The sequence below is a fragment of the Oncorhynchus clarkii genome, chromosome 4, assembly GCF_045791955.1.
Source record: "Oncorhynchus clarkii lewisi isolate Uvic-CL-2024 chromosome 4, UVic_Ocla_1.0, whole genome shotgun sequence".
In the NCBI taxonomy this organism is placed as follows: Eukaryota; Metazoa; Chordata; class Actinopteri; order Salmoniformes; family Salmonidae; genus Oncorhynchus; species Oncorhynchus clarkii.
In genome coordinates, this window is record NC_092150.1 from 70,259,430 (window position 1) to 70,331,518 (window position 72,089).

Consider the following 72,089-nt stretch of genomic DNA (forward strand, 5'->3'; position numbering starts at 1 on the left):
TTCTGGCGGCTTGTTGGTGTTTCTATTATTCTGGCAGTTGCATATACACTACCATTCAAAAGTTTTTGAATGTTTTTGAAAAAAAAGTATCCATTAAAATAACATCAAATTCACCACAAATACAATGTAGACATTGTTCATGTTGTAAATGACTATTGTTGCTGGAAACGGCTGACTTTTTGAGGAATATCTAGCCTTCATTTCTCAGAACAAGAATAGACTGACGAGTTTCAGAAGAACGTTATTTGTTTCTGGCCATTTTGAGCCTGTAATCGAACCCACAAAAGCTGATGTCCAGACACACAACTAGTCTCATGAAGGCCAGTTTTATTGCTTCTTTAATCAGAACAACAGTTTTCAGCTGTGCTAACATAATTGCAAAATGGTTTTCTAATTATCAATTAGCATTTTAAAATGATAAACTTGGATTAGCTAACACAACGTGCCATTGGAACACAGTGATGGTTGCTGATAATGGGCCTCTGTACGCCTATATAGGTATTCCAGCAGTTTCCAGCTACAATAGTAATTTACAACATTAACAATGTCTACTCTATATTTCTGATACATTTTATGTTATTTTAATGGACCAAAAATGTGCTTTTCTTTAAAAAACAAGGACATTTCAAATGGACTTTTGAAAGGTAGTGTACATACAGTACATTCGGAAAGTATTCAGACCCCTTGACTTTTTCCACATTTTGTTACGTTACAGCCTTATTCTAAAATAGATTAAATTGTTTTTGTCCCCCACGTCAATCTACACACAATACCCCATAATGACAAGGCAAAAACAGTTTTCTATAAAACTGAAATATCACATTTACATAAGTGTTCAGACCCTTTACTCAGTACTTTGTTGAACCACCTTTGACAGTGATTACAGCCTTGAGTCTTCTTGGTTATGATGCTACAAGCTTGGCACACCTGTATTTGGGGAGTTTCTCCCATTCTTCTCTACAGATCCTCTTAAGCTCTGTCAGGTTGGATGGGGAGCGTTGCTGCACAGCTATTTTTAGGTCTCTCCAGAGATGTTCGATCGGGTTCAAGCCCAGGCTCTGGCTGAGCCACTCAAGGACATTCAGAAACTTGTCCCGTAGCCACTCCTGCTTTGTCTTGGCTGCTGTGTGCTTAGGGTCGTTGTCCTGTTGGAAAGTGAACCTTCGCCTCCGTTCTGAGATCCTGAGCGCTCTGAAGCAGGTTTTTATCAAGGATCTCTCTGTACTTTGCTCTGTTCATGTTTCCTTCAATCCTGACTAGTTAGTGACAGTCCCTGCCACTGAAAAACATCCCCACAGCATGATGCTGCCACCACCATGTTTCCTCTTGGCATTCAGGCCAAAGAGTTCAATCTTGGTTTCGTCAGACCAGAGAATATTGTTTCTCGTGGTCTGAGAGTCTTTAGGCAAACTCCAAGCGGGCTTCCGTCTGGCCACTTTACCATAAAGGCCTGATTGGTGGAGTGCTGCAGAGATGGTTGTCCTTCTGGAAGGTTCTCCCATCTACACAGAGGAACTCTGGAGCTCTGTCAGAGACCATTGGGTTCTTGGTCACCCTGACCAAGGCCAGGCAGCCAGCTCTAGGAAGTCTTGTTGTTTCTAAACTTCTTGCATTTAAGAATGATAGAGGCCTTCAAATGTTTTGGTACCTTTCCTGAGGTATGTGCCTTGACACAACCCTATCTCGGAGCTCTGACATGCGCTGTCAACTGTGGGACCTTATATAGATTGGGTATGATTTGGAAAGTCACACGCCTATCAATTGAACTTACCACAGGTGAACTCCAATCAAGTTGTAGAAACATCTCAAGGATAATCAAAGGAAACAAGATGCACCTTAGATCGATTTCGAGTCTCATAGCAAATGGTCTGAATAGTTACATTATGTACAGTATATAAGGTATTTCTGTTTTTTATTTTTAATACATTTGTATACTGTACAGTAAGGCAGCTGAGGTTGAGCATCTGTGTCTGATTAGACCTGTCTCTGTGGACAAGGCCAGGGCGAACATCTCAAGTTTTCTGCTAATGTAATGTTCTTTTTTTTCACTGTTCTGATGCAATGATTGGATGATTAAGCTCTGTACACTGTACCTGTGAGGTCACATAGAACATGTTCTCCCACTTCACACACTTGTGATTCAGAAACCCAAACCTTTCATTAGATAATAATTACATCATCTTACTGAGGATTGCCTTCCCCACTCACAATGATATCTGAGGGAGACTTAAGGCATCTAGCAGTTTGGTCAAAGCTACAGTAGGGTCTATGTTCTTCTGCATTTTGAGGCACAGACATTTTCAGAAAGGATTTATACAGAACAAAGGACAACCAGCTGGGGTTAGAATCACAAGCATGAGTTATTGCATTTGCAACTGACATTACTTAATGCCATCTAGCAATCTGCAATAACAACCTTTTATGTATTGTATGGTATCTGGTCAAGGTCTAGAGACTGAAAGCTTGGTACAGTATACTGTCAGTCTGTACATTTTATTTGGTCATATTGAGTTTCCTTTTCCTGTTAATTGCAATCTTCTGGCTCGGAGTGTTGCTTTCTGTGCAGGAACAAAGCATTGACCTTGAGAGTACTTCATATACAAATACTTTAAGGTTGCTGTGGTCTGACGAATTCACACACAGACGTTGACACATTTCATGATAAATGGAAAAATTGTCGTCCAAACCTCTTATTGGAAGCAAAGCACAGCTGGAAATATATATGCATTTACAAACACTGGAAGTTGTAAATAAATTAACATGCAACATGGTGTTATATACCCATCCGTTTATTAGAAATAAATGAAAGAACTAACTGTTCTTTTCTCTTGATATACGTTGTAATCATCGAGACAACTTGAATGCTTCTGGGCACACACATCACAATGTTAGATCATGAGCATGTTTACATTCATAATGACTCTCAATATCCATTTCTATATAAAAGGCTGAGAAAAATTCAAAATGCTTGAGTCTGGACATTGATGCAAACCACAGACGTGATTATGACGTGTCTTTACCCTTGAAAAATGATGTGACACTACCAAGATCCTTCAGGGGGGGATGGAAAATGATTAGTGATGATCACATATACTACACGTATGCGCGCATGCATGCACGTGCGCACACACACACACACACACACACACACACACACACACACACACACACACACACACACACACACTCTCTCTCTCTCTGAGTCCCCCTGTGGGCTGTAGATATGCTTATATAACGTGATGCGCTAGTTTTGGTGGTGACAGGACTCCTTACAGTGCCTGTCCATCATACAACAGCCCGGGCAGAAGTCGTACGAGTGAACTCCCATGGGCCTCTGCTCTGAGCTGTGTGAGCATTCTCCCTCATTACCACACTGATAATGGACTGTCCCAATACTGATAAATAGCTTTCTACTGTATCCTCGTCTCCTTGTTCGTCATGATCACTTGATTTGATAGGATATGGCAGATTATAGCTATGGGGGAAACCTATGCAGTCATTTGACATCAGGGGTCATAAAGGAAAGCTAAGGAGACAAGGAAAAGACACCATTTAAGAGTATTAGGACACTTCTTGACACTTCTTGGAAATAGGACAAACCTGTCATTGGATGTCTTTCCCCCCCAGTAACACATGATTCACTTTTATACTGTACTGTACACATAAAATAGTGCCGTGATGGCAATGATGCCTGCTCAGATTTGTACTGCAAATAAACATTTGTTTCTCTAACATGCTCTCACAGTTTCACGTCAGAATTAGATGTTCATCCATGTTACTCAAACGTCAAAATTCAAAAGTGTTTAAAGGTTACGTTTAGGCATTAACTCCGGAATCTTAAAGTTCGGCATTAACTCTGAATGGTTAAGGTAAGGGTTAAGGTTTCGGATAGGTTTAAAATAAAAATCTACAAAACGACTTTCTATCTCTGGATTCTAATATGCAACCTTGGCACTGGAAGCAGATGGATGAAAGAGATGTTTGTTTTTTAAGCCTATACCAAATCTCAAAAACAACTTTCTATTGCTGGATTCAAACATGCAACCGTTAGCACTAGAGATAGCTGCTTACACCCATCCGCCATCCCTGTCCCCAATACCCTAGCAAAACCAAAAACTATTTGAAGGTTACAGCCCTCACTCTTGCCCCTAATGCTCGGTTTCCATGTCATCTCCCGAAATCTGCAGACATGGGCTCCCGAGTGGTGCAGCACTCTAAGGCGCTGCATCTCAGTGTTAGTAGGCGTCACAATACACACCCTGGTTTGAATCCAGGCTGTATTACAACTGGCTGTGATTGGTAGTCCCATAGGGCGGTGCACAATTGGCCCAGCGTCATCTGGGTTTGGCTGGTGTAGGCTGTCATTGTAAATAAGAATTTGTTCTTAACTGACTTGCCTAGTTCAATAAAGGTTAAATAAAATAAATGGATGGATTTCAAATACTGATTTGTATTACAGGTGACCTGGCTGCTTTCTCACCATTCAAACATTCATACGTTCAGTTAACAACCATTACCCTGTTCAAAATGGAAAGTTAAATGTAAACCTGTTTCTTGATGAATCGGGCATTTGTAAGACACTTTGTTCTGTATTGTATGATGCACATGAGAAGTACATGTGTGATGTTTTGGCAAGATATTAAATTAAAAACGTGATTGGAAATAAGAAAGCACAGAATAAATAATACATTCAAGTAACAATCCAAGTCATGTTTTCATTGCGTCTCCCCTCATTGAAGTAACAATCCAAGTCATGTTTTCATTGCGTCTCCCCTCAGCCTTATAACACATTGCATAACCAAGCCCATAACCATGCCAATAACCATGCCCATTACCCACACACCCAATCAAAATATACAGTGAATAAAATGCATAAAATGGGCCTGATTTGTATAAGAAAATACAATATATGTATGTCCCAAATATATTTCTATCCAACATGATGAATCAGAGGAGAGGAGAGAAGCCGGATTAAACCTTGAGGCTACCAAGCTATTTCCCTAATCTGCCTTCTACATCCACCACCCATTGAGAAGTATTCATCACCTAATCTGCCTTCTACATCCACCACCCATTGAGAAGTATTCATCACCTAATCTTAGAGTCTTTGTACTATGTGTGCAGATCACTTCTGCCTTTGATGGACTTAACATTGAGATAAATACATATCTTACCTTACTATTTCCACATGAATGGATGAGTTGTTGGGATACAGAGTTACTGAAGGCAACCATAGAGGTGAATGGTTGATGTGCTTCTGTAGGACCATTTCTCTCTATGATAAATAGTGTCTACGTTTGTCTATGAGTGGGAGGAGAGGAGGAGGGATGAAGAGGAGAGGAACAGGAGGAGTAGGAGGAAGAGAGTGACATTCTATCAGTAATGCGCCTGAATGACAAAGTCACCATTGCAGGCAGGGGACAATGGGACAGTAACAGGGACAAAATGGTTGACACACACAGACAGACAGAGGTCAGAAATATCCCAGTCAGTCCAGCTCCAATCGGAAATATGCTTGTACTGTAAGTGTCTTCTGTTAAATCTCCACTTCAAAAGGTCAAAGTTCATATCCTTCCATGCACCTTCTCTTTGTTACTTGATGTGTTGCTGTGTTCTCTAAAAGACGCATAAATAATGTACAAATATTCTCAAGGATTGCTTAAGTAAGAATTAAGACTTGATAACGACCCAAATAGATAAGACTCAGTCCAACATGCACCGGCAATCCAAAACACAAAGTTCAAAGTGTTCTTCCATTATTTAAGGCACTAGGAATATTCCTTAGGTAAAAAGCTGCATGTCCATCTTGAAGGTAAAAAAAATGATCCAAACATTCTGCTTTAAAACTGTAAGCGGTGTCATTACTGAAAGCAAGGCATCAAATAAATGCTGCCCTAGTAGTTTGAATACATGAACCATACAAAAGTGTCAACTGAAACGAAAAAAGACACAATCTTGGAAATACATCAACTGCATGCTCCGTAAGTTTGGTGATGATTGTTGCCTCCTGGTGAGAACCTAACACTTGTTGGGTAAAAGGCCTTAGAGAAAGTTTCATCTTGGATGATACAGTGTTGGACAGTGAAGAACCTCTTCATCTGATGCAGACTTCAGAGCCTCTCTGTGTTTTCAGGTGGAGTGGGAGCATTAACGCGTGTCTCTCCACAAGCTCCATCAATTAGTGTGTGTGTGTGTGTGTATTTGTGTGTGATGATCGATCTACTGTAAGTGATGATCGACCAGTGTCTCTCTCCCTCACAGCACTCAATCGATTACTGCACAGCCTAGTGTGTGTATGCATCTCATCACCTTTGAGGAACATGTGTGTGTGCATGGGTGTATGTCTGAAAACTCACCTACAGTATGCCTGAGATCTCAGCTTGAAGTGTCTGTCTCTCCAACCAATGAGCACAAGTGTGAGCATGAACACACAAGCGTGTGTGTGTGTGTTAGTCTCACTTAATGATCTCTACTGATGACCATAAATGTGTCTCATCACTAGAGGCTCTCTATGATGGCTACCTCAGCGTAGTCCGGACTGAGTCCGTTCAGGTAGAGTCCACTGCCATTGCGGGCCAGGGCTCCAGGGACAGGAGTGAGGGAGAGAGCCAGGTTGGGGTAGGCCTCCCTCTCATCCCCTGGCCCCAGGTTCACGGACAGCGTCCTCCTGCCCGGGGTCATCTCCTGGGTGATGGGGTTGAGGCCCAGCTCTGAGGACAGTCGACGCTTAATGGAGGCAGCACGCTCAAACTTGTTCGAGATGTCTACGCTCAGGCGACGCCGTGTCTCCTTGAACTCAGCCGACACGTTTGCCGTCCACTCTGCTGCATGGATCCGGAACTCCCCTACCTACAGAAAGAAAGAGAGAAAGAGATAGAGAGGGAGGAGACTTTCCCCCGGATTCATCAGGAATTCCTGATGTATTTGACCTATTCAAATACTCTTTATATACACAGTACCAGCCAAAAGTTTGGAAATACCTACTCATTCAAAGGTTTTTCTTCATTTTTACTATTTTCTAGAATGTAGAATAGTGAAAACATCAAAATTATGAAATGAAACATATGGAATCAGGTAGTAACCAAAAAAGTGTTAAACAAATCAAAATACATTTTACATTATTCAAAGTAGCCACCCCTTTCCTTGATGACAGCTTTGCACACTCTTAGCATTCTTTCTTTCACTCTGTGGTCCAACTCATCCCAAACTATCTCAATTGGGTTGAGGTCGGGAAATTGTGGAGGCCAGGTCATCTGATGCAGCACCCCATCACTCTCCTTCTTGGTCAAATAGCCCTTACACAGTGTGTTGGGTCATTATCCTGTTGAAAAACAAATGATAGTCCCACTAAACACAAACCAGATGGGATGGCGTATCACTGCAGAATGCTGTGGTAGCCATGCTGGTTAAGTGTACCTTGAATTCTAAATAAATCACCAACAGTGTCACCAGCAAAGCACCCACACACCATCACAACTCCTCCTTCATGCTTCACAGTGGGAACCACACATGCGGTCACAAAGACACAGAGTTTGGAACCAAAAATCTCAAATTTGGACTCATCAGATCAAAGGACAGATTTCCACCCGTCTAATGTCCATTGCTCATGTTTCTTGGCCCAAGCAAGTCACTTCTTATTATTGATGTCCTTTAGTAGTGGTTTCTTTGCAGGAATTCGACCATAAAGGCCTGATTCACTCAGTCTCCTTTGAACAATTAATGTTGAGATGTGTCTGTTACTTCAACTCTGTGAAGCATTTATTTGGGCTGCAATTTCTGAAGCTGGTAACTCTAAAGAACGTGTCCTCTGCAGCAGAGGTAACTTTGGGTCTTCCTTTCCTGTGGCAGTCCTCATGAGAGCCAGTTTAATCATAGCGCTTGACGGTTGTTGTGACTGCACTTGAAGAAACTTTAAAAGTTCTTGACATTTTCTGGATATATTGACCTTCATGTCTTAAAGTAACGACGGACTGTCGTTTCTCTGCTTATTTGAGCTGTTCTTGCCGTAATATGTACTGGATATTTTACCAAATAGGGCTATATTCTGTATACCACCCCTACCTTGTCACAACACAACTGATGGGCTCAAACGCATTAAGGAAAGAAATTCCACAAATTAGCAAGGCACACCTGTTAATTGAAATGCATTCCAGATGACTACCCCATAAAGCTGTTAGAGAGAATGCCAAGAGTGTGCAAAGCTGTTATCAAGGCAAAGAGTGGCTACTTTGAAGAATCGCAAATATAAAATATATTTTGATGGGATTAACACTTCTTTGGTCCTACATGATTCCTTATGTGTTATTTCATAGTGTTGATGTCTTCACTATTAATCAACAATGTAGAAAATAGTAAAAATAAAGAAAAATCCTGGAATGAGTAGGCGTGTCCAAACTTTTGACTGGTACTGTATATATATATCACAGGAGGTTGGTGGCACCTTAATTGTGGAGGACAGGCTTGAGGTAATGGCTGGAGCGGAATTAGTCAAATCAAATCAAATGTAATTATTTCACATGCGCCTAATACAACAGGTCGACCTTACAGTGAAATGCTTACTTACGAGCCCCTAACCAACAATGTAGTTTCAAAAAATACAGATAAGAATAAGAGATAAAAGTAACAAGTAATTAAAGAGCAGCAGTGAAATAACAACAGCGAGACTACATACAGGGGGGGTACCGATACACAGAGAATGTGCGGGGGCACCGGTTATGTGAGGTAGTATGTACATGTAGGTTGAGTTATTAAAGTGACTATGCAGAGATGACAACAGAGAGTAGCAGTGGTGTAAAGAGGGGGTGAGGGGGGGGGGGGATGGGTAGCCATTTGACTAGATGTTCAGGAGTCTTGGCTTGGGGGTAGAAGCTGTTTAGAAGCATCTTGGACCTAGACATGGCGCTCCGCTACCACTTGCTGTGCGGTAGCAGAGAGAACAGTCTATGACTAGGGTGGCTGGAGTCTTTGACTATTTGTAGGGCCTTCCTCTGACACCACCTGGTATAGAGGTCCTGGATGGCAGGAAACTTGGCTCCAGTGATGTACTGGGCTGTTCGCACTACCCTCTTGTCATGACGTTGGCCTGGGGGTAGGTTTATGACAGTCATAAATACCTCTTCCCCCCTTTTTCCTCTCTCTACCCTACTGATGTGACATTTGAGAACCCCTTGGTTAACATAGAGATTCTGGGAACATCAGAAGGTGAGGGGAAATGAACTATATTCTAGTAATCCGACCAATTGAACATATCCCTTCCTACAGTGCCTTGCGAAAGTATTCGGCCCCCTTGAACTTTGCAACCTTTTGCCACATTTCAGGCTTCAAACATAAAGATATAAAACTGTATTTTTTTGTGAAGAATCAACAACAAGTGGGACACAATCATGAAGTGGAACGACATTTATTGGATATTTCAAACTTTTTTAACATATCAAAAACTGAAAAATTGGGCGTGCAAAATTATTCAGCCCCTTTACTTTCAGTGCAGCAAACTCTCTCCAGAAGTTCAGTGAGGATCTCTGAATGATCCAATGTTGACCTAAATGACTAATGATGATAAATACAATCCACCTGTGTGTAATCAAGTCTCCGTATAAATGCACCTGCACTGTGATAGTCTCAGAGGTCCGTTAAAAGCTCAGAGAGCATCATGAAGAACAAGGAACACACCAGGCAGGTCCGAGATACTGTTGTGAAGAAGTTTAAAGCCGGATTTGGATACAAAAAGATTTCCCAAGCTTTAAACATCCCAAGGAGCACTGTGCAAGCGATAATATTGAAATGGAAGGAGTATCAGACCACTGCAAATCTACCAAGACCTGGCCGTCCCTCTAAACTTTCAGCTCATACAAGGAGAAGACTGATCAGAGATGCAGCCAAGAGGCCCATGATCACTCTGGATGAACTGGAGAGATCTACAGCTGAGGTGGGAGACTCTGTCCATAGGACAACAATCAGTCGTATATTGCACAAATCTGGCCTTTATGGAAGAGTGGCAAGAAGAAAGCCATTTCTTAAAGATATCCATAAAAGGTGTCGTTTAAAGTTTGCCACAAGCCACCTGGGAGACACACAAAACATGTGGAAGAAGGTGCTCTGGTCAGATAAAACCAAAATTGAACTTTTTGGCAACAATGCAAAACGTTATGTTTGGCATAAAAGCAACACAGCTCATCACCCTGAACACACTGTCAAACATGGTGGTGGCAGCATCATGGTTTGGGCCTGCTTTTCTTCAGCAGGGACAGGGAAGATGGTTAAAATTGATGGGAAGATGGATGGAGCCAAATACAGGACCATTCTGGAAGAAAACCTGATGGAGTCTGCAAAAGACCTGAGACTGGGACGGAGATTTGTCTTCCAACAAGACAATGATCCAAAACATAAAGCAAAATCTACAATGGAATGGTTCAAAAATAAACATATCCAGGTGTTAGAATGGCCAAGTCAAAGTCCAGACCTGAATCCAATCGAGAATATGTGGAAAGAACTGAAAACTGCTGTTCACAAATGCTCTCCATCCAACCTCACTGAGCTCGAGCTGTTTTACAAGGAGGAATGGGAAAAAATTTCAGTCTCTCGATGTGAAAAACTGATAGAGACATACCCCAAGCGATTTACAGCTGTAATCGCAGCAAAAGGTGGCGCTACAAAGTATTAACTTAAGGGGGCTGAATAATTTTGCACGCCCAATTTTTCAGTTTTTGATTTGTTAAAAAGGTTTGAAATATCCAATAAATGTCGTTCCACTTCATGATTGTGTTCCACTTGTTGTTGATTCTTCACAAAAAAATACAGTTTTATATCTTTATGTTTGAAGCCTGAAATGTGGCAAAAGGTCGCAAAGTTCAAGGGGGCCGAATACTTTCGCAAGGCACTGTATATAAAGCCTTGACGACAATATAACCTCCTGTTCCAAGTACGTGAGGTCTGCAGCCTCTGCGTTAAAAGGACTAACATGTCAACTACAGAACTAAGCCAATCTCAGCGTGAGCTTTGGTTGCGAATGGTATGAACTTTGAACTCTTATTCACTACAGAAGTGATACCTCCTAGCCGTTGAGTTAACAACAGCAGCTGCAAACGCAGGCTATGAAAGAACAGACAGAGTATCCCGTCTACCACACAACAACATTACTACAACGTATCCAATTGACCACCAGAGACATTCTTCAAAGGACAAGGACTCGGTTTGGCAACACGGCCTTCCATCTACCACCAACCTACCGAAGCGCAACTCAGAGTAAATATTTATTGCATTTCCCTTTTCCAAATGGGAGGTAATTTAGAATGCATAAAATACAGTATTTACGAAAGCACAGCTTCTTCCTTTGGTCCTCAGTCTTCCCGCTCTTTCACTCAAACCCAGACCTTTTCTTTTGTGTAACCAGCTGTCATATCTGTTCTGCCCACTAGGGACGTTTTCCCTTTATGACGTAATTTGTAATCAAGGTATGATTAATTCTTTGTATATGTAATTCTGTGTGATTAGTTAGGTATTTAGTAAATAAATAATTAAACCCAATTTTGTATTGCTGATTCAAGTTGTTAGGCAGGGTTCGTGAAGAATTTACAACTTTCAGATGAGACTGAATTACGGTGACGATTAATATTGACTGCTATTGCCCGCAGCACATGTCCTGGTAATCCGTCTGGCCTTGTGAATGTTGACCTGTTTAATGGTCTTACTCACATTGACTGCGGAGAGCGTGATAACACAGTCTTCCAGAACAGCTGGTGCTCTCATGCATGTGTTTAGCTCGTCTGGTAGGCTCATGTCACTGGGCAGCTCTCGGCTGTGCTCCTTGTAGTCTATAATGGGTTGCAAGCCCTGCCACATCCGACGAACGTCAGAGCCGGTGTAGTACGATTCGATCTTAGTCCTGTATTGACGCTTTGCCTGTTTGATGGTTCGTTGGAGGGCATAGTGGGATTTCTTATAAGCTTCTGGGTTATCGATGCACTTATTGATGAAGCCAATGACTAATGTGGTGTACTCCTCAATGCCATCGGAGGAATCCCGGAACATATTCCAGTCTGTGCTAGCAAAACTGTCCTGTAGCTTAGCATCTGTTTCATCTGACCACGTTTTTATTGATCTAGTCACTGGTGCTTCCTGCTTAAAAAAAAAAAAACAGGAATCAGGAGGACAGAGTTATGGTCAGATTTGCCAAATGGAGGGCGAGGGAGAGTGTATGCGTCTTTGTGTGTGGCGTGTAGGTGGTCCATTTTTCTTCTGGTTGCACATTTAACATGCTGATAGAAATGTAGTAAAACGGATTTAAGTTTCCCTGCATTAAAGTCCCCAGCTACTAATATCGCCGCCTCTGGGCGAGCGGTTTCTTGTTTGCTTATGGCGAAATACAGCTCATTCAATGCTGTCTTAGCAATAGCTCAAGACTTCCTTTCGTGCACCGGCTGTTGTTTACAAAAATACATAGACCGAAGCCCATTGTTTTACCAGACACCGCTGTTCTATCCTGCCTGTACATCGTATAACCAGCCAGTTGTATGTTGATCTTGTCGTCATTCAGCCACGACTCCATGAAGCATAAGATGTTACAGTTTTGAAAGTCTCGTTGGTAGTTTCATCTTCCCCGTAAACTCGGCGATTTTATTGTCCAAAGATTGCATGTTTGCTAGCAGAATAGAGGGAAGTGGGGGTTTATTTGATTGCCTGCGAATTCTTAGAAGACAACCGGACCTTCGGCCACTCTTTCTCCGCATCCTCTTCACACAGATCCCGGGGATCGGGGCCTGTTCCCGAGGAAGCAGCGTATTCTTCAAGCCGTGCTCGTCTGAGTCGTGAAAGGCAGAAGAGGATTCTGCTAGTCCGTGGTCAATAATCGCAGTCCTGAAGTTTTTTTCGCTCATAAGAGATGGTTGCGTCAACATTATGTACAAAATAAGTTTAAAAAATAAGTTATAAACAACGCAAATAAGCAAGTAAGTAAAACGTCTTAATCCTGAGCCATATTTGATACCGTTAGTGTAACGGTATCAAATACATCAAACACATGGTTTGATGCCATTCCATTTGCTCTTGTTATGAGCCATTCTCACCTCAGCAGCCTCCACTGATACATCCTTTTGACAAAAGGAACCGATGGCCTTTTCCCCTTTGAATGAAGTTTCTACCCAGAACTATCCATTCACTACACGAGAACGTTCTTTATAAGATGCAATGGGATGCAGGGCATTTTCATGGTTACAGAGAGGAAGAGAAAAGGAGAGTGGGGAAAAATGGAAGAAGGGGGGATGAAGTTATTGATTATTTTCATAAAATATAGCATGCATACCTCTAGAGTATTTTCTTACACAATAAACTGAGATGAGCTGTCTTGGGCTACTAGATCGAAGACCCCCAAGCTAAGATTTGCTTCCCTCCCCCTCTTCATCTTTTGTCCACATTTCCATTCCTCCCTCTCTTCCCACTCTTACCCTCTCATTTTCACTTCTCCGCCACACACTCTCTTGTTCTCTCACTGTCTCCCTCACTCTCAGTAATAGGTTTCTATGTAAAACTCAGGTCTGCATCATAGGGCTCACACTCACACTCCTAATGATGCACAATCCTAAGTATTCACACGGCAGTCACACATATCTCTCCCTTTGTAATGGGATTAACTTTTAAATCAGATAATGAATGGAGATTAATATGGAGGAGGTTTGTGCCTGTCAGCGTTCATTTGTCTGTCTGTCTGTCTGTCTGTCTGTCTGTCTGTCTGTCTGTCTGTCTGTCTGTCTGTCTGTGTGTGTGTGTGTGAGACAGAGCGGTAAGATGTCCCATGATTAATTTGCGATTGGAATTTAACTGTAATAATCATCCTTTAAAAATACATGCTACAACTGAATTAATCAGGGAATTCCATCCACGTATAAATTGTAAACTAGGGGGTGGATGTAGAATTAAGCACACTGCTAGGGAGGAGGGTAGGTGGTTTCGGCATCCTTTATACACTGAGTGTATTTCCATGACATACAGGTGAATGCTATGATCCCTTATTGATGTCACCTGTTAAATCCACTTCAATTAGTGTAGATGAAGTAGAGGAGACAGGGTAAATCATTATTTTTAAGCAATTTAGACATGGATTGTGTGTGTGCCATACAGAGGTTGAACGGGCAAGACAAAAGACTGAAGTGACTTTGAACGGTGTATGGTTGTAGATGCCAGGTGCACTGGTTTGAGTGTGTCAAGAACTGCAATACTGCTGGGTTTTTCACACTCAACAGTTACCTGTGTGTATCAATAATTGTCCACCACCCAAAGGACATCCAGCCAACTAGACACAACTGTGGGAAGGATTGGAGTCAATATGGGCCAGCATCCCTGTGGAATGCTTTCAACACCTTGTCGTCCAGGGGTAGGCAGCCCCATTTCATGTTTTTGTCCTGGAACACCCAGGTGTGTTGAATTTAGGTAATCACTGATAAATGAACTCAGTTGGTCAGGTGTGGTCCCTAGTTGGACCAAAATCCTGCAGTATCTACGGCACTCGAGGAACAGGGTTACCTGCCACTGTTATAGTCCATGCCCTGACGAATTGAGGCTGTTTTGAGGGCATAAGGAGACGCAACACAATATTAGCAAGGCGTTCCTAATGTTTTGTACACTCAGTGTAAAATGGTTAAGAAGATATACTGTACATCTGATCGAAAAGGTTGGTTTATTTCGAAGTGATCCGTTTTAGGTCGGTGTTGAATAGGCAAGATCGTGGTCGAATACTCTAGCAAACACTTTGCCTCACCCTGTTTGGGGATTTGATATATGGTCACAACATGTTGTGCTGTGATTGGGTGAATTCACAGCTCTATTCCAGCTAACAATTCTAGGGAGAGAACGTTTTTGTAATGTTCCCCTATTGTTTGAGAGTCCAGTTTTCCGTTAGTATGGGGAACATTGTATGTTAGCAAAAACCTTTGGATGTTTTGGTGTTAAAGTTAGCAGAACATTGCCTTAATGTCAAGCAGAACATCTCTATAACGTGGTTACAATGTTCTCAGAATATACAACATGAATGTTCTAGATGCGTTTTATGGGACGTTGCAAGAACATTCGTGTCCAGTTTTCTGAGGGTTAGGAGAATATTCCATCAACGTCCCACCAAACATACACAGAACATGGTTGCTATGTTATCAGAATGTAAGATAGTAATGTTCTATAAATGTTTCAATAACATTTTTATGTATCATTTATCAGGACCTGCCTGATGGTCCCAAAGAATTGTTCTCCACAAAACATTTTTGATCACACCTTGTTGCTGTTACCCATGAAGGCCCTGATTGGTGAACCACTGATCCATTCATAACTATTTTTGCCTGTTGGCAAGGGATACTCATACTGATTTTAACATAGTGTTTTCAACTTACATATTTGACGCACTTTGAGATACTTGATTTTATTGTGTATGGTCATTCACAAAGTAATTAATCTTCAACATGTCCTCATCTGGGATTTGAACTCACAACCTCTTGGTGCACAGTCTTCAGATCTTGTTGCCATGCCACCATGTCTGTGTCACTTATCAGTTCATTTGACTATTCTACTACTGAAATTCTACCAAAACATTGACTGTAGTACTCGCGCTGAGAAAACATTGGACCACTGCTACTCAACTTGTAGAAATGTCTACAAGGCCCTCCCTTTGGCAATCTGATCACGACTCAATTTTGCTCCTCGCTTCTTATAGGCAGAAATTCAAACAGGAAGTACCTGTGCTAAGGTCTATTCAATGCTGGTCTGACCAATCGAAATCCATGCTTCAAGATTGTATTGATCACATGGACTGGGATATGTTCCTTGTAGCCTCTGAGAATAACATTGACGAATACACGGATACGGTGACTGAGTTCATCAGGAAGTGTATAGGATATGTTGTACCCACGTCGACTATTAAAACCTACCCAAACCAGAAATCATGGACAGATGGCAGCATTCTCGTAAAACTGAAAGCGCGAACCACCACATTTAACCATGGCAAGGTGACTGGGAATTTGGCCAAATACAAACAGTGTAATTATTCCATCTGTAAGGCAATCAAACAGGCAAAATGTAAGTACAGAGACAAAGTGGAGTCGCAATTCAATGGCTCAGACACAAGACGTGTGGCAGGGTCTACAGACAATCACGGACTACAAAGGGAAAATCAGCCACATCGTGGACACTGACGTCTTGCTTCCCGGACAAGTTAAACACCTTCTTTGCCCGCTTTCAGGATAACACAGTGCAACTGATGCCGCCCGCTACCAAGGACTGTGGGCTCTCCGTGGCCGATGTGAGTGAGTCATTTAAGCATGTTAACCCTCGCAAGGCTTCCACCCCAGACTATCAGCATTCATCATTCAACACCATAGTACCCTCCAAGCTCATCATTAAGCCCGGGGCCCTGGGTATGAACCCGGCCCTGTGCAGGGTAGCCTAGTGGTTAGAGCATTGGACTAGTAACTGGAAGGTTATAAGTTCAAATCCCCGAGCTGACAAGGTACAAATCTTTCGTTCTGCCCCTGTATAGGCAGTTAACCTACTGTTTCTAGGCCGTCATTGAAAATAAGAATTTGTTCTTAACTGACTTGCCTAGTTAAATAAAGGTAAAAACTACTTCCTGATGGGCTGCGCCCAGGTGGTGAAGGTAGCAAACAACAACTCCACTTCTCTGATCCTCAACTCAGGGGTCCCACAAGGGTGCATGCTCAGCCCCCTCCTGTACTCCTTGTTCACCCACTGCGGGGCCACACATACCTCCAACTCAATCATCAAGATTGGAGACCACACAACAGTAGTAGGCCTGATTACCAACGAGAGAGTGGTGCCGGGAATATAACCTCTCACTCAATGTCAACAAAACAAGGGAGCTGATCATGGACTTTAGGAAACAACAGAGGGAGCACGCCCCTATCCACATTGACAGGACCGCAGTGGAGAAGGTGGAGTTCCTCTGCGTACACATCAATGACGATCTGAAATGGTGCACCCACACAGACAGTGTGGTGAAGAAGGCGCAACGGTGCCTCTTCAACCTCAGGAAGCTGAATTTGTCTTGGTCCTTAAAACCCACAATTGAGAGCATCTTATCGGGCTGTATCACCGCCTGGTACGTCAACTGCACCGTCCTCAACTGCAGGGCTCTCCAGAGGGGGGTGCAGTTTGCCCAACACATCACTGGGGACAAACTACCTGACCTCCAGCACCCGGTGTCACAGGAAGGCCAAAAAGATCATCAAGGACATTAACCAACCAAGCCACAGCCTGTTCACCCCGTTATCATCCAGAAGACAAGGTCAGTACAGGTGCATCAAAGCTGGAACCGAGAGACTGAAAAACAGCTTCTATCTCAAGTCCATCAGACTGTTAAATAGCCATCACTACCCAGCTTCCAAACCTGCACCTTAGAGGCTGCTGCCCTATATACATAGAAATCACTGGTCACTTTAATAATGGAACCCTAGTAACTTTAATGATGCTTAAATAATGTTTACATACTGCTTTACTCATCTCATGTATATACTGTATTCTATTCTACTGTATTTTAGATCATTGCTCGATCTAATATTTATACATTATTTTACTTTTAGATTTGTGTGTATTATTGAGAATTGTTAGATACTACTGCAATGTTGGAGCATTTAGCTACACCCACAATAACATTTGATAAATATGTGAATGTGACCAACAAAATTTGATTTGATTTGACACATGAATGTTACTGCAACATTTACATTTAAAGCATCTAGACCATTAATAGAGAATGGTGCCGAAGGAGATGGCTGCCGTTTTACGACCCCGTAACCAATTGTGCTATTGTGTATGTTTTTTTGCGTTATATGTCAATTATTTTGTACATAACGTTTCTGCCACTGTGTCTTATGACCGAAAAGAGCTACTGGATATCAGGACAGCGATTACTCACCCCGTACTGGAGGAATAGTTTTTTTTCAACGAGACAGACGGGAAGGATTTATTTCAGACACCCAACAAGACCCTAATCCCCGTCATTCACCGGTGAAAGATACAGTGGCATCGTGGACGAAGGTCAGGGTGCCTTGTAAGGATCTGTCGCTGAGAGGGTAATCTACCTTTACCATCGGTCCTATTAGCCAACGTACAATCTATTGATAATAAAATAGACGTACTACGATCACATACATCCTACCAACGGGCCATAAAAACTGTAATATCTTATGTTTCACCGAGTCATGGCTGAACGACGACATGAATAACATACAGCTGGCTGGTTTAAAGCTTTTTTGGCAAGATAGAAGAGCAGCCTCTGGTAAGACGGGGTGACAGTCTATGTGTATTTGTCAACAACAGCTGGTGCACAAATTCTAAGGATGTCTTGAAGTAGAGTATCTCATCATAAGCTATTTACCAAGATAATTTTCATCTGTATTTTTCGTAGCTGGCTATGTACCATCACTAACCAATGCTGGAACTAAAACCACACTCAATGAGCTGTATATGGCCATAAACAAACAGGAAAATTCCTCATCCAGAGGTGGTGCTCCTATTTGCCGGGGACTTTAATGCAGGGAAACTCAAATCCATTTTACCTCATTTCTACCAGCATGTTAATGTGCAACCAGAGGGGAAAAAAACTTTAGACCACCTTTACTCCACACACAGAGACGCGTACAAAGCTCTCCCTCGCCTTCCATTTGACAAATCTGACCATAATTCTATCCTCCTGATTCCTGCTTACAAGCAAAAACTAAAGCAGGAAGCACCAGTGACTCGGTCAATAAGAAAGTGTTCAGATGAAGCAGATGCTACGCTACACAACTATTTTGCTATCATAGACTGGAATATGTTCCGGGATTCTTCCGATGGCATTGAGGGCTACACCACATCAGTCACTGGCTTCATCAATAAGTACATTGATGACGTCATCCCCACAGTGACCGTACGTACAGGCAACATCCACACTGAGCTAAAGGGTAGAGCTGCCGCATTCAAGGAGCGGGACTCTAACCCGGAAGCTTGTAAAAAATCTCACTATGCCCTCCGACGAACCAACAAACAGGCAAAGCGTCAATACAGGACTAAGATTACGAAGATCGTACTACAATGGCTCCATTGCTCGTCGGATGTGGCAGGGCTTGCAAACTATTACAGATAACAACTATTACAGAGCTGCCCAGTGACACGTGCCCACCAGACGAGCTTAACTACTTCTATGCTTGCTTCGAGGCAAGTCTCACTGAAATATGCATGAGAGCATCAGCTATTCCAGACGACTGTGTGATCACGCTATCCGTAGCTTATGTGAGTAAGACCTTTAAACAGGTCAACATTCACAAGGCCGCAGTGTCAGACGGATTACCAGGACGTGTACTCCGAGCATGCGCTGACCAACTGGCAAGTGTCTTGTACTCCCTGTTCACTTATGACTGCATGGCCAGGCATGACTCCAACACCAAGTTTGCTGATGACACAACAGTGGCCTGATCACCAACAACGATGAGACGGCCTATAGGGAGGAGATCAGAGACCTGGCTGCGTGGTGCCAGGACAACAACCTCTCCCTCAACGTGATCAAGACAAAGGAGATAATTGTGGACTACAGGAAAAGGAGGACCGAGCACTCCCCCTTTCTCATCGACGGGGCTGCAGTGGAGCAGGTTGAGAGCTTCAAGTTCCTTGGTGTCCACATCACCAACAAACTATCATGCTCCAAACACACTAAGACAGTTGTGAAGAGGGCACGACAAAGCCTATTCCCCCTCATGAGACTAAAAATATTTGGCATGGGTCCCCAGATCCTCAAAAGTTCTACAGCTGCACTACCGAGAGCACTGGTTGCATCACTGCCTGATATGGCAACTGCTCTGCTTCCGACCGCAAGGCACTACAGAGGGTAGTGTGTACGACCCGGTACATCACTGAGGCCAAGCTTCCTGCCATCCAGGATCTCTACACCAGGCGGTGTCAGAGGAAGGCCCTAAAAATGATCTCCAGCCACCCTAGTCGTAGAGTGGTAACAGAGCGCCAAGTCTAGGTCCAAGATGCTTCTTAACAGCTTCTACTCCCAAGCCATAAGACTCCTGAACAGCTAATCAAAGGGCTACCCAGACCTCTCTTTTTTGCTGCTGCTACTCTACCTACATGTACATATTACCTCCATTACCTTGACTAACTGGTTGCCTTGCACATTGACTCTGTACCGGTTCCCCCTGTATACAGCCTCGCTATTGTTATTTTTACTGCTGCTCTTTAATTATTTGTTATTTTTATTTTCTATTTTTTACTTATCTATTTTTTTACTTAACACTTTTTTTTCTTAACCAACAATGCTTTAAGAAGTTTTTAAGGGCTTGTAAGTTAGCATTTCACAGTAAGGTAACACCTGTTGTATTCGGCGCATGTGACAAATACAATTTGATTTGATTAATATCTTATGTTCTGAGAACATTTGACATTAAAAAAATGGTCTCTTGAAACATTCCTTGCACATCATGGAAACATGTCTGTGAAATGACCTAATGAGACTTAAGGAAATGTTCTCTAAAATTCTGGGAACGTTTGTTCTTAGCTGTGATCTTCCCATCTTGGTTCCCTTCCACATTTCAACATGCAGTGATTACCAGTGTACCACAGACACTTATGGTATAGGATACCTATAGTATAGCTTCTGAAAATATCTATAGGAAGTATCTGTGACTGTGTATTGTGGTTTGGTGCAGTGATTTCCACACACATCACGTACCTCCTCCTTGGTTTTCTTGGAGATGACTCTGAACCAGTCTCCTATCATACTGAGCACGGCAGCAAAGTAGGCTAGACCAATCAGGATCCAGAACCACACCACAGGCTTGTAGTAGTCCAGATACTCTATCTCAGAACCACCTATTGGGAGGAGACAGACACATATTTAATAAAGACTACACAAGCCAGAGAGCAGAAAGAGAGCGAAGGAGAGAGAGGCTATGTCACACAGAGTATTGATTATTGAGAAGAAGGGTACAGCAATCCCATTTTGTCTCAGCAGATTAAGCACACGTGTGATTTCAAACAAACTCTTTCTAAGACACAGAAGGCGGGATAGCAGAGGAAGAACATACAACATAGTCAGAAAAGAGAACTCTTAAATACCTTTTTCAAGACCTTTTTCACCGGCCACAAAGTCACCGAAGCCGATGGTGGTGAGGGTGATGACCACAAAGTAGATGGACTCCAGCGTGCTCCAGCCCTCTATGTGTTTAAAGATGACCGCCGGCAACGCCACGAAGAGGACACAGCCAAACAGGATGAAGATCACGGTGGAGATCACCCTGATCTTGGTCTGGCTCACTTTCCACTTTTGAGGGAGAGACTGGGAGGCAGGGTAGAACAAATGAATAAAGAGATGGATAAAGATATTAATAAAAACAATCCTCAAATGAATGATGCATTACATAATTAGGTAAGGAATTTAACATTTGAAAATCATTATAAAAACATCCAGGGCCTTTTTTAACAAACCAAATGCAGTTCTTTAAATAGCCTGCCCCATATTTGCTAAATATGTTGAACATATTTTCAGTCCACATTATTCTTATTGCATTGCTTCCGTATGGAAATACATTGTTAAACATGGGCCTTCACGCTGATATAGGGGCTAGGCCTACTGTAATTATCAGTCTGGACATAGACATGCCAAATGTAGTCAACAGGCATGATTCAATTCACTAGGCTATTGATGAAAAAAGACCATGTATAATTCTTATCAAATTCTAATAAAATGAAACAACTTGTTTTAAATAGGCTGTGTCTAAATACAGTAACAGGCAGTAACAGGCAGAAACAGGCAGTAACAGGCAGAAACAGGCAGTAACAGGCACCATAATTGCTTCCCATGGGCATATAATACAGACAAGGCAACTTAGACTATGGAGGGTTTTATGCACATCCCAACTTTTCAAAGGAGCTGCATGGACAAAAATAATGTCCAATATAAAGAAAGAGCGGGAATGTCTGTTCACTCGTGATATTTTAATAAAATATTGGTTATAGGCTATTGATTAGGCAAAATCAATGCCATAACCAATTGCGTTACCGCAAAGACCAGCTTTTGGTGAGTCTTAATATCACCAGTAGCACTGCTTGAAATTGGCACATGTATCTAAGGACACAGCTCACATATTTCCGCCCTTCCCACCTCAGCTCAAACGAGCTGATATAAGACAGGTAAATTACCATCCCTGGCGCCAGGGTTGGAAAATAGCAAAGCTCTGGCTTTTACATGTCGAAATTACCAAGGAGCGTGTATTTGACACTAGCACCGCCTTAACGCCAGCCGAAAATAGAGCCCTCAGTCTTTAACAAGGCCTTTCTCCAGTCACTTCACAATGACATGAGTCATTTCCTTGTGTTGGCCTTTTTCCTGGAATATATGTCCAGTGTTTTTTGAATGTCACACACTCAGTGGGTCGGCCTATGAGATTTACTCATGTTCTTACAGATCAAGTCATGCTGTGCTCCATTGTATGCCATCAGGCTATACATTTTTATTTTATTTTTTAACCTTTATTTAAGTAGGCAAGTCAGCTAAGAACAAATTCTTATTTACAATGACGGCCTACACCTCTTGAACTGAGATGCAGTGGAACACTGTGGGCTTACATCAGTAGGCTACATCGCAACACAAACAGCACAATCGCCGGACAAAGTTTAATTCAAACCCATAGAAAGACAGGTGTAACAGGGGTATGACAGTCTGTAGCATTAGCAAAACTTCTTAATACACTGAAGTGTACACTCCACGATAGAGTCCTTGGCCTTGTCCTTCCCTAGACAGTGGGTTACACAAGAATGAGAACAGGGACACTGGGACTGAAACTTAAAGAAGGGTCATCCTCAGATCAGCTCATCAGTGATGTGTTCCGCTGTGTTTTTCAGCGCACAGCAGCTAGAGCCCAGAGAGAGAGAGAGGTCAGAGTCAGGACTGAATCCAGCCTCGGACCCTGACAATAAATATTGATACGGAGGGATTAATGATGATGAATAGACCAAAGCCGCTTGCCAAGCATAATATATATTTCACAGCTCAGCCATTTTTAAAACCCCTCAAGAGTCGATTGACGTGCCCACGCGTCACATGTGATATAATTCTAAAACATTGAATAGCTCCTGTGTTTTTATGAGACTTACTGTTTCTCAGGGGCAGCTGGTAGTTTAGCGGTTAAGAGGGTTGGGCCAGTAACTGGAAGATCGCTGGTTTTAATCCTAAACCAACTAGGTGAAAAATCTGTTGATGTGCCCTTGAGCAGGGCACTTAACCCTAGTCGCTCTGGATAAGATCGTATGTCAAGTGTAAAAAAGGAATTGCAGTGGCTGTAGCTCAATCCCCTCTTTCTGCCTATTCCATAACATTGGCTTGTGAAACAGGATCTGGACAAAGGAATTGTCTGTAAAACTCAAACCGTTTAAGCTAGCAACTCATACTACCCCATTTTCGAAGAGGAGACTCTCACAAACTCCCACACACTTTGGTACGTGGTACGCGTCCACATACTAATTTCAAAGATCTCTTCTCACAAAACTGACTGTCCAGACTGAGCTACAATCTAATAAGTCACCAACATCGACAGGAAAGACTTTAAAAAACATTAGAACTCACTTGTTTACCATTCGACACACACAAGCATTAGGGGAGTTGTTAGAAGGTGACCCAGTACCACACTGTAAAAACGTCACAAAAGTGAATAGGGTGTAAAAAGTGCCAAATCGTAAAACTTAAATTAATAGCCTGGGTGTTAATTTGCTTGAATCACTGAACAACACAGGTGCATATTAGAGACAGGCATCTATTTCCTTAATGCAAGCAGCTTTTGCTGATTTGCATTGTTAATTGTTTAATTCTCTTCCAGCATTTTAATAAATGTCTTAATTTCCTGCACTAATATGTTATCATTTACACACTGTCATGTTTCTTTTGTCTTAGTATGCCTCTATTTTGGAGAAGAAGAAAAAACGTTATTATTATAATTATTCTCCACTTTGACTGTGCATTTTCGGTAGTTTTTACCTTTGCCAGTAGAGGGCGATCAGACAATATCTGGAGGTCTGTACTCTCGAAGTTGTGGACTATTTTTGTGCTTATCAGCTAGCTGTAAGCAGCCAATGGCGAGCAGATTTTTGACTGAATTATGTAATGTAACAAATCAAACATTAAACTTCGTAAACAATTCATGGTAACCTCGTTAACAATTCATTTCGACTCAGCGTTTATGTGATGAAAGTCGTGCCATTGCCCTAGTCTCTATTTGAGACTGTGTTCAATTGAAGTTTCACGCTAACCAAAGTGACTTAATATTGGTCTACATGTTTTCTTATATCTCCTAGATATAGGACAGACACTTCAAAACCTTATTCCTTGTGATTTAGTTTTTGACTGTCTGTTTTTCCATTTATGAATGTGTTATTCAATGGGTTTCTATGGACCATAGCAGCAAAAGGCCATATTCAATAATTTATCAAATAATAAATAAATACATGTTTTTATACCTACAGGGTCCTAGAATTCAAATAGCTAAATGACCCATGGTTAGCTTAGAAGTTATCGCGAACGAAGGGCTTAGACTCACAGTGGCTCTCCTGCTGGATGATGTAGTACCGTACAACTCTGTTGCTCCCTATGGGCAACACTAGCAGAGAAACACATCAATCAAAGCTCATCTTACAGATCCTTCAATTAAATAATTAAAGAGAGCGGTCTATTAGATGGCTACTGTAACTAATTTTCCCCAGCCCGGGGAAAATATAGACAAACACTACTAGTCAGTCAAAGTAATAGTTCCAACAAGGACAGAGAAATCATCAAACAGTCACTGTGGCTGTCTCAGTGAGTTCTGTGTTGGCTGGTGCCTCACTACGGTGTGTTTGATAGCCCAGGTTTACATGCCGCTCCTTGTGGCTGGTTTTGGATTGGTGCGGCTCACTGTACCTCGTTGTGAGTCGTTGTAGGTGGGCAGGGAGGGGAAGATGAATGACTCACTATAACACTGTGCTCTTGTTCCGTTTATAGAGTATGTGTCTTCCTGGCTGAGAAATGGTCCTCTCTAATCACACGGTGTGTGTGTGCAGTGAACAGTAAGAGCAGAGTACCTTGGTGATAGGTCTCCTCCAGTGAGGGAAAGACTCTTCTTACTGGCATTAATAATGGCTGTACATGTTTGCTACAGCAACACAGCCAAGCTCTTCTTTTGACTCTTGTAGCATTGCTGTTAATATTCAGTCCAGAGGAAGAGATACTACATGTATGGGAAAAAAAATCCATATCCTCATGTGAGCTTGGTAACCACTCAAATAGTCTGTATTGTAAGCGTGGTCTCCAGAAGCCATTGTCATGGCAACCTAAATAATGCATTTTTCTTTTATCAGCTCAAGAACACGCAGCTCAGTGATGGACAGCAATGGTCAAACTACTTCTGCATTGAAAATCTCCTTATGCGTTGGAAATTAACTGAGGGGGTGTAGGAGCTGGTTAGGTAAAAACAAATACTCAACCACTAGTGTGTGTGTGTAGACAAAGAACTCTTATTTTCATGTCATCCAACAAATGTATATGCCTGGAATTTGCTAAAATGGCATTGGCACTTGGATTGGATCCAGTGCTATGGTCAGATGACATGTTAGTATAACTCTTTGGCCACGCACACCAGTGGTGAGTTTGGCGTCGAAATAAGGATGCATAAGAAGAAAAGAACCCTATACCTACTGTAAAATAGGATGGTGGAGTTTTGATGTTAAGGGGCTATTTTGCTTCCACTGGTCCTAAGGCCCTTGTTAAGGTCAACAGCATCATAAACTTTATCCAATACCAGGACATTTTTTACTAAAACCTGGTTTCCTCTGCCAATAACATTTTGCAATGAACATCTCAGTCTCTGGACTGGAACCCCATTGAAAACCTGTGGTATGAATTGAAGAGTGCAGTCCATAAGAGCAGAAAAGGGATATCAAGGATCTGAAAAGATTCTGTATGGAGGAATGGTCAAGATCCCTTCCAATGTGTTCTCCAATCTCATAAAACATTTTAGAAAAAGGCTCAGTGCTGTTATTCGCGCAAGGTGAGGTATTGAAAGGTATTGAAAACAGGGTGCCAATCATTTTTACATATGCATCTTTTTGAGAGAAAAAATACTACAAAATCTCTTTCTCTGAGCAATTGCATTAGTATAAAATAATGTAATTTTCAAAAAATATTAAGCATACAATATAGCTCAGAATCTGTATTACTTGTTTTACACAATATTTTTTGCTCATCTATATTAAGGATGCCAATAATTTTGGACCTGACTGTATGAAACGTTTAAAACTCACCCCAACTATCTTCTCCACTCTGTTGATGCCTTTCCCAAAGATGGTCCCAAGCTGGTCTCCAACACCAGCCAACAGGAAGCCAAAGAGGGGGATTCCCAGGAGGGCATAGATGATACAGAAGATACGTCCCCCCTCCGTGTGGGGAGCGATGTTCCCAAAGCCTAGAGAGAGGAGCGATCATAAACCCACACCCACACACAAACACACATGAAGAGATTAACTAGACCAGGGGTTCCCAAACTCGGTCTCCCAATCTCTGTTTTTCTACAAAGGGACCAGGACGACTGATCCGTGTAAAGGAAAGAATGAATGGGGCCATGTATCGTGAGAATTTGAGTGAAAACCTCCTTCCATCAGCAAGGGCATTGAAGATGAAACGTGGCTGGGTCTTTCAGCATGACAATGATCCCAAACACACCACCCGGGCAACGAAGGAGTGGCTTCGTACGAAGCATTTCAAGGTCCTGGAGTGGCCTAGCCAGTCTCCAGATCTCAACACCATAGAAAATCTTTGGAGGGAGTTGAAAGTCTGTGTTGCCCAGCAACAGCCCCAAAACATCACTGCTCTAGAGGAGATCTGCATGGAGGAATGGGCCAAAATACCAGCAACAGTGTGTGAAAACCTTGTGAAGATTTACAGAAAACGTTTGACCTCTGTCATTGCCAACAAAGGGTATATAACAAAGTATTGAGATAAACTTTTGTTATTAACCAAATACTTATTTTCCACCACAATTTGCAAATAAATTCATTAAAAATCCTACAATGTGATTTTCTGGATTTTTTTCTTCTCATTTTGTCTGTCATAGTTGAAGTGTACCTATGATGAAAATTACAGGCCTCTCTCATCTTTTTAAGTGGGAGAACTTGCACAATTGGTGGCTGACTAAATACTCCCCCCCCCCCCCCCCCCCCCACTGTATATGAAGTATTCCAAGAAACAATTTAAATGAACTATTCAGATCTTGCCGTGTGACCTACTGAGGATTGAATTGAGTTTATTTCAGTTAATTGGTTTCCCTTAACCAAGAGTAGCTACTAATTAATATATTCTATATTTGCTGCTCAGCTGGGGTGAAATTCAGCATACACAGTGATTCTATAGGATAGACCTGAAGAAAAACGGATTAAAATACACACAGTGTACAAAACGCTCTGTGACCAGGTGAAGACTGATCAAGTGAATCCAGCTGAAAGCTATGATCTCTTATTGATGTCACTTGTTAAATACCCTTCAATCAGTGTAGATATAAGGGAGACCAGTTAAATAATTATTTTAGAGACAATTGAGACGGATTGTGTTTGTGTGCCATTCAGAGGGTGAATGTGCCAGGCATTGGTTGGAGTGTTTCAAGAACTGCAACGATGCTGGGTTTTTCACACTCAACAGTTTCCTGTGTGTATCAAGAATGGTCCACAACCCAAAGGACAACCAGCCTACTTGACACAACTGTGGGAAGCATTGGAGTCAACATGGGCCTGCTTTCCTGCGGAACGCATCGAAACCTTGTGGAGTCCATGCCCTGACGAATTGAGGCTGTTCTGAGGGCAAAGGTGGGTGCAACTCAATAATAGGAAGGTGTTCCTAATGTTTTGTACACTCAGTGTAAATCTGTCAATTAAGATTCCATTAAAATACCCCTTTTAGGGGGACATCAGGTGATGACTAAACGACCATCCTGTCTGACCCTTCAATTTTCGGATCAGGAAAATATCTTGAAAGAATCATGAATAGCTAATAATCCAAGCATGATTTTTGAGTGCTCCAGTGCCTTGACTTAAAAACATTCATGTTTTGACAATAACTCATTCAAGCAATTGCAACAGGAACTGTGTGATTTAGGATGTGAAGACAAAGCAGATCATGATCATGTCAACTGAAAGCTGCAGCATTAACCAGTCTGAGAGAATGAATGAGTAGAGGGAGTTCTACACTAACTGGCTTAAAGGGGTAGAGAGAGCCTAATCACAAGGATCAGCAAGCCAGTGCCACATCTATAATTCACACACACCCTCCTCTCACCTCCAGGAGCTCACACTGCAGACCTGTGCATTACACACACACACACACACACACACCTTTTTTCTCCCCAATTCAATGGTATCTAATTGGTAGTTACAGTCTTGTCTCACCGCTGCAACTCCTCAGCAGAGTCCGTACGGTCGAGAGCCATGCATCCTATGAAACACAACCCAACCAAGCTGCACTGCTTCATGACACAATGCCCACTTAACACGGAAGCCGGAAGCCACGGAAGCCACAGGAAACACCTGGCGTGTCAGCGTGCACTGAGCCCAGCCTACCACAGGAGTCGCTGGTGCACAGTGGGACAAGGACATACCTGCCGGCCAAACCCTCCCCTAACCCGGACGACACTGGGCCAATTGTGCACCGCCCCATGCGTCTCCCGGGCGCGGCCGGATGCAACAAATCCTGGACTCGAACCCAGGATCTCAGGTGGCACAGGTAGCACTGTGATGCAGTGTCTTATACCGCTGCGCCACTCGGAAGGCTCTACAGGCACACAGTTAACCAATTAGGCTGCACTACTGTATTCAGTGTGGTGAATGATCCCCATTGAAAATCCACCATCTAATTGCAGCAAGAAATGCATATATCAGGCAAAGGCCATTATGATTCCCATTATGATTCCCATTCAAAAACCCCTTAGCACTAAACAAATTGAACACTCATTCACAAATCCCTTCATGTACTACAACAGCGCCATTCAAAATCCCTTTGGTCTGAAACAGCTTATAGTAATTACAAAAATCTGAACGACACATTAACACTATCCTTCAAAGCACAGAATCACTCTCTTCCTTAAATACTGTAAGTAGAGTCAGTGGATGTAACCAAATCTAAATCCAATTGCCATTGGAATTTCAATAGATATTAAAGGAACTACTGTATATTTAGACAATATATATATATATATTTTATTACACCACTTTACATTAAAAGGAGTAGATTTCCCAAAAGCCAAACCCCCTTTAGGCTACATGCAACTGAGCCAATTCCATCAGCCAATTCCACCTGTTTAGACTGGAGACTCCTGAGCCAGGACAGGACAGGAAGGGCCTGCAGGGTGGAGTCAAATGGCTCTGTGGCTTCACTTCCTGACAGACAGTCACATGCCACACACACACCAATCACGCCTCATTAATTGCTGCACTCAAACAATCAGAACTCAACAGGACACAACATTAGTCATTACACCCCATGCATGTGGTGAGGAGGATAGATATTGCTCTCGCTTTTTAACTTCATGTCTTATTATTTATTTATTTGAGACAGATGCCAATCAGATGCCAATCAGCACTGTCTGGCATGTTGAATGAAATAACCAATAGACGTGTTGTATCATTGCACTTGCTGACACTTCCTGTTCTCAGCATCAGCAAAATCTCTGGTTAAGATTTCCTCTGTCTGAATGAATCTAACGTGAGATACACAGAGAGAGAGAGAGAAAGACACAGAGAGAGAGAGAGAAAGACAGAGAGAGAGCGAGAGAGAGAGAGAGAGAGAGAGAGAGAGAGAGAAGCCCATTTCCAGGGTCAGTAGCTATTGTCATTACTCAGGAGGGAGGGCTCCTTTCATGGGATGAAAGAGAGGACTACATGGGCAGAGAGTGGAGGAAAGTGGAGGAGAGGAGGAAATCAGGAGAGTTTCTGAAGGAGAAAACCCTTTTAGCACCGGAGATGGCGAGGAAATATGTGAAACATCACTATAGGCTGTCAGTCACTGACTTCTGTACAACTGAAGAGTAACCCTCTGCTCTCTGTATCAAAGACATTTGATGGGATAGTAGTGTAGAGTGTAAAGCTATAATCCTTACCCACTGGGCACACACTGGTTGAATCAATGTTGTTTCCATGTCATTTCAATTCAATTATGTTTAACCAACGTGGAATAGACGTTGAATTGACATCTGTGCCCAGTGGATAGTTGCTACACCTTTGTTTTATTATTAAATAATTAAATATACCCATTGGTTCTTAAATAATATAACATATAAATGCCTCATGAACTTATTTAGCTTTTAATCAGTTGATGATATGGGCGAGAGAAAGAAAGGGGGAAAGAGAGAGAGAGAGAAAATGAGAGGGGTAGAAAGCAATAGACAAGCTAAAGCTGGTAGATTAGAGCATAGTTTACTGTGGGTTTTTAAATGAGGCTTCAGATTTTTAACACTGAATACAGTACATCACAAATTAAAATGTGTTCAGGCCTTAAAGAGGCAGTGTGTGAACTGTGTGTGAGAACTGTGATGACACCTGACAAGACCTCCACGGCCATTATCCACACATACTCCACATCAAGTACAGTGTGTCATCACACATACAGATGTAGGATCTTAATTTGAGCCAGTTTGCTACAGCTGGAAAATAATCCTGCAGCAACAGGAATTGTGAATTATTATGTGGATTATAAAAACATTCACATTTTTACAGGGGTTGATACATTTTTCATAAGGAAAAATCAAGTCTGAAATGTCAAAGTGGGAATTAAAAACGTCAGAAGCTTTTTTAAACCTCAATTACACTACACATTTTAAATGTCCAGCATTGCAGGAGAGTTCTCCTTCAACAGGTTGATAAAATGAAGATCCTACATCTGTACTGTAATAGGTTATCATTCATCAAGTCACGCAATAGCAACGTGCTAATTAACAAGACAATACAGTGTATGCCATAACACACATAGCAACCTGTCGTAGCCCCTCTCAGTGGGACCAGTGGGACTGCAGATGGACAATAAAAGCTGAATGACGTCACTGCTCTGGAAATGAATGTACTTTAAGATGCAGGATCTAAAACGTAATTAAGGTGAGCCGCTTCATTAGCCTTTACAGTGGGAACAGGCTCGTTAGGCTTTATTGAGACACATTTGAACCCCTATGGATGGCGTGACAACAGATATACCATGGCCTAGTTACTGTAACTGTATACTGAGTTCAGCAAACTTGGTTCAAGATTCATGATGTTTGTCGGCACCATTTGGATACCAAAAGTTCCATTATTTATGTATCCATTATTTATCTTAAAGTGGATAATTCACCCTCTCGTCTCTCGTGTACAGTACTTGGGGGTACAAGATCTGGGGGAGAAGCAGCGTTAGATACAACACCAGAACAGAACACTGTAATGAACTATTAACCCTTCAATGTCAACTACCTGTCTCATTTACCAGCTCTGTGCCTTAAGTGCGGGATAAATCCTCTGAGAGCTGTTTGATTTTCACACCATGGAGATGCAGCCTTCACAGGAGAGACAGGCTATAGGAGGGGGACTAAATGAGGGTTCCCAGGAGAAAAGCCCATTGTGATGAATTGAATTGTTTGCCTCTGCCTCACTGTCAGATATAGATGGCAAAGACAGAGAAAGAGAGAGAAAACAATTACAATCCAGAGTTGTTTCAATTCACTTCCTGGATAGATTGAAATCCAGGCGAAGCCAGAGAACGCCTGATAACCAATTAGACCTCTTCTACCCCCACATCTCCCAAACTAATCATTATAAGGTAAATTAATCAGAGAGGATACTGTTCAACCATCTCTAATTGATTCAAAGAAGCTACTGCAGCAGAGAGAAAGAGATAGAAGAAGGCTAGTTATAAACACAATTTAACCAAAAGGCTTTAATTATTATCGTGGAGATGAACTGTGAGCCATTTCGTTGTTGGAGAAAGTCTGCCAGTCTGTCTAGTCTTTTGTTTCTGGGCGGTGGGATGAAAAAAATAATGGGAGAAAATTAATCACCCGATTGTGTGTTATATTCTTTCTACTGTACCTCTCCTCTATTCAATGAGCTAAGCAATGGCTGCATATCTGCAAAAGCAGCAGTTAGCAGGGAAGATTGTCTAAATGGCTAGACAAAGTGTGGCCATTTAATACAAACGAATTGTTAAAGCATTAAAGTGGTGTTATGTCTGTCAAGTTCACAGGAAGCTCCCCTAGTTAAAGGATATGTAACATTACCTGTGGACAACCCCTTGAAAACAAAGGCAGTCAAAACAACATCAAAGCAGTTCACAAACATTTGTAAAGAAAAACTGAGAAAAAAGCCTTTCATGATGTTGTTTAGTCAGACAGAGATCCAAAATCAAACAGCTTGAAAGGACAAAACTGTCCTGCAGATAAAAAAAGCATTCAAACTAGATTAGTTTTAGTTGGAAATCTAGAAGTCTTGTCAGTGAACACCATTGCCTGGTTCCAACAAAAAGCAATCTCAAACATGCCTACACAAGACTTGTGCTGCAGTGAAGGGAGAAATAGAACTCCGTTCTCACATCCCAGATGCCTATCATCAAATGTCAGAAAAGCACTGATGGAGGGAACTATAGATCTGACTCTCTCCCACCATTCCTCTTAGTGGGTACACAAACAGCACATTGAAGGTTCATGTTTATGTTGATATAAAGACGCAAAGACAAGTGCCTAGGAAAAGGTTTGGAACCGAGCCCAGCAGACACACGTTCCAGACAAGCTATCAGACTAGCGGCGGCCCCGTGCGTGTGTCTGTTTGTGTGTGTGTGTCACACTTTTCTCCTTTCTGCAGCTAAGCTCTTACAGCTGGAGCTGACAAGTAAAGTGACGGGAAGAGGGATGCCAAAGCTGTGAAGAGATATAAAAATTCAGACTCATACCCACCTTTGGGATTTATGACAATCCCTTAGTATGTATGGTGTTGATTAGAAATTACACTCAGTTAGTACTAAGCACTTCAGTGAACCCCCATTATTCATGAATCCACACTAGAATACTTGCGCATCAAAAATTATTGACCATTCCTACTCTCCCTTCCGGGATGGCTACAAGGCCCTCCACCGCCCTCCCTTCGGCAAATCAGATCACGCCTCTATTCTACCTTTCACTTCCTATAGGCCTGTTCAACACTGGTCTGACCAATCGGAATCCATGCTTCAAGATTGTTTTAATCACGCGGACTGGGATATGTTCCGGGTTGCCTCTGAGGATAACATATACACTGACAAGGTGACTGAAGTGTATAGAGAATGTTGTTCCCACCGCGTCGATTAAAACCTATCTGAACCACAAACCATGGATAGATGGCAGCATAAGCGCAAAACTGAAAGTGCGAACCATTGCATTTAAACACAGCAAGGTGACTGAGAATATGGTTCAGTACAAACAGTCCAGTTACGCCTTCCATAAGGCAATCAAACAGGCAAAACGACCAAACAGAGACAAAGTGGAGTTGCAAATCTATGGCTCACACACAAGACGTATGTGGCAGGGACTCCAGACAATCACGTGTTATAAAGGGAAAATCAGCCACGTCGCGGACACTGACGTCTTTCTACCAGACAAGCTAAACACCTTCTTCATCCACTTCGAGAGAAACACAGTGCCGCCGACGTGGGCGACTGCCACTTCCAAGGACTGTGAGCTCTCATTCTCCATGGCCGAAGTGAGTAAGAAATTTAAGCATGTTAACCTTTGCAAGGCTGCCGGCCCAGATGGCATCCCTAGCCACGTGATCTGAGCATGCGCAGAACAGCTGGCTGGAGTCTTTACAGACATATTCAATCTCTCCCTATCCCAGTCTGCTGTCCCCACTTGCTTCAACATGTCCACAATTGTTCCTGTACCCAAGAAAGTGAAGGTAACTAAACTAAATGACTTTAGCCCGTAGCACTCACTTCTGTCATGAAGTGCTTTGAGAGGCTAGTTAAGAATCATATCCACTGCAATTTGCATACCGCCCCAATAGATCCACAGATGACACAATCGCCATCGCACTGCACACTGCCCTATCCCATCTGGAAAAGAGGAATACCTATGTAAGAATGCTGTTCATTGTCTACAGCTCAGCCTTCAACACCATAATACCCTCCAAGCTCATCATTAAGCTTAGGGCCCTGGGTCTGAACCCTGCCCTGTGTAACTGGGTCCTGGACTTCTTGACGGGCCTCCCCCAGGTGGTGAAGGTAGGCAACAACACCTCCACTACCCTGATCCTCAACACAGGGGCCCCACAAAGATGCATGCTTAGCCCCCTCCTGTGCTCCCTGTGCACCCATGACTGCATGGCACGCATGTCCCCAACTCAATCATCAAGTTTCCAGATGACACATAAATGGTATACTGCAGTGGAGAAGGCAAAAAGCTTCAAGTTCCTCAGCTTACACATCTCTAACAATCTGAAATGGTCCAACCGCACAGACAGTGTGGTGAAGAAGGTGCAACAGCACCTCTTCAACCCCAGGAGACTGAAGATATTTGACATTTACAGATGCACCATTGTGGGCATCCTGTAGGGCTGTATCACCCCCCTCAACCGCAGGGCTCTCCAGAGGGTGGTGAGGTCTGCCCAACGCATCACCGGGGGCACACTGCCTGCCCTGCTTGACATTTACAGCACTCAGTGTCACAGGAAGGCCAAAACGTTCAAAGGACCTCAGCCACCCGAGCCACGGCCTGTTCACCCCACTACCATCCAGAAGGCGAGGTCAGTACAAGTGCATCAAAGCTTCCATTCAGCCACAAGAGCATTTGTGAGGTCGGGCACTGATGTTGGGCGATTAGGCCTGGTCGCAGTCAGCGTTCCAATTCATCCAAGCGGTGTTCGATGAGGTTGAGGTCAGGGCTCTGTGGAGACCAGTCAAGTTCTTCAACACCAATCTCGACAAACCATTTCTCTATGGACATTGCTTTGTGCACAGGGGCATTGTCATGCTGAAACAGGAAAGGGCCTTTCCCAAACTGTTACCACAAAATTTGAAGCACAGAAATGTCTAGAATGTCATTGTATGCTGTAACGTTGAGATTTCCCTTCACTGGAACTAAGGGGCCTAGTCCGAACCATAAAAAACAGCCCCAGACCATTATTCCTCCTCATAGTGCCAAACTTTAAAGTTGGCACTATGCATTCGGGCAGGTAGCGTTCTCCTGGCATTCGCCAAACCTAGATTAGTCCGTCGGACTGCCAGATGGTGAAATGTGATTCATCACTCCAAAGAAAGCGTTTCCACTGCTCGAGAGTCAAGTGGCTGCAAGCTTTCCACTACAGCCCACGTTTGGCATTGCGCATGGTAATCTTAGGCTTGTGTGCAGCTGCTTGGCCATTTCCACCATAATTTGCAAATAAAATCATAGAAAATCCTAAAAATATGATTTTCTGGATTTTTTTTTCTCATTTTGTCTGTCATAGTTGAAGTGTACCTATGATGAAAATTACAGGCCTCTCTCATCTTTTTAAGTGGGAGAACTTGCACAATTGGTGGCTGACTAAATACTTTTTTGCCCCACTGTGTGTGTGTATATATATATATATATATATATATATATATATATATATATATATATATATATATACACACAAATCTAAAAAGTAAAATAATGGAATTAAGAAATATAGAAATATTAGGACGAGCAACGTCGGAGTCCGGAGTATACATATATACAGTGTATAACTGCACTGTTAGAGCTAGGAACACAAACATTTTGTTACACCCGCAATAACATCTGCTAAATATGTGTATGCAACCAATACAATTTTATTTTATATGGATATTCTGATCGATTTATTATGAAAGTACCACTACTTTAACAGCCTGGCTGAAAGTTACCAGTTAAAAAATGTATATAGCGTTGACACAGCATTGATAACATAAAAGTCTGGCTGATGGTTGATTATGGATCAGAGAGTACTGATTATTGACCAAACTCACCAATAGTGGTGATGACAGTGCCAGCGAAGAAAAAGGAGGAGCTTAGGTCCCACAGACTTGTCTGATTGGATGAGTTCGCTGATGGGTTGACGCCCGCTCTGATGGCAGAGATCACTTGCTGAGGAGACAGAGAACTGCAGTTTAGGGTTAACGGTCACACACATACTTACACAAACACAAACATGAACACACTCCACTCAAGTATGATAGTACCTCCTAATGTGTGTGTGTGTGTGTGTGTGTGTGTGTGTGCGTGTGTGTGTGTGTGTGTGTGTGTGTCTGCGTGCATTCGTGCGTTTGTGTATGTGTACAGTAGAGCACATGTGTGTGCAGGATCTGGTGTGCACGTGTGTGCATGAGTCTGCTCTTATGGTAGATGCACCACATGCTGGGAAACAAGCCTTTTCACTCTGCATTCAATCACTACCAGAGCCGCCTCTTCCTGCACTCAGACTACGCGCTGCGCGTATGGCCCCGAGGCCGCTAGTGTGTGTATGTGTGTGTGTGTGTGTGTGTGTGTGCGCGTGTGTCCCAGCCTGTTGCATAAGGAATAGAGCAGCAGAGTGTAAACTCACTCAGAACACTAGTCTTATCTCAGGAGACAGAGAGGGAAGTCATCTGATGGAGACAGAACACACACACACACACACACACACACACACACACACACAGGAAGAAACTTAGGGGATCTAAGGAGGATGTGCTGTCGGGCGAGAAATTGTGGTCATGCATAGGTTCAGCTAAACTCAAAGCTTTCTCCTTCAGGCATCCATAGAGTTTCAGCCAGTGCCAGTGGAGTCAGAGCATGCTTCATCCCCTATAAACCCCCTTAAACAGCTCGAAATGTTAGATGGCGACAACACTCTGTAATCCTAACATATCTCATTAGTGGGTTCAGCACTGCTCTAACAAACATGTCTGGACATCCTTGTGTGTGTCCATGAGGGAAATAACACTGTAACAAACACAGAAGAAACCACAGGGATCAACGAACGCCCAGTCACTGGTAATCCATGGGCATCCATGTGTCCCAGAGCAAACATAGAAAGACAAGTGGAGTCTAAACACAGCTCTACTGCTTCCATATCAGTCCCTTTAACCAATCAATGACTTAAATAAACATCAATCTGAGTCTCTTGAGAGTTGGAGCCATTTTTTTATACTTAGTTTTTATTGTAGGAACACAAAGAAAGTACAAATAAAGTCAAATAAAAATACAAAATAAAAAAAGAGCTGGCAGTTACAGTGCACTTCATACCTTCATCATCATATCATCATATTAGTTACATTGACATCTTTGAATTAGACCTTTTCCAAGTACGAAACCCATTTTTCCCAGTATTCTTGACCTTTCTCCTGTTGAGTTCTTAAAGCAAAGGTCATATTTCTTGGTGTATTTCTTCTACAATGTCTATCCATTGTGTCACTGTGGGAGGGTCTTTTTGTAGCCATTTCCTAGTGAAAGCCTTTTTACTGGCTGCCAGTAGGACCTTCAAGAGGTACTTTTCTCTATTGTGTAAGTTATCAGGTATTTCACCCATGTACAAAAAAAATGAAAATTTGTTCTATGTCAAATCCCATTATTTTTCCAATGTTAGATCTTATTTCTCCCCAGTATGTTTCAATTGCGGGGCAAGTCCAAAAGACATGAGAGTGGTCCGCCCTCAATAGACCGCATTCTCTCCAACAAGGGTGTAGGGAGCCAGTCTGTTTTGATTTCAGTTTAGGTGTTATGAAGAAACGTATAACATTCTTCCAACAGAATTCTCTCCATGACCTTGAGTTGGTGGAGCTTTGTTGAGTCTCTAATATGTTCAACCATGTTTCATCAGTTATTTCAATGTTAAGTTCCTCCTCCTATTTCTTTTTAATATAGTTTGTAGAATGTTTCTTTGAGGATTGAATACCCAAGTAGAGATTTTAAATAGTTTTTTTGTTACTCCCCAAATTGTATGCGTTAGTGAATACTTGGATTAATTTTGTAGGTGTTCGAGGGTCAGTCACTTTTATCTCCCTTAAGAAATAGTGTCAAACTTGTAGGTTTCTGTAAAAATCTTGTTTATCCAAGCCATGTTTTTTACTTTGGTCCTGGAAGTTATCTAGTTTCCCATTCCTTATAATTTTACTGAATGATGTGATGCCTTTCTGCGCCCATTGTTTAAACCTGCTGTCCTGAGTTGCAGGGATGAAGCTGGGGTCGTATGCGGGCCAACTCAGCAGTTTGATCTCTCTGTCTAAATTGTTTTTGCTTAACTACCCTAAACCATGTCTTCAGAGAGAAATTAATCCACTGATTTTGTCTATTGTATATTTATTTTATCATGTCCTTATTTCCCAAAACTGACTGTATGGGTATCTCTGTGTCACACCCTGACCATAGTTTACTTTGTATGTTTCTATGTTTTGGTTGGCAGTGTGTGATCTGAGTGGGCATTCTATGTTACATGTCTAGTTTGTCTAGTTCTATGTTCGGCCTGATATGGTTCTCAATCAGAGGCAGGTGTTCGTCATTGTCTCTGATTGGGAACCATATTTAGGTAGCCTGGGTTTCACTGTGTGTTTGTGGGTGATTGTTCCTGTCTATGTGTTTTCACCAGATAGGCTGTTTAGGTTTTCGTTACGTTTATTGTTTTTGTAGTGTTTGTGTTTAGTGTGTTTTTTTTCATTAAACATGAATCGCAATCGACACGCTGCATTTTGGTCCGACTCTCCTTCACATACAGAAAACCGTTACACTCTGTCAAAGTAGTCTCGATGTCTTTCCATTTGGATTCGTATTCTGAATTGCACCAACACACCAGAGGTCTAAATTGGGCTGACACATAATAATCTTTTAGGTTTGGTAAGGCCATACCCTCACAGTTTTTTGGTAACTGTAGTGTTGTATATCTAGTTCTTGGTCTCTTACTGTTCCAGATAAACCTTGATATCCGTTTATCCCATTCCCTAAACTGTTTAGGCGGGATTTCTATGGGCAGTGATTGGAACAAATGCAGTAACCTTGGCAGGATGTTCATTTTGCTTGTTTCAATTCTACTACTAAGATCTAAGGGAAGTGAATTCCACCTGTCTAGGTCATCATATATTTTCTTGTTAATGTGATTGTAATTCATGCAATAAAGTTTGAGTGTATCTTTTGGTAAATTTACTCCCAGATATTTAATGGATGAGGAGGTCCAGGTGAAGTTATATCTATTCTTCAGCTCTTCCTGTGGGGTATAATTATATACTAGGGCTTGGGTCTTGTGTACGTTAAGCACATACCCTGAATATGTTCCAAATGTTTGTAAAACATCCATCAATCTAGGTACACTTGAGCCTGGGTCTTTAAGGAATAACAGTACGTCATCAGCATACATGCATATCTTGTGTTCACTGCCTCTTATTGTTATTCCCTCTAAGGTTGGGTCTTGTCTTATTGCCTGTGCTAATGGTTCGAGGTACAAGGAGAAGAGCGTGGGTGAAAGATTACAGCCTTGTCTTGCTCCTCGCTCTAATTTTATCGTTCATGACAAATGTCCATTTATCTTTATTATAGCAGTCGGACATGAATACAGTGTTTTGATGCACTGTATCACTTCTTTGTTGAAACCAAATCTTTCCATAACTTGGAATAGGTAATCCCATCCCACTGAATCAAATGCCTTTTCTGCATCTAGGCTGATTAATATTGCACTTATTCTGAGTAATGTGGTCCATGACATGTAGTGTTCTCCTTATATTGTCCCGTGTCTGCCTATTTTGTATGAAACCAGTTTGATCTCCGTCAATCAATTCTGGGATTATGTTCTCCATTCTTTTGGCTATTATTGATGCAGAAAAGTTTTTAATCTGTGTTAAGAATTGCAAAATGGTCTATAGGAACTGCATTCTTTCTAATCTTTACCCTCTTTTGGGATTACTGATATGATGGCCTCCCTCCATGACAGTGGGAGACCCCCCTCCCTCAGAGTCCAGTTAAAACAGGCCTTAAGTAGAGGTGCTAATTGTTCTCTGAAGGTCTTGAACCATTCTGAAGGGAAGCCATCAGTGCCTGGAGACTTGTTGACTTTTTGTTGAGATATTGCTTTCTTCATTTCTTCGGTGGATATTTCTAAAGTTAGTCTATCATTTTGCTCTGTCCCAACTGAAGGGAGATCAAGTGAGTTCAAAAAGTGCTCTATTGTCTGCCTTCTGCCTTCTCTGGTTGCTTGTACAGATTTGTGTAATATGATTCAAATGCATTCTGTATTTCATCTAACTTGCATGTGATCTTTTTTGTTTTGGGGTCTTTTATTTTGAAAATGGTATTCTGTGCTTGTTGTTTCCTGAGTCTCCATGCTAGTCATTTGGTTGCCTTTGAGTCTGCTTCATAATATCGTTGTTTCAGGAACCTAAGCTTTTTCTCTACTTCTTCTCTATAAATCTGGTCAATTTCCTGTTTTACCTTTTGAATCTCTCGTAATATAAGAGGGTCTTTGGAGGATTATATAAGAGGATCTTTCGACGATTATATCTTCTGCTGTCTTGTTACGGGTTGTTGTTGTAGCTCCGAAACCTTTTCCTATTTTCCCCTTTTCCATTTTGCGTAAGTTATTATAATGCTCAGAGTAAATACTTTAATTTAGGGGGGGAAATACCCAACCGATGTGCAGTACGAAAAACTAGGCAGCCATTTCCTAAATTGCGTCACCGGAAGCCCGAGTTGAAGCCTTAAATGCTGCTTTTGTTGGAATAAATGGATTTTGTCATTATGTGTTCTAGAGCGGGTATTATCAAACTGGGGTACACGCAATGCCGTTGGGGGTACACCAAATAAAAATGTGATTCACATTTAAACATTTCCATTTATATTTTCCAACGGGGCTATACATTTGGGTGAGGTTTTCTTCTCCCCTGAGTAGCCTCGTTTCACTGCAAAAAATAAAATAAACCATCTAGTGTTCAGAGTAATAACAACACAATGTCAAATACAGGTAGCCTAGTCATACAATTAAAATCCAATCACATTAACCATTACTCTCTCGTAGGAATTCCACTAACGGTCCGCAGGTAGCCAAACGTAGCTGCTGCTCATGTTGGTATCTGTACTGATGGCGCAAAAGCCATGACAGGGAGACATGGTGTAGTGGTAACGCACATGTAGGCAGTTGCTCCAGACACCACTTGGGGACACTGCAGCATCCACCGAGAGGCTCTTGCTGCCAAAGGAATGCCTGACATCTTGAAAGATGTTTTGGACACTACAGTGACAATTGTTAACTTAAAGCAATGATATGGGCAGTGACCGTATAATGCTTTTACAACATACAGAACATACAGCTGATTATCAAGGGACAAAGTATTGACACGGTTTTTTGAATTGAGAGACGAGCTTAAAGTTTTTTCTAATGGCCATAATTTTCACTTGTTTGATCACTTGCATGATGACGAGTTTCTCACACGACTGGCCTATCTGGGTGATGTTTTTTTCTCGTCTGCATGATCTGAATCTAGGATTACAGAGACTCTCCGCAACTATTTTCAATTTTGAGGCTATGATTAAGAAGTTGGAGCTCTTCTCTGTCTGCATTAACAAGGACAACACAAAGGACTTTCCATCATTTTATGATTTTTTTGTGTGCAATTTAACTCAAGATTACGGACAATGTCAAATGTGATATAGCGAAGCACCTTGAGTTGGATGCGCAATTACGCAGGTACTTTCCTGAAACGGATGACACAAACAACAGTTCACTTACCGATATCTGAACAAGAGAGCCTCATCAAAATGGCAACAAGCGGTTCTGTGAAAATGTAATTGAATCAGAAGCCACTGCCAGATTTCTGTATTGGGCTGCGCTCAGAGTATCCTGCCTTGGCAAATCTCACTGTTAAGACACTGATGCCCTTTGCAACCACGTACCTATGAGAGAGTGGATTCTCGTCACTCGCTAGCATGAAAACTAAATACAGGCACAGACTGTGTGTGGAAAATGATTTTAGACAGACTCTCCAATACAACCCAACATTGCAGTTACGTGCATCCATTCAAGCACACCCTTCTCATTAACCTGTGGTGAATTACTCACAATTTTTGATGAACAAATAAGGTTTTATATGTAAGATGGTTAAAAAAAGAGCAAAATTATTGATTATTATTATATTATTATTTGTGCCCTGGTCCTATGAGAGTTTTTTGTCACACTCATTCTTATTTTTAATAAATGCATTGTATAGAGTGTGTGGCAGGCTTACAATGATGGCAAAAAACAACATTTGAGAGTGCTAGAGGGGGTACGCAGCTGGAGGTTTGAATGTTTGAAGCGGTACGGGACTATAAAAAGTTTGGGAACCACTGTCCTAGGGTAATGGGACAAGGGCATGATCTTAATAGATTGAGATCCAGCCTCAGTCCCTGAGGGCCCATAAACTCCACCTAAGAAGCTCTTAGTCCAGGAAGACATAGTATACAGTACATATCTAGAGTACAGTATAGCCTTATGATAATATAATATAAAAAATTGCTGAAAGAGTGTCAGAGATAAAAATATAAATAAACTTGAAATATGCTATCTGCCTAAAAAACCCTTGCAGATATTACAAGGCTATGAAGGTTTCCGATAACATTGTGGAGAGCAGATGTGGGCTGCGGTCTGCGTGCTGCTGGTTGGGAGTAAAACAGAACTAAGGCACTGTCCTGCAGGAAGTCATAGCAGAAAGACAAAAGAAAGAAAAAGGAGAGAATTTGGTGAGCTGGTGGAAATCATTAGGACTTCAGATGAAATGTTTGATCTGATTTAAGTCCTTCACGGGCACATTGGGAGTTTTTTTTAATCTCCCACATTCTATGATTGCCTGCTTGCAATCATATCACATTCATCTCAAACCTGATCTTATCTGAGATGTGCACTTGAATAAATAAACTAGGTGACATAACTGCAAAGCAGGCAGGAAGCATGCAGCTAGACCATGGACTCTGTGTTCCATTGCTATTATTATGTACTGTAGCATTAAAGCCAGGCCACACACCCCAGCATGGGAAACAGCACAGAGCACTGTCCATGGTCCTGATCCTTCACAATCAGCACCTACACAGGCTAGGCTGCATGCTAGGCTACACACTACACTTCAAACACTTTGTAACAGGAGTTTAACCCAATGAGTCTCGCTGACTTCTAACCCATTTTAAACATTGTGTGTTTGAGCGACAGACTTATGGGTTGTACCATTGGATTTGTATATTTCTTCTGCATCCATATATATCAGATATTACTCTGTGTAAGTAATGGGGCTGAGCTACAGTGGTGTTTGTGAGACAAGGGCAGATCCGGAAAGGGCTCACAAGCTACACAAGAGGCGTTAGAAGCTAAGGGGTTATTCTACATAGAAGATCATAGGAAATCCCAGGACATAGTATCTATAATACTGTAATAAACTCACATAGTTGCTGTCTCAAACTCCAAACTCCACACAGTTGTCACTGACTAGCTGGATATTCATTTCCTGGTGAGCAAACAATTTCTGCACTTACAGTATTCACATAAATGAATAAATACATTTGACAATAAATCTCATGAATGCTATTCATGTCAAATAGTTTTGTGTTCTACTTGTAGCCCTGGTTGTCCTGAAAATAAAATGGTAAAACACTTCATTGTGAGTCTAAATATAAGGACTGGACATGCAGATAAATGAAAATCTGATATTTGCTGGGGTCTCAGGTGTCGGGACTGAGGTCGTTCCACGAAATGTGTGCCTTTTGCATTCCTTTGATATTTGAAAGTGGAACTGAAAGCATTTTAGCAACATGAAATCTTATTAAAATCTGTTCATATGGCGCGGCAGGGTAGCTTAGTGGTTAGAGTGTTGGACTAGTAACTGAAAGTTTGCAGGTTCAAATCCCCGAGCTGACAAGGTTCTGTTGTTCTGCCTCTGAACAGGCAGTTAACCCACTGTTCATAGGCTGTCATTGAAAATAAGAATTTGTTCTTAACTGACTTGCCTAGTTAAGTAAATGTAACAAATATACATCCCCAGGAAGAATATGACACTTTAGTTGTATGTTACATTTTCTGACAAGATGTGGTGATTTTCATGTTTTCATAAATTCTAAGAATGTTTGGTGAATTACGTATACTAAGGCATTTGTGAAAATTCTACAGCAATATATAGTGGGAAATCGGACGTGAGTTTGGACAATTAATGGACACTGCAGTAAATAAAACCGAATAAAAACATCTGTCTTGTCCAGGACCGGAGTCCACGCAGACCGGTGCGCCATAGGCCTTCATGCAGACAAGCCATTTGTCATCACTCACTTTGAACTGGACTGTGTGTTTACAGGCAGTAGCAACAGAGTGACTTTAGACCATTAGAACGCATTCGCCAAAAGTCACAAAATACACCTGGATGGAATTCTGCAAATATGTAAATACCACAGGAGTCCTCTTACATTTGGGAACTTTACAGTCCTATTGATCAAACAACCATGAAATGATTTCTTATGCACATCAACAACAACAAGACCAACAACTAATGCTAGCCAGAGCAAGATGAGCTAAAATCTAATGAAGGAGCACTAGATAAGCCCTCTCAAACTTCTTCAGCTTGGTGGCAGTCAAAATTGCACTGAAAAACGATGGGGAATTGTAGCCTACTCATCCTTCTGCAGCTTGCAGCCAATGCATGCTTGTCCCAACCAAGCACCCAAGCTATCTGGCTAAAGTGGACAAGCTTGATTATTATAGTATTTTTTTAAATTAACCTTTTGATATGGGAAAAAAATGTTTTAGTTCAACATGTTTTTATTTATGACAGAATGTTAAAATGAGGTGAAATCAGAAGTTTTTTTTCACCAAGTTACGCATCTCTAAAGGCACCGAACTGGTGGAACAACTCAGCTACTACTACCCCAGTGACTTTCAGTAGAGTAGCAACTGGGTTGGTGCAAAGGCAAGGCGCTGTTCACTTCAATTCATCACTGTGAATGAAGGGGAGACAAAACTGTCAATTAAATTCTGGTTAACCCAACCTGTTACTGTTGAATGTGATTAGAACGGTGTTATAGTGTGCTGTTAAAAGAGCTGAGATGGCATATTAATGCAGGGAGGGAGGGCGGGGTTGTGGCATGGTTGATGGAGTGGAGGAGCGGGAGCATGTGACAGGTGAGAGATAAGGGAGGATGGTGCTGTGACTACGGTGGGTAAGACGTTATCTACACTCTTAGAAAAAAAGGTTATTTGGTTGTCCCCATAGGAGAACCCTTTTTGGTTCAAGTAAGAGCCTTTTTTGTTCCAGGTAGAACTCTTCTGGGTTCCATTTAGCATAGCATCCACTCTGATATGCCTGCTGGCTCCATCTCTCTGGATGTCTGTCTCCTCTCTGTCTCCCAGCAAAGGCATGCAGAGATATTAATGCACATATTAAGGCAGTGTTTTAGCATTCACTTCCAGTTGTTCTCACTCCAACCCTGTGGAATCATACAATGGGGATAAGAAGAGGCCCACAATGGAATGCTTTTCTGTTGGCATTAACAAATGTGTCTTCCTCCTCGTCGCCGCTACGCTGGAATCCCCCCTCGGCCGGGCTTTCAATAACACACACGCTTTTAATTACTCCCTTCGAGGGAATGTCTCTATTCATTCATCTAGCGAGGTGGAGAGCCAGGGGCTCTGGAATACTGTGAGCTTGGTAAAAGGTGTGAGTGAGAGAGAGAGAGAGAGAGAGAGAGAGAGAGAGAGAGAGAGAGAGAGAGAGAGAGAGAGAGAGAGAGAGAGAGAGAGAGAGAGAGAGAGTCACGATGTGTGTATGTAAGCAGTGCATATTAAAGAGAGGTGTGTGAAAGTGGAGGGACTATGTGTGTGTGATAGAAAAGAGTGTTTGTATATTAATAAATCATCCGAGTAGCCAGGTAGTGCCTGGCACTAACCCCACTGAAGGCCTTACTGGAGTGGTGCAACAGCTGACTAATGGCTACTAATGGAAGGAGTCACCAACCACTGCGGAGTTTCCCACTTAGAGAGGCTTAGCAAGAGCGAAGTCATGTTCCTTACCTCCTACTCCCCTCATAAAACTATCCTGATCTTGCAAGCTTACATTCTGTTTAGTGAAACAGAATGAAAGCTTGCAAGATCAGGATGGTTCATACGAGGCCAACTCCCCACCCCCATTCAAGCCTCAAACAGTTTGTCTTCAATAAAGTTCAGTTGAAAGTTATTTTGGTGTCACAAGCCCCCAGCTGTTGTATTCAGTGTGCTTTTATGCTCCGTCTACAAAACAAAATGTATTAGGAAACATAGAGCAGGCTCAAATATTAATGGCATTATTACTCTACTCAAACATTAGCAGGTATTCACATCAGCAAAGTGTCTATTACCCCAGATTGATAAGCCATGGTAGCCAGCCAGGTGGGTGCCACAGCATTGGTAGTAGTGGGAGATTTTGACAGTGATCTCTATTATGGATAGACACTAGCAAGTGATCACTTCGGCTAGGGTGTTCCTCTAAAAGAGTAAGGCTTTTCCCTCAATCACACTCCAGCAAAAAGGAACATAAATTGAAACCATTATCGTTCATTACTGTATGTAAACACTAGCACATCAGCTAGGGGCATTTTTGCCAGGAAATAATCCGGTGTTTTTCGTACTATAACTTTAGTTATAAAGCTCTGTGGACAGGATGTAGAGTCTGGACCCACCTTGACGAGGTCCTCCAGTTCGGAGGAGTTGACACAGGCGTGCAGCGACAGGAAGTCCAGTTTCTCGGCCAAGATGGCCAGCTTCTGTTGGCTCTCGTGGGGCTGCTCCAGCGCCCGGAACACCAGGGCTCCCACAATGAGGTAGATCACCACCAGGAAGAAGATGACTGATACCGTCTTCCACCTCATGACGGTGAAGCGTGTGGTGTCGTATTCGTCCTCGGGGGAGTTCAGGACCAGCGGCTTGGCAGCCGAGAAGGAGAGGCGGGGCTTGGAGTTGTGAGCGGCAGACTTTGGGTCAAGGAGATCAGGTGGGGCCACTGTAAGAGCGGAATCATTATCATTGGCTGTTAACTGGGATGTCAATAATCATTGGTCATTGATCACTTTGTTGTGGCCTCTCTTGTAAACCCATCTCTCTAATGAAAAGGTTTACTTCATTTAACTGATAAACTGGTAAATTAAACATCTGTCACACCATGATCTGTTTCACCTGTCCTTGTGCTTGTCTCCACTCCCTCCAGGTGTCGCCCATCTTCCCCACTGTGGATTTATACCTGTGTTTTCTGTCTGTCTGCACCAGTTCGTCTTGTTTGTCAAGCTTACCAGTGTTTGTCCTGTCAGCTCCTGTCTTTTCCCAGCCTCTCTTTTTTTCATCCTCCTGGTTTTTGACCCTTGCCTGTCGTGACCCTGTACCTGCCCGCCTGACCACTCTGCCTGTCCCTGATCCTGAACCTGCCTGCCGTCCTGTACCTTTGCTCCTACTCTGGATTATCAACCGCTGCCTGCCTTGAGCTGTCGTTTGCCTGACCCTGATGTTACAATAAACATTGTTACTTCACACAGTCTGCACTTGGGTCTTACCTTGATACCTGATAAGTTCAATATTTTGTGTTAAGCCTTAGCTAAAGATGCAACAACAGCATTATTAAATTATGGTGATGGAACTAATCATAAGATAAAAATTATTATGTGGGCCACTTAAACCATATTTGCAATTGCAAATTGCAATCATCTATGGCCTTAGCAGTACTCAGACATGAATGCAGATGCAGGAGGACATCTCACAAGGCAGGTGACGTGAATCACGTAAATTCCGGTTGAGGGACGACCGCTTGTTGTTCGATGTTCACGACCTTGGTTAAAAAAGGATTTGACGCACTCCGTTTTCATTTTCTCTCAGCCGTTTTAACAATCCCAGTAACAAAGTCCGGTTGCACGCTAGTTTTATTATTGCACTATCTTACATCAGTTTTTAGAACGTGTAGCTTTTTAGGCTAGGTTACACTCTTTCCTGCATCCTGATCTACTAGACTACCTGTGAGTTGCACCTTAGAACATCTGACCTGTCAACGAAGATAATCCCATTTGTGTTATCGATATCCAGCTAGTACATCAATTGGTATAGCTGCTTTGAGTGTTTACACACCAGCGTTGCTGGAAATTAGCTTGCAAAAAAAGTAATAGTCCGCCGGAAACCAGAAGTTAAATAAAATTCAGTTTAAACTTGCTCTGTCGATTGTCTGTAGGTTTGGTCCTTATGCAGGGGGGAATTTGAGAAAAAAAAACATCTAATGGAATGTATAACTAAACAAAATGTACAAACTTGTCTGTTGTAGGCCCATGCTGTTCCTCAGTGAAGCCAGTTCCTCTCTGCTTACCTCGTATCAAAATAAAAGTCCCACACAAGTTCTTGCTTCTTTGTGCAGGTATGGTACACATGCAGGAATTGTATTTTGACATTAGCTAAGCAGAGAGGAAGTGGGTCTACAACAGACCCACGTTTGGAAAGTCTGTTTTAATAGAGCTCGTCAGCTTGTAATTCTCAAACCCCAAAATGAGTTACCTCTGGATGGTTCAGCCATTCCTATGGGGAAAACGAATGGGGAAAGAATATGGTCTGGGATAAACGCCGGAAATAAGGTCTGAAAATAACACAGGCTTATTAGATAATATCAGTCAGTTAACATGACCTTTATAAATAATGAAGCCTATGTGCTATGTGTGTTTTTTAACGTGTTTTTCAACTTTTACCCCTTTTCTCCCCAATTTTGTGATATCCAATTGGTAATTACAGTATTGCTGCAACTCCCCTACAGACTTGGGAGAAGCAAAGGTCGAGAGCCATTCGTCCTCCGAAACACAACCCTGTCAAGCCGCACTGATTTTTGACACACAGCCGCACCAACGTGTCAGAGGAAACACCATCCAGCTGGCGACTGAAGTCAGCTTGCAGGTGCCCTGCCCGCCACAAGGAGTCGCTAGAGCACGATAGGACAAGGAAATCCCGGCCGGCCAAACCCTCCCCCCCTGTCACTGCCGGCAGTGACACAGCCTGGGACCGAATCTGGGTCTGTAGTGATGCCTCAAACAATGCAAGTGCATTAGACTGCTGTGCTACTCGGGAGGCCTGTGTACTTTTTTTATTACATAAATACGAACAGAATTCACAAAAAGTGACGCTAGCTGATGAAGACTATCTCATAGAACAAAACATAAGCCTATGTTTACCACAGGCCTTATTTTCAGCATTTATCCAAAAACTCCATACATTTTTCCATAGGCTTTGTCCAACCAACCATGGCGGAGTTAATACCAACAAAGAAAATGCCATTAGTATTGCTCTCTATTTATGTTTTATTAGATGTTTTTTCTCCATTTCCCCCCTTCATAAGGACCAACCCTACAGACAATCAGACAATTAGCAGAGTAAGAAACACGACCCTGCCAAGCCGCACTGCTTCTTGACACACAGCCGCACCAACGTGTCAGAGGAAACACCATAGATGCAGAAAGTACACAACATAGTGGGTAAATTTCTGCAGCAATTAAGAGCATTGAAGCGCGAGGCTCAACTTCTCCAACGTTTTGGTACCCTGGCTACCACACTGTGAACAGCGTGAAGCAAACCTGTGCCCATGCGCAGATACTGTGTGTGACTGTGTGAGACTGAAGTCTTGCATCTCATGGTGCTACTCATGGCAACGTCATTTCACTGAGTCTGCCTTTAACTTCTAGCTGACTATTTTGTTTTTTTTGCAAGCTAATTCCTTGCAATGCTAGTGTGTAAATATAAGTGTTGCTAAAAGCAGCTACAACTGGTAAGGATTGTCGGTTCTTAAAACTTCGTCAGGATTGGTGGTTCCCCTGTGAGACAGTTGAGCTAACGTAGGCTAATGCGATTAGAATGAGGTTGTAAGTAACAAGAACGTTTCCCAGGACATAGACATATCTGATATCGTCAGAAAGCTTAAATTCTTGTTAATCTAACTGCACTGTCCAATTTACAGTAGCTATTACAGTGAAATAATACCATGCTATTTTTTGAGAAGAGTGCACAGTTTTGAACATGAAAAGTTATTAATAAACAAATTAAGCACATTTGGGCAGTCTTGATACAAAAGTTTGAACAGAAATACAATGGTTCATTGGATCACACTAAAACTTTGCACATACACTGCTGCCATCTAGTGACCAATATCTAAGTTGCACCTGGGCTGGAATAATACATTATGGCCTTTCTCTTGCAATTCAAAGATGATGGTACAAAAAACAACGTTTTTTTTATTTTTATTTTACTAGATCTAATGTTCTCCTACATTACTTTCACGTTTCCACAAACTTCAGTGTTTCCTTTCAAATGATACCAAGAAAATGCCTATCCTTGCTTCATGGCTTGAGCTACAGGCAGTTAGATTTGGGTATGTCCTTTTAGGCAAAAATTGAAAAAACGGGGCTGATCCTTAATGACAAGAGAAATCAATGTTCTAATGGCATTGCTTTGCTAGGAGTACATTTTACTTTAAATGTTTTGTCATTTAGCAGACACTTTTATCCAGAGGGATTTACAATTAGTATAATTGCTTGGTTATTTACATCTATGCCATTCCCCATCCCTGAAAGTGTCAACCCTTAATTGAAACGTTAACATTCACACCCCGGCACAGTTTCAGTAAAAAACTGAGGGATGGGGCTGGAGAAATGCAACCACTCTCAAATCTATAGACTATGCTATGGATGCAAGGATTGACCACCCATTATATCAAAAATATAGTTGTAACTATGTTTTTAGGCCATACATTGGTTGTTTGGATTTAGATTGTTTACAAACATTTGAGTAAAACAAGTTTAGGCCTATATTTTGGCTTCTGACAGGGTATGACAGTTGGACTAGGCTCATGAGGCATGTATGTATACCTTATATTCTTCAAGACTCAATGAGTATATAATTGATTTATAAGTCCAGAAATGGTTGTAGCAACTAAAGATTGCCCCATTCAATTTAAATGGAACAATTTACATAAACAAATGCATTTAGCATATTATAAAATGTATCAGAAGGACAATACCAAAGATACATTTGCTCTATTTCTGAAGAAGAAGGATTATCTCTCTGTAATTCGTGACAGAAAAGGACCTAGGCCCACTGTAATGTCAAAAAAAATTACATTACAAGAAAAAAAATGAAAAGCAAAGATTGAAACAAGGGCATCATCTGTATTGTGCATCAAATGTGGTTTCGCCATTATTAACAAATACGCCCATGCATTTTTAATCTCTTGTTAAATTAAACATCCTCAATTTCACACAAGGCAGACAAACCGATAACAAGCGTTACGAGTCTGTATTAATACATAATGACAAGGATTTTTAAAGGAACAAGGAAAACGTCTCTTGGCGATTGTAGCCGATACTGTAGGCTATTATCTCGTGAATAAAATGAATGATCTACTTGTCATAATTGTTTCCCACTCATGCATATCGTAGCTTGATGCGTTTAAGATTTTAGAAAAGCACCCAATGACGTCCGTTGTGCACAACTAACTATCCACTTGATGTTTTGAGTTTGAGCCGTTTTTAATCGGATAACTGTCTCTATTGCACATGGTTCAAATCGAATAGGTCCATTGAATAGAATAAAAGGCTACGCATCGAATAACCCAGATTTTCTCATTGTCAAATAATTGTCTGCCAAAACAAAACTAAACAATAGAACAACACCAAACACTGGACACGCGAAAGGACACCACCAATTGTTTCACTGTACCTGGGCATGGTCTTTTCCTCCAAAGCAACGGTTTTCTGAATAATATTAAACGATCTGAAAAAGGCAGGGTAGACTGACCAGCTGGTGGGAGTGAGTCACGCAACATGCGATTTGAATATCAACCCACGGTAGGCTACAGTAGTCTTGCCTAGGCTACTTATCATGCGTCTGAATTTCAAAATGAGTGGGTATCGCACTTACTTCTTCTCTACCAAATGCCCTTTTCTTGCTGTTCCTCATCGGCAGAGATTTCCAAATGTAGGCCTAAATATCTTACTGTTTTAAATGCTCCTCTCTCCGTGATGAGAGCTCGGTGCATCAAGGGTCGCAATTCTCCACATGGTTTTGGGGAGGCGTACTTCCCACATAAAAGTCTTCTTACTCTCTGCTCTCGTTTTGGTCCAGTTTATAATCTTCCAATTAAATATTTGTCAGTACGCCGCGTTACCATTTAATGGTGCGCGAAGATGGAGCGTGAAACCATAGCGGGAGATCGGAGAGGAACACATGGTTCCAAGAAATCCGTCCAGTTCTTTCCAGACATAGTGCCCGGGGAAGAACGCATAAATCCCTTTCAGATTATGTGCTTCCGCTGGCGAGCGGCTGCGTGGCAAATGCACTGGATGTGCCAAACTGACCTAACTCATATGGGGTTATAATGAAGACGGGCGCTCACAATTCTAGCGTGCTTGGAGTTCGAACCCACGTGAGAACTCAAAGACGGGTTCTTTATCTGAAAAATGTACAGTATGACCGTTTTTTGTATTCTTCATCCCTTTGAAGAGCTGAATTGCATCCTAGTACTGGTCTTTCTGCTTTGCCTGTATTGTTTTGGCAGACAATATCATAATGCTTGTTAAAAGGTCACATTACTTATTCAACATAATTTTCTATCTATTCATTGCATGTTCTATGTTATGCAGGGCTAATGTAGGCCAAAGTGCATGACTTAATCAGAGGTTATCGCCCTAACACTTAATTTTGACATTCTGTCATATATGTATTTTCTGTTTATGTCTATGGCCAGCTGGTCTTAATGGTTAGTGATGGAGTAAGACAGGTTCACATCTGGGAGGATGTGTGTGTGTTTCTTAATCATTCTGCACATAACTCAGCTTCACTCACTTCACCCCCTTTATCTCTCACAGGTATCTAAGAGCCTGCACAGGCATACCTGTCAAAATGTTTTGTTTTTGCATTGTGCTTAAGAAAGAGGCCCAGTTATGGTGTTGTCCCCCGAGATATGGTTCTTGGCTCTCTTTCTGGTCTATTTGAACAACCCTGATTTAGCAAGTATTATCTTGTAGTCTACGTCAGGTGCATAGGCCGGATCTTGTATCATCTGTTTGGGAAAAGTTCACAGATATTGTCTCTGGTTCAATTCAAAAGGACTTATTGAAAATCCCATTTGTGCTTAAACTGACAAAATGTATAATTGCCCGCTGTCCCCTTCTCCTCAAGAGAAATCCAATAATCAATGCTCTGTGTGACTTGAGCCCTCCTCTCACTCCTCTCCCTTCCCCCTCTATCTTTCTCTCACTCCACATCCTCAAAGCTGACTCTTTTTATTTTTCACCGTACACAAGTCTTCAAATCGGTCATTTCCCCCACGTATATTCATTCGTCTGCAGGTGTGAATGTGTATGCATTAGTGCTTATATTTAATGAAACCACATGACTATTTTTCAACACATAATTACCATATTTCCATACTATGATTTTGGACCGTAGGTAGTTGATGTGACCCACGTTCAGGTGTACCTCTGCTGGCTACACTCACTGGTCATCTCGGGAGTCTGTGGCCCACTCTAATATGTTCAGATGCACCCGTGTTGCACTACATTTGAAGTATGGATAGCACTCACTCATGAATAAATACTTCTTCTTAACTAAAGGTACTTGGGTTTTAAGTGATCATTGACGATCTCTATCTGAGCTTGGTTTGTGTCTCAATGGATTTTAAAAGCTACAGTATATCTCTCCTTGTGTGCTCTCCCACGTCATCACACATACCAATTAACATTATGTGTGATATCACTATGGTTTAAAACCCCTTTAGCCTTCTTAACTCTAGGTGGCCATGAAAGTAAAGGATACAAGGTAAGGAGCATTGGAACCAAGCCTGAGTGTTTGTGGTAATCATCTTACCTTGTATTCATTATCTTTGATTCCTTGATGTCCTTCCAGACTCCCTCAGCCTACCCAACGACGTCAGAGGACAAAAATCAGTTAACCACCTAACTGAGGAACTCAATTTAACCTTGCGCAATACCCTAGATGCAGTTGCACCCCTAAAAACAACAAATATTTGTCATAAGCAACTAGCTCCCTGGTATACAGAAAATACCCGAGCTCTGAAGCAGGCTTCCAGAAAATTGGAACGGAAATGGCGCCACACCAAACTGGAAGTCTTCCGACTAGCTTGGAAAGATAGTACCGTGCAGTATCTAAGAGCCCTCACTGCTGCTCGATCATCCTATTTTTCCAACTTAAATGAGGAAAATAAGAACAATCCAACATTTATTTTTGATACTATCGCAAAGCTAACTAAAAGGCAGCATTCCCCATGAGAGGATGGCTTTCACTTTAGCAGTGATAAATTCATGAACTTCTTTGAGGTAAAGATCATGATCATTAGAAAGCAAATTACGGACTCCTCTTTAAATCTGCGTATTCCTCCAAAGCTCAGTTGTTCTGAGTCTGCACAACTCTGCCAGGACCTAGGATCAAGGGAGACACTCAAGCGTTTTAGTACTATATCTCTTGACTCAATGATGAAAATAATCATGGCCTCTAAACCTTCAAGCTGCATACTGGACCCTATTCCAACTAAACTACTGAAAGAGCTGCTTCCTGTGCTTGGCCCTCCTATGTTGAACATAATAAACGGCTCTCTATCCACCGGATGTGTACCAAACTCACTAAAAGTGGCAGTTATAAAGCCTCTTTTGAAAAAGCCAAACCTTGACCCAGAAAATATAAAAACTATCGGCTTATATTGAATCTTCCATTCCTCTCTAAAAATGTTGAGAAAGCTGTTGCGCAGCAACTCACTGCCTTCCTGAAGACAAACATTGTATACGAAATGCTTCAGTCTGGTTTTAGACCCCATCATAGCACTGAGACTGCACTTGTGAAGGTGGTAAATTACCTTTTGATGGCGTCAGACCGAGGCTCTGCATCTGTCCTCGTGCTCCTAGACCTTAGTGTTGCTTTTGATACCATCGGTCACCACATTCTTTTGGAGAGATTGGGAACCCAAATTGGTCTACACGGACAAGTTCTGGCCTGGTTTAGATCTTATCTGTCCGAAAGATATCAATTTGTCTCTGTGAATGGTTTGTCCTCTGACAAATCAAATCAAAATCAAATGTATTTATATAGCCCTTCGTACATCAGCTGATATCTCAAAGTGCTGTACAGAAACCCAGCCTAAAACCCCAAACAGCAAGCAATGCAGGTGTAGAAGCACGGTGGCTAGAAAAAACACCCTAGAAAGGCCAAACCTAGGAAGAAACCTAGAGAGGAACCAGGCTATGTGGAGTGGCCAGCCCTCTTCTGGCTGTGCCGGTTGGAGATTATAACAGAACATGGCCAAGATGTTCAAATGTTCATAAATGACCAGCATGGTCCAATAATAATAAGGCAGAACAGTTGAAACTGGAGCAGCAGCACGGCCAGGTGGACTGGGGACAGCAAGGAGTCATCATGTCAGGTAGTCCTGAGGCATGGTCCTAGGGCTCAGGTCCTCCGAGAGAGAGAAAGAAAGAGAGAAAGAGATAATTAGAGATAGAGCACACTTAAATTCACACAGGACCCCCGAATAGGACAGGAGAAGTGCTCCAGATAAAAAACTGACCCTAGCCCCCCGACACAAACTACTGCAGCATAAATACTGGAGGCTGAGACAGGAGGGGTCAGGAGACACTGTGGCCCCAAATCAACTGTAAATTCCGGTGTTCCTCACGGTTCCGTTTTAGGACCACTATTGTTTTCACTATATATTTTACCTCTTGGGGATGTCATTCGAAAACATAATGTTAACTTTCACTGCTATGCGGATGACACACAGCTGTACATTTAATTGAAACATGGGGAAGCCCAAAACTTGCACTCACTAGAAGCCTGTGTTTCAGACATAAGGAAGTGGATAGCTGCAAATGTTCTACCTTTAATGGCTTACGGACAACAAAGTCAATGTATTTGTTACGGTACGTGAATGAGGACCCAAAAGCGAATTAACTTAAACAGAGCTTCTTTAATTACCAAACATAGGTAGGCTCAGACGGACCGGCAGATTCCGACAGGACAAGACAAGGTTACAGCAAACATGACGACAGTCTGGTTCAGGCATGAAACACAACAAACAAGAATCCGACAAAGACAGGAGCAGAAACAGAGAGAGATATAGGGACCTAATCAGAGGGAAAAAGGGAACAGGTGGGAAACAGGGTGAATGGGTAGTTAGGAGGAGACAAGGAACAGCTGGGGGAAAGCGGGGGAGAAAAGGTAACCTAATAACGACCAGCAGAGGGAGACAGGGTGAAGGGAAAGGACAGAGACAAGACACAACATGACAGTACATGACAGTACCCCCCCACTCACCGAGCGCCTCCTGGCGCACTCGAGGAGGAAACCTGGCGGCAACGGAGGAAATCCTCGATCAGCGCACGGTCCAGCACGTCCCGAGAGGGAACCCAACTCCTCTCCTCAGGACCGTACCCCTCCCAATCTACGAGGTACTGGTGACCACGGCCCCGAGGACGCATGTCCAAAATTCTACGGACCCTGTAGATGGGTGCGCCCTCGACAAGGATGGGGGGGGGGGGGGGAAGACGAGCGGGGGCGCGAAGGACGGGCTTGATGCAGGAGACATGGAAGACCGGGTGGACGCGACGAAGGTATCGCGGAAGAAGAAGTCGAACTGCGACAGGATTAATGACCCGAGAAATACGGAACGGACCAATGAACCGCGGGGTCAACTTGCGAGAAGCCGTCTTAAGGGGAAGGTTCTGAGTGGAGAGCCAAACTCTCTGACCGCGACAATATCTAGGACTCTTAGTTCTACGCTTATTAGCAGCCCTCACAGTCTGCGTCCTATAACGGCAAAGTGCAGACCTGACCCTCTTCCAGGTGCGCTCGCAACGTTGGACAAAAGCCTGAGCGGAGGGGACGCTGGACTCGGCGAACTGAGATGAGAACAGCGGAGGCTGGTACCCGAGGCTACTCTGAAAAGGAGATAGCCCGGTCGCAGACGAAGGAAGCGAGTTGTGGGCGTATTCTGCCCAGGGGAGCTGTTCTGACCAAGACGCAGGGTTACGAAAAGAAAGACTGCGTAAGATGCGACCAATAGTCTGATTGGCCCGTTCTGCTTGACCGTTAGACTGGGGGTGAAAGCCGGAAGAGAGACTGACGGAAGCCCCAATCAAACGGCAAAACTCCCTCCAAAATTGAGACGTGAATTGCGGACCTCTGTCCGAAACGACGTCTGACGGAAGGCCATGAATTCTGAAAACATTCTCGACGATGATTTGTGCCGTCTCTTTAGCAGAAGGAAGCTTAGCAAGGGGAATGAAATGAGCCGCCTTAGAGAACCTATCGACAACCGTAAGAATAACAGTCTTCCCCGCTGACGAAGGCAGTCCGGTGACAAAATCTAAGGCGATGTGAGACCACGGTCGAGAGGGAATAGGAAGCGGCCTGAGACGGCCGGCAGGAGGAGAGTTACCGGACTTAGTCTGCGCGCAGACCGAACAAGCAGCCACGAAACGACGCGTGTCATGCTCCCGGGTGGGCCACCAAAAACGCTGGCGAATGGAAGCAAGCGTACCCCGAACGCCAGGGTGGCCGGCTAACTTGGCAGAGTGAGCCCACTGAAGAACGGCCAGACGAGTAGGAACGGGAACGAAAAGAAGGTTCCTAGGACAAGCGCGCGGCGACGGAGTGTGAGTGAGCGCTTGTTTTACCTGCCTCTCAATTCCCCAGACAGTCAACCCGACAACACGCCCCTCAGGGAGAATCCCCTCGGGGTCAGTGGAGGCTACTGAAGAACTGAAGAGACGAGACAAAGCATCAGGCTTGGTGTTCTTAGAGCCCGGACGATAAGAAATCACGAACTCGAAACGAGCGAAAAACAGCGCCCAACGCGCCTGACGCGCATTAAGTCGTTTGGCAGAACGGATGTACTCAAGGTTCCTATGGTCAGTCCAAACGACAAAAGGAACGGTCGCCCCCTCCAACCACTGTCGCCATTCGCCTAGGGCTAACCGGATGGCGAGCAGTTCGCGGTTACCCACATCATAGTTACGTTCCGACGGCGACAGGCGATGAGAAAAATACGCGCATGGGTGGACCTTGTCGTCAGAGAGGGAGCGCTGAGAAAGAATGGCTCCCACGCCCACCTCTGACGCGTCAACCTCGACAACGAACTGTCTAGAGACGTCAGGTGTAACAAGGATAGGAGCGGATGTAAAACGATTCTTGAGGAGATCAAAAGCTCCCTGGGCGGAAACGGACCACTTAAAGCACGTCTTGACAGAAGTAAGGGCTGTGAGAGGAGCTGCCACCTGACCGAAATTACGGATGAAACGACGATAGAAGTTCGCGAAGCCGAGAAAGCGCTGCAGCTCGACGCGTGACTTAGGGACGGGCCAATCAATGACAGCTTGGACCTTAGCGGGATCCATCTTAATGCCTTCAGCGGAAATAACAGAACCGAGAAATGTGACGGAGGAGGCATGAAAAGTGCACTTCTCAGCCTTCACAAAAAGACAATTCTCTAAAAGGCGCTGGAGGACACGTCGAACGTGCTGAACATGAATCTGGAGTGACGGTGAAAAAATCAGGATATCGTCAAGGTAAACGAAAACAAAGATGTTCAGCATGTCTCTCAGGACATCATTGACTAATGCCTGAAAGACAGCTGGAGCGTTAGCGAGGCCGAAAGGAAGAACCCGGTATTCAAAGTGCCCTAACGGAGTGTTAAACGCCGTCTTCCACTCGTCCCCCTCCCTGATGCGCACGAGATGGTAAGCGTTACGAAGGTCCAACTTAGTGAAAAACCTGGCTCCCTGCAGGATCTCGAAGGCTGAAGACATAAGAGGAAGCGGATAACGATTCTTCACTGTTATGTCATTCAGCCCTCGATAATCTATGCAGGGGCGCAGAGACCCGTCCTTCTTCTTGACAAAAAAAAACCCCGCTCCGGCGGGAGAGGAGGAGGGGACTATGGTACCGGCGTCAAGAGCTACAGACAAATAATCTTCGAGAGCCTTACGTTCGGGAGCCGACAGAGAGTATAGTCTACCCCGGGGGGGGGGTGGTTCCCGGAAGGAGATCAATACTACAATCATACGACCGGTGTGGAGGAAGAGAGGTGGCCCTGGACCGACTGAACACCGTGCGCAGATCGTGATATTCCTCCGGCACCCCTGTCAAATCACCAGGCTCCTCCTGTGAAGAAGAGACAGAGGAAACAGGAGGGATAGCAGACATTAAACATTTCACATGACAAGAGACGTTCCAGGAGAGGATAGAATTACTAGACCAATTAATGGAAGGATTATGACAAACTAGCCAGGGATGGCCCAAAACAACAGGTGTAAAAGGTGAACGAAAAATTTAAAAAGAAATGGTTTCACTATGATTACCAGAAACAGTGAGGGTTAAAGGTAGCGTCTCACGCTGAATCCTGGGGAGAGGACTACCATCCAGGGCGAACAAGGCCGTGGGCTCCTTTAACTGTCTGAGAGGAATGTCATGTTCCCGAGCCCAGGTCTCGTCCATAAAACAGCCCTCCGCCCCAGAGTCTATTAAGGCACTGCAGGAAGCTGACGAACCGGTCCAGCGTAGATGGACCGACAAGGTAGTGCAGGATCTTGAAGGAGAGACAGGAGTAGTAGCGCTCACCAGTAGCCCTCCGCTTACTGACGAGCTCTGGCCTTTTACTGGACATGAAGTGACAAAATGACCAGCGGAACCGCAATAGAGACAGAGGCGGTTGGTGATTCTCCGTTCCCTCTCCTTAGTCGAGATGCGGATACCTCCCAGCTGCATGGGCTCAGCACCCGAGCCGGCAGAGGAAGATGGTAGTGATGCGGAGAGGGGGGCGACGGAGAGCGCGAGCTCCTTTCCACGAGCTCGGTGACGAAGATCAACCCGTCGCTCAATGCGAATAGCGAGTTCAATCAAGGAATCCACGCTGGAAGGAACCTCCCGGGAGAGAATCTCATCCTTTACCTCTGCGCGGAGACCCTCCAGAAGACGAGCGAGCAAGGCCGGCTCGTTCCAGCCACTGGAGACAGCAAGAGTGCGAAACTCAATAGAGTAGTCTGTTATGGATCGATTGCCTTGACATAGGGAAGACAGGGCCCTGGAAGCCTCCTCCCCAAAAACAGATCGATCAAAAACCCGTATCATCTCCTCCTTAAAGTCCTGATACTGGTTAGTACACTCAGCCCTTGCCTCCCAGATTGCCGTGCCCCACTCACGAGCCCGTCCAATAAGGAGAGATATGACGTAGGCGACACGAGCAGTGCTCCTGGAGTAAGTGTTGGGCTGGAGAGAAAACACAATATCACACTGGGTGAGGAACGAGCGGCATTCAGTGGGCTCCCCAGAGTAACACGGCGGGTTATTGATTCTGGGCTCCGGAGATTCGAAAGCCCTGGAAGTGGCCGGTGGATCGAGGCGGAGATGGTGAACCTGTTCTGTGAGGTTGGAGACTTGGGTGGCCAGGGTCTCAACGGCATGTCGAGCAGCAGACACTTCCTGCTCGTGTCTGCCTAGCATCGCTCCCTGGATCCCGACGGCTGAGTGGAGAGGATCCGAAGTCGCTGGGTCCATTCTTGGTCGGATTCTTCTGTTACGGTACGTGAATGAGGACCCAAAAGCGAATTAACTTAAACAGAGCTTCTTTAATTACCAAACATAGGTAGGCTCAGACGGACCGGCAGATTCCGACAGGACAAGACAAGGTTACAGCAAACATGACGACAGTCTGGTTCAGGCATGAAACACAACAAACAAGAATCCGACAAAGACAGGAGCAGAAACAGAGAGAGATATAGGGACCTAATCAGAGGGAAAAAGGGAACAGGTGGGAAACAGGGTGAATGGGTAGTTAGGAGGAGACAAGGAACAGCTGGGGGAAAGCGGGGGAGAAAAGGTAACCTAATAACGACCAGCAGAGGGAGACAGGGTGAAGGGAAAGGACAGAGACAAGACACAACATGACAGTACATGACAGTATTGGAGTGGCCATCACAAAGCCCTGACCTCAATCCTATAGAACATTTGTGGGCAGAACTGAAAAAGTGTGTGCGAGCAAGGAGGCCTACAAACCTGACTCAGTTACACCAGCTCTGTCAGGAAGAATGGGCCATAATTCACCCAATTTATTGTGGGAAGCTTGCGGAAGGCTACCGGAAATGTTTGATCCAAGTTAAACAATTTAAAGGCAATGCTACCACATACTAGTTGAGTGTATGTAAACCTCTGACCCATTGGGAATGTGATGAACGAAATAAAAGCTGAAATAAATCATTCTCTCTCCTATTATTCTGACATTTCACATTCTTAAAATAAAGTGGTGATCCTAACTGACCTAAGACAAGGAATTTTTACTAGGATTAAATGTCAGGAATTGTGAAAAACGGCTAAGGTGTATGTAAACTTCCGACTTCAACTGTAGTTAGACACTCAGACTGTCACAGTCTGCTACAGTACAGTCTGCTGTTTGTCTTTTGTGAGCCACACAGTTCTGAGCTTGGCTTGGAGAGCTGTGTGACTCAGGCTGCTATCTGTACTGTGTTGTCTTATGTGTTGATACTTGTTTGGCTTTGCTATGGGTCTGTGTTGTAACTACTCTCTCTCAATACTGCTTTGATGAGCTATCACTAACATTTGTGATTTGACAATGACATTGGCTATTAATTGTACACATTTAGGCCTTGATTGGGTATTGATGCTCACTTATTCCTGACTGGCTGTATTGTGATGTGTCAGACTTAGGCCCTGATTCGCTGGGCTATGGCTAATTTGACCCTTATTATGGCCTGTTTTATAGCTGGATTGATGGCCTTTATGGGTTGATGGAAGATTATGGTATCCTGATGGCATCAGCTGGATGAGTTCTAAGGGTCCATTTCAAGGCCTCTCTCTATCCATCAAATAGGCCATTATGGTCCAGGTCAACTAGATTTATAAAATAGTCACATCTCTGGATAATTGCCTTCAAGCTATTCACAGATGAGTGATCTGATATGAGGAGGATCATGGTATGGTTGTATGTTGAAGAGACATAGAATAAAACAACCTGGTGTCTTGAGTCAGGACAAAGCTTGAATCTAAATGGGTACCGTTGTACAGGCATGTGAGTAATAATCAGATTATAGCGTTACTGGCGGTCGCATTAATGCCCGTTATTACTATGGTAATCTATTGTAATATTGCGGAGAAAAAACGGATGGAAAGCAGAAGCGCAATGGGCCTTGTGGAGGGGGAATTATCTGGGTCGAGATGACATGACGTGGTTACCACGAGGCAACCTCGTGACCCTCTGAATTCAGTTTGTATGGTGATGTAGGATTTTCACCAACAACAAATTCAACAGGAAAAGTTCCGCCTCAATTCATTTTCAACAAGTGTACGAGGCGACATGTGCGAGTGATTGTGGAAAGGTGAGTGGGGAGTGCCCTGGTTGTGGAAAGGTGAGCGGGAAGTACCCTGGTTGTGGAAAGGTGAGCGGGGAGTACCCTGGTTGTGGAAAGGTGAGTGGGGAGTACCCTGGTTGTGGAAAGGTGAGCGGGGAGTACCCTGGTTGTGGAAAGGTGAGCAGGAAGTGCCCTGGTTGTGGGAAGGTGAGCGGGGGGTACCCTGGTTGTGGAAAGGTGAGCGGGGAGTACCCTGGTTGTGGAAAGGTGAGCGGGGAGTAGCCTGGTAGTGGAAAGGTGAGCGGGGAGTACCCTGGTTGTGGAAAGGTGAGCGGGAAGTACCCTGGTTGTGGAATGGCAGAATGTTTGCTCTGCTTTATGCAAATTTAAATCGAAGCACCGCCTTTGGTTAAAACCCACTGTGAGGGAAATAATGCACACACAGGCAATCAGTGATGCCAATTTAGCAATTTCGTTGCTAGATTTAGCAACTTTTCAGACTACCCTGGAAACTTTTTTTTCAAACAGAACCTAGCAACAAATTTAGCTACTTTTAAAAATGTATTTTGAACTTTTAGCAACTTTTGAAAAGTGACTCAAATGCTAAAATGCACACATTTTCCCTCTAAATGACACAAAACGATTTTCTCTGTCACACACTCAGTCACAACACACCTGCCTGGCTGCAAAAGTGCATTGTGAATGACGTCAGCAGCAGGAGCTCAGCTCGTGCACAGGCAGCAGCAGGCCAGCAGCAATTTCAGCAAATTTCAAATCATTGTTGGTTGACTGCAGCAGCAGTAGTGTGCATTCGACGAGACAACCCCAATGACTATAGTTGGTCACAAATGTTTTATCTTGAACAGAACGTACAACATCAATCACCATGTCTCAATCAAAATTATACAGTCAGAAGTACAGAAAAGAGTGGGAGTCTGTACCTGAATTTAAAGGGTGGCTGAAGCCAGTAATTGGGGATGATTGTCAGGCATTGTCACGTTCTGACCTTAGTTATTTTGTTATGTCTTTGTTTAGTATGGTCAAGGCGTGAGTGGGGTGGGTTGTCTATGTTCCTTTTTCTATGATTTGTGATTTCTGTGTTTGGCCTGGTATGGTTCTCAATCAGAGGCAGCTGTCAATCGTTGTCCCTGATTGAGAACCATACTTAGGTAGCCTGGTTTCACTTTTGAGTTGTGGGTGATTATTTTCCGTGTTAGTGTTTGTGCCACACGGGACTGTTTAGTTTGTTTCGGTATTTCACGTTGTTATTTTGTAGTTTAGTGTTCTTGTAAATAAAGTAACGTTATGGACACTTACCACGCTGCACACTGGTCCGACCTCTCACAAAAATCGTTACAGAAGCACCCACCACCAAAGGACCAAGCAGCGTGGTAACGGGCAGCAGCAGCGATCTCAGGACTCCTGGACATTGGAGGTGATTCTGGACGGCAAGGGACCATGGGCACAAGCTGGAGAGTATCGCCGCCCCAAGGCAGAGCTGGAGGCAGCGAAAGCCGAGAGGCGGGGGTATGAGGAGGCAGCACGGCAGCGCGGTTGGAAGCCTGAGAGGCAGCCCCAAAAATGTATTGGGGGGGGCACACCGGGAGTGTGGCCAAGACAGGTAGGAAACCTGCGCCAACTCCCCGTGCTTACCGTGGAGAGAGGGGGACCGGGCAGGCACCGTGTTATGCCGTGAAGCGCACAGTGTCCCCGGTGCACAGGCATAGCCCGGTGAGGTACTTAGCAGCGCCTCGTATCGACCCGGGCTAGAGTGGGCATCGAGCCAGGTGCCATGAAGCCGGCTCAGCGCATCTGGTCTCCAGTGCGTCTCCTCAGGCCGGGGTACATGGCAGCAGCCCTACGCATGGTGTCCCCGGTTCGCCAGCACAGCCCAGTGCGGGCTATTCCACCTCGCTGCACTGGCCTGGCTACGGGGAGCATTCAGCCAGGTAGGGTTGGGCAGGCTCGGTGCTCAAGACCTCCAGTGTGCCTTCACGGTCCGGTCTATCCGGTGCCACCTCCACGCACCAGCCCTCCAGTGGCAGCCCCCCTCACCAGGCTTTCTCTCCGTCTCCTCCCTACAGGTGCTCCCTCCTGCCCAGCGCTGTCAGAGTCTCCCGTCTGTCCTGAGCTGCCAGAGTCTCCCGTCTGTCCTGAGCTGCCAGAGTCTCCCGTCTGTCCTGAGCTGCCAGAGTCTCCCGTCTGTCCTGAGCTGCCAGAGTCGCCCGTCAGTCAGGAGCTGCCAGTGCCGCACGTCAGCCAGGAGCTGCCAGAGCCGCTCGTCAGTCAGGAGCTGCCAAAGCCGTCTGTCAGCCAGGTGCTTCCAGAATCCTCCGTCACTCCGGCGCTGCCGGAATCGCCCTTCACTCCGGAGCTGCCGGAGTCTCCCGCCTGTCCGGTGCTGCTGGAATCTCCCGTTCGTCCGGTGCTGCCGGAATCTCCCGTCCATTTGGGACCCATTGCTAGGGTCCCCAGTCCGGGGTCGGCAGCGAGGGTCACCGCTCTAAAGAGGCCACGGAGGCGGTTAAAGAGGCGGAGAAAGACTATGGTGGAGTGAGGTCCACGTCCCGCGCCAGAGCCGCCACCGCGGACAGACAGACACCCAGCCAAACCCTCCCCTATAGATTCAGGTTTTGCGGCCTGAGTCCGCACTTTTGGGGGGTGGGGGGTACTGTCACGTTCTGACCTTAGTTCTTTTGTTATGTCTTTGTTTAGTATGGTCAGGGCGTGAGTTGGGTGGGTTGTCTATGTTCCTTTTTCTATGATTTGTGATTTCTGTGTTTGGCCTGGTATGGTTCTCAATCAGAGGCAGCTGTCAATCGTTGCCCCTGATTGAGAATCATACTTAGGGAGCCTGGTTTCACTTTTGAGTTGTGGGTGATTATTTTCCGTGTTAGTGTTTGTGCCACACGGGACTGTTTCGTTTGTTTCGGTATTTCACGTTGTTATTTTGTAGTTTACATAAGCATATTGATTCTGACAGCATTATAGATAATTTTTTAGTGTAGTCATATTTCCATTTAAGTAATTTAGCAGATGCTCTTATCCCAAGTGATTTACAGTACTGAGTCCATATATATCTTATTTCCATACTGGTCCCTCATGGGAATGCTCTACCAACTGAGCCACATCTATCTGAGTTACAACAAATATAAATTAAGCCAACATACTTAGATGCTAGAGTAGGTTAGCCAATCACAATAAAGAAGCCTGACAACTTTTCAACAATGTTCTTGGAAAGAAGAGCTTTGAAGGAAGAAGTAACTTGGCAGGCTTCTGGTGAAAGGATGGAGAAGAAAATAAGAAGGAGAGAGAGACTACAGTGCTGGTGTCAGTTTACCATAAGGTATGCAAACTCTAGACTACTTAATGCAAGAACAGAGATGGTACAGGTTTATTAGAGTTTGCACACATGAAAGCCTGCATACAATTGTGAAGATTACATCACAGCTTCAAATGTCGCCAAACGTAATTGAACTATTTTGCTGAGCTTGCAGTTTCCCTATAAGCTATCCCATGAAGACATATTATATATATATTTTTAAATCAATAATGTCTACCTGCATATCCTCTACTGAGTATAAAACTCTGGCAGTAGTAATATCTAACAGTGCAGTAATATCTAACAAGTAATATCCCTAACAATTTCACAACATATACCCAATACACACAAATCTAAGTAAGGAATGGAATTAAGAATATATACATATATGGATGTGCGATGTCAGAGCGGCACGGACTAACATACAGTAGAATAATATTGAATACAGCATATAAATATGAGACGAGTAATGCAAGATGTGTAAACTTAAAGTGACTAAGATACAATAGAATAGTATAGAATACAGTAAATACTGTACATATGAGATGAGTAATGCAAGATATGTAAACATTATCAAAGTGACTAGTGTTCCATTATGTAAAGTGGCTAGTGATTTCAAGTCTATGTCTATAGGCAGCAGCCTCTAATGTGCTGGTGGTGGCTGTTTAACAGTCTGATGGCCTTGAGATAGACGCTGTTTATCAGTCTCTCGGTCCCAGCTTTGATGCACCTGTACTGACCTCGCTTTGTGGATGATAGCGGGGTGAACAGGCAGTGGCTTGGGTGGTTGATATCGTTGATGATCTTTTTGGCCTTCCTTTGACATCGGGTGCTGTAGGTCTCTTGGAGAGCGAGTAGTTTGCCCCTGGTAATGCGGTTGCGGGCAATGCAGTTGCCATACCAGGCGGTGATACAGCCCAACAGGATGCTTTCAATTGTGTATCTGTACAATTTTGTGAGGGTTTTTGGTGCTAAGACACATTTCTTCAGCCTCCTGAGGTTGAAGAGGCTCTCTGTGGTGGTCCATTTCAGTTTGTCAGTGATGTGTATGCCAAGGAACTTGAAGCTTTCCACCTTCTCAACTGTGGTCCCGTCGATGTGGTTAGGGGGGTGCACCCTCTGCTGTTTCCTGAAGTCCACGATCATCTCCTTTGTTTTGTGGACTTTGAGTGAGAGGTTATTTTCCTGGCACCACACTCCCAGAGCCCTCACCTCCTCCCTGTAGGCGGTAATCAAGCTACTACTGTTGTGTCGTCTGCAAACTTGATGGTTGAGTTGGAGGCGTGCTTGGCCACACAGTTATGGGTGAACAGGGTGTACAGGAGTGGGTTGAGCATGCACCCTTGTGGGGCCCCAGTGTTGAGGATCAGCAAAGTGAAGGTGTTGTTTCCTAACTTCACCACCTGGGGGCGACCCGTCAGGAAGTCCGGGACCCAGTTGCACAGGGCGGGTTTCAGACCTAGGTCACAGCTACATGATGAGCTTGGAGGGTACTATGGTGTTGAATACTGAGCTATAGTCAATGAACAGCATTCTTACATGGGTATTCCTCTTGTCCAGGGATAGGACAGTGTGCAGAGTGATGGTGATTGCATCGTCTGTGGATCTATTGGGACGGTAAGCAAATTGAAGTGGGTCTAGGGTGGCAGGTAAGGTAGAGGTGATATGATCCTTGACTAGTCTCTCAAAGCACTTCATGATGACAGAGGTGAGTGATACGTGGCGATAGTCATGTAGTTCAGTTACCTGTGCGTTCTTGGGGAAAGGAAAAATGGGGGCCATCTTGAAGCATGTGGGGACAGCAGACTGGGATAGAGAGAGATTGAATATGCCCGTAAACACACCAGCCAGCTGGTTTGCGCATGCTCTGAGGATGCAGCTAGGGATGCCTTCTTGGTCGGCAGGCTTGCGAGGGTTAACACGTTTACATGTTTTACTCACGTCAGCCACGGAGAAGAAGAGCCCACAGCCGCGTTGGTGGCACTGTGTTATCATCAAAGTGGGCGAAGAAGGAGTTTAACTTGTCTGGAAGCAAGACGTCGGTGTCGGCGATGTGGCTGGTTTTTCTTTTGTAGTCTCTGATTGTCTGTAGACCCTGCTACTCCACCTTGTCTCTATACTGATGTTTTGCCTGTTTGATTGCCTTGCGGAGTGAATAACTACACTGTTTGTATTCTGCCATATTCCCAGTCACCTTGCCACCTTGCCATGGTTAAAGGCTAGGGGGCAGTATCCTGAATTTCCGGATGACTAACAATCCCAAAGTAAACTGCCTGTTACTCAGGCCCAGAAGCTAGGATATGCATATAATAGAAAACACTCTGAAGTTTCTAAAACTGTTAAAACAATGTCTGTGGGTATAACATAACTGATATGGCAGGCGAAAACACAAGGAAAATCCATGCAGAACAATTTATTTTTTGAGGTCACAGGCCTTTTCAATGCTAGCCTATGGGATATACAAAAAAAATAGAACTCAGATTGCAGTTCCTATGGCTTCCACTAGATGTCAACAGTCTTTAGAAAGGGTTTCAGGCTTGTTTCTTGAAAAACGATCAAGTACTTGTAGTTTATCCAAGGTGTTCTCATCAGGACATGTAGACTTCTGGCGTGCGTGAACGAGGGAGCGCTCTTCGTTATTTTCATTTCTATTGAACACCGTTCTTTCCGTCTGAAATATTATAGTTTATTTACATATTAGGGCACCTGAGGATTGTTTAGAAACATTGTTTGACTTATTTGGACGAAGTTTACCAGTAGCTTTTTGGATCCTTTGTATGCATGTTGAAGGAGTGGATTACTGGAATCAATGGCACCAACTAAACAGACGTTTTGGATGAAAAGAAGGACTTTATCGAACAAAATTAACATTAATTGTGTAGCTGGGACCCTTGGGATTGCAAACAGAGGAAGATTTATTTTATCGCTATTTGTAATTTTTGTGAAGCCGGTGCTGGTTGGAGAAGTATTTTGATGTGGGGCGCTGTCCTCAGATAATCGCATGGTATGCTTTCGCCGTAATGCCTTTTTTAAATCTGACAACGCGGTTGGATTAAAACCTCTTACAGCTACCCCCCTACTTTTTTCAATTTCCGCCTAAAGACATACCCAAATCTAACTGCCTGTAGATCAGGCCCAGGACCAAGGATATGCATATTCTTGGTTCATTTGAAATAAAACACTCTGAAGTTTGTGTAAATGTGAATTGAATGTAGGAGAATATAACACAATAGATCTGGTTTAGATAATACAATGAAAAAACCATACGTTTTTTTCATTTTTATTGTTGTATCATCATCTTTAAAATGAACAGGACAAAACAAACATTCAGATAGGATGATGGGGACAATTTCAGTGAAAAACATAAGAGGGCATCAGTACTTGTGCAAAGTTTCAGAATGATAACTTCCTTGACATTTATCATGAAGTCACCCAGGTGTCCCACACAAGTAGCCCAAATGCACCCAAGTGGCCAAATTGGTGAAGTTATACATTTTGAATGGAATATCTATATACAAAATACCAAAATGGTTTTCTAACACCCCCCCCCCCCCCAAAAAAAATGAAGAATTAACATGAAAAAAATATATATACATTTACAAAATAACACTTTCAATATTTGGAAGACCCTCAGTCCTCTACACAATATTGTGCTGCTGATGCCAGGTGCCATAGCAGTCTCTTTCTGCTGTAAAGCAGAGGGTCACCAAGCATGTGGTGCAGGTGATGGGGGACTTAATTTTGCAAAGAACACATTGACGCCTCCATGCTGTGCCCTTTTGGCCCTGAGGCACATCCATGCCTGCAGAAATACATTTGGGCAGATGAACACCACTTGTGGCAGGAGCTGGATGAACCAGCTTCAGTGGGGAATGGACACCTTGGAACTGGGGGCTCCCATTCGGAGTCAGTGTCACTGTGAAAGAAAGTGTTCAGTTAGAATAGTTTCACATATGAGCCCTGTATCAACAGGTATAATAAACAGATATATATAGAGTACAGGGAACATAAGGTTGAATATATTATTATAGACCTGCTAGATCTACTGTCTCATTTATATTATGACAGACCAGCTAGATCTACTGTCTATTTTATATTATGACATTTCAGCTAGATCTACTGTCTCTATTATATTATGACAGACCAGCTAGATCTACTGTCTTTATTATATTACAACAAACCAGCTGTATCTACTGTCTCCATTTCACTTTGGCCATTGTTGTGGGCCTGCCCTCCCCTCAACAGCCTCAAATAGGCTATTTCTTTTCACAAATAATATTTTATATTATTAATTTTAAATAAACGGCATTAGCATGAGAAGAACTTACCAGTCCAAAACGATGTCCTCTCTGTTCAAAAAATATTCCTCCATTTGGGAATCTCTAAATGAATCGTCCTCCAACAATCTCTGTCTCCCTTTCCCGATCAATTTCTTCTAAAATTGTGTGTACATCTGTATGTCTAGACTTAGATTTAGCTTTCCCTGACTTAGTTGCCATACTGATTGATATACAGCTGAAGATGCGCTTTACCAAAACAATGCTGTGCGTAACATGTGTGGCTCCTTCCGGTATGAATCTTCAATGGTGAATGAACCTCTTTACGCCGGAGTTTACTACATGGGTTGGTCTTCCAACACATAAACATTACATATTGCCGTTTACCTCAGCTCATTGGCTATCTACCTAGCTAGATTTCAAGACGATCAGTGGTCATTGGGTTAAAATACAGTCAATCAACGAAACAGCGGTCATATCATTGGTGCACAATGATGTCATTACTTGTTGTCTTCAAATCGGTTTCTTTCAGTCAATACGTCCCATGACTGGAAAAGTCACGTTTAGTGTGTGTATTTACATCGAATGTGTCGTCGAAAATGGAATGAGACGGAATTCACGACACAAGCGGTTCACAAAATTTTTCGTGTTAGGTTATAAAAATGGATTTTATCAAACAAAAGACCATTCATTGTGTAACAATGAGCATTGGGATTTCAAAGATTGTCAAAGGTAAACTATTTATTTTATTGCAGTTTGTGATTTTGTTCAGCCTGTGCTGGTTGAAATAGTTTTATGGGGCTCTATCCTCAGATAATCACATCGTATTCTTTCGCAGTAAATCCTTTTTAAAATCTGACGATGCAGTTGGATTAGCAAGATTCTAGGCTTTCAAAACATGTGAAGAACTTGTATTTTCATGAATGTTTAATATGACTATTTAAGTAGTGATCACCCTATGTTGTCGAATTTCATCCCGCTAACGGGTTCGGTACGCAGAGAGGTTAACAAGAAGTTAAGCTTTTAAATGATGTAAGACATTTGTATGTTCATGAATGTTTCATATTACAATTTTGTCATTTGAATTTGGCATGCTCCAGCTTCATCGGATGATGTCGACTTTGATCCCGCCAGCAGGATCCGAGCCCTAAGCGGTTTTAATGCTTTCAGTTTCACGCGAATGTTGCCATGTATCCACGTTTCTGGTTAGGGTAGGTTTTAATAGTCACAGTGGGTACGACATCTCCTATACACTTCCTGATAAACTCAGACACCGTTCAGTGTATTCATCTAAATTGTGGATTCCGATTGTATTCATCTAAATTGTGGATTCCGATTGGTCAGATGAGCTTGAATAGTCCTTTGCACGGGTACTTCCTCTTTGAGTTTCTGCCTATATTAAAAAATTTTAAAATAAATATGGATTTGTGGTCAGATTTGCTGAATGGAGGATGGGGGAGGACCTTGTAACCATCCCGGAGGTTTGAATAGCAGTGGTCGAGTGTATTTCCCCCGTGAGTAAAACAGTCAATATGTTGATAGAACTTCGGCAGCCTAGTCCTCAAATTTGCTTTGGTAAAATCCCCAGCTACAATAAATACAGCCTCAGGATATGTGGTTTCCAGATTGTATAAAGTCCAGTGGAGTTCTTTGAGAGCTGTCGTGGTATGGACTCGAGGGGGGATATATATGACCGTGGCTATGACAGAGGAGAATTCTCTTGGGAGATAATACGGACAGCATTTGATTGTGAGGTATTCTAGGCCGGGTGAACAAAAGGACTTGAGTTCCTGTATGTTACTACATTTCCACCATGAGTCATTAATTATGAATCACACATATCCACCCTTCTGCTTCCCGGAGAGATATTTATTCCTGTCTGCGAGATGAACTGAGAATCCCTCTGGCTGAATATCCCGAGAGTGCCATGTTTCCATGAAACAAAGTATGTTACAGGCCCTAATGTCTCTTTGGAAAGAAATCCTTAACCTGATCTCGACAACTTTGTTATCCAAAGACTGAACATTAGCGAGTAATAATCTCAGAAACTGTGGGTGGTGTTTGCACCTCCTAACATTGGTGCATGAGATGCAAACATTTGAATTTTGGTGGAAATAAATATGAAGCGTTGTCTTC

General features: G+C 43.2%; 1 protein-coding gene across 1 annotated transcript; it reads right to left on the reverse strand.

The window, feature by feature from the left end:
- Positions 1-6,498: 6,498 nt before the first annotated feature.
- LOC139407817 (potassium channel subfamily K member 2-like) lies at positions 6,499-46,859 on the reverse strand. The gene is made up of 7 exons (XM_071151682.1): positions 46,656-46,859; positions 35,999-36,116; positions 34,028-34,087; positions 26,302-26,462; positions 21,091-21,310; positions 20,705-20,844; positions 6,499-6,849 (listed from the first exon to the last, which is right to left on the reverse strand). Exons 1-7 carry the CDS (start codon positions 46,842-46,844, stop codon positions 6,499-6,501), a joined length of 1,239 nt encoding a protein of 412 aa, XP_071007783.1. The 5' UTR covers positions 46,845-46,859.
- Positions 46,860-72,089: the final 25,230 nt, after the last annotated feature.

Coding starts and splice junctions, on each gene's coding strand:
- LOC139407817 (XM_071151682.1), bottom strand. CDS start 46,844: ATGAGGTGGAAGACGGTATCAGTCATCTTCTTCCTGGTGGTGATCTAC. Junction 34,088..35,998: donor CACTGTCATCACCACTATTG/GTGAGTTTGGTC, acceptor CCTCTTTTCCAG/ATGGGATAGGGCAGTGTGCA. Junction 26,463..34,027: donor TCTGTGGATCTATTGGGGCG/GTATGCAAATTG, acceptor TCCTCTCTCTAG/GCTTTGGGAACATCGCTCCC.